The sequence below is a fragment of the Euphorbia lathyris genome, chromosome 1 (assembly GCF_963576675.1).
Source record: "Euphorbia lathyris chromosome 1, ddEupLath1.1, whole genome shotgun sequence".
Lineage (NCBI taxonomy): Eukaryota > Viridiplantae > Streptophyta > Magnoliopsida > Malpighiales > Euphorbiaceae > Euphorbia > Euphorbia lathyris.
In genome coordinates, this window is record NC_088910.1 from 105925288 (window position 1) to 105997376 (window position 72089).

At 34.7% G+C, this 72089-nt stretch overlaps 4 protein-coding genes across 10 annotated transcripts; 2 read left to right on the forward strand and 2 right to left on the reverse strand.

Annotated features, from left to right (window-relative positions):
* The first annotated feature begins 5901 nt into the window (after positions 1-5901).
* On the forward strand, positions 5902-12238 carry LOC136210502 (CDP-diacylglycerol--inositol 3-phosphatidyltransferase 1-like). 5 transcript variants are annotated; one of them, XM_066001768.1, is made up of 13 exons: positions 5902-6015; positions 6109-6202; positions 7185-7303; positions 8106-8195; positions 8310-8394; positions 8499-8548; positions 10639-10678; positions 10816-10860; positions 10936-11001; positions 11077-11191; positions 11263-11319; positions 11410-11508; positions 11756-12238. In XM_066001768.1, exons 4-13 carry the CDS (start codon positions 8129-8131, stop codon positions 11807-11809), a joined length of 678 nt encoding a protein of 225 aa, XP_065857840.1. In that variant the 5' UTR covers positions 5902-6015; positions 6109-6202; positions 7185-7303; positions 8106-8128; the 3' UTR covers positions 11810-12238. The 5 variants fall into 5 exon arrangements, with proteins under 5 accessions (XP_065857840.1, XP_065857842.1, XP_065857844.1 ...); XM_066001770.1 differs by having other exon boundaries at positions 7188-7303; XM_066001772.1 differs by lacking the exon at positions 6109-6202 and having other exon boundaries at positions 5925-6015.
* Positions 12239-13420: 1182 nt separating this feature from the next.
* LOC136210503 (acetylornithine aminotransferase, mitochondrial) lies at positions 13421-16493 on the forward strand. Of its 2 annotated transcripts, none has more exons than XM_066001773.1 (4): positions 13421-13574; positions 13694-14138; positions 15287-15721; positions 15817-16493. In XM_066001773.1, exons 2-4 carry the CDS (start codon positions 13698-13700, stop codon positions 16354-16356), a joined length of 1416 nt encoding a protein of 471 aa, XP_065857845.1. In that variant the 5' UTR covers positions 13421-13574; positions 13694-13697; the 3' UTR covers positions 16357-16493. The 2 variants fall into 2 exon arrangements, with proteins under 2 accessions (XP_065857845.1, XP_065857846.1); XM_066001774.1 differs by having other exon boundaries at positions 13470-13574; positions 13656-14138.
* Positions 16494-17465: 972 nt separating this feature from the next.
* LOC136212968 (3-hydroxyisobutyryl-CoA hydrolase-like protein 1, mitochondrial) lies at positions 17466-21671 on the reverse strand. Of its 2 annotated transcripts, XM_066002800.1 has the most exons (14): positions 21534-21671; positions 21374-21454; positions 20190-20258; positions 20044-20107; positions 19882-19961; positions 19086-19169; positions 18929-19013; positions 18748-18833; positions 18543-18664; positions 18331-18391; positions 18115-18213; positions 17941-18042; positions 17816-17857; positions 17471-17726 (listed from the first exon to the last, which is right to left on the reverse strand). In XM_066002800.1, the coding sequence occupies exons 1-14, from the start codon at positions 21633-21635 to the stop codon at positions 17598-17600; spliced, it is 1206 nt and encodes a 401-aa protein (XP_065858872.1). In that variant the 5' UTR covers positions 21636-21671; the 3' UTR covers positions 17471-17597. The 2 variants fall into 2 exon arrangements, with proteins under 2 accessions (XP_065858873.1, XP_065858872.1); XM_066002801.1 differs by lacking the exon at positions 19086-19169 and having other exon boundaries at positions 17466-17726.
* Positions 21672-30492: 8821 nt separating this feature from the next.
* Positions 30493-32347, reverse strand: LOC136210504 (probable aquaporin TIP2-2). Its single transcript, XM_066001775.1, has 2 exons — positions 32154-32347; positions 30493-31296 (listed from the first exon to the last, which is right to left on the reverse strand). Exons 1-2 carry the CDS (start codon positions 32281-32283, stop codon positions 30671-30673), a joined length of 756 nt encoding a protein of 251 aa, XP_065857847.1. The 5' UTR covers positions 32284-32347; the 3' UTR covers positions 30493-30670.
* Between the last annotated feature and the right edge of the window lie 39742 nt (positions 32348-72089).

Sequence of the window (72089 nt, forward strand, 5' to 3'; positions counted from 1 at the left end):
GCTATTGCAAAAATGTCTGCTCTTTATTTTCTTGAGATGTTACTAATTATGATTTCTTAACATGTTATTAAGATGTTACTAATTATGATTTCTTTTAAATTGCAGGCATATTATCACTTATAACAGATGATGATATGATTGAGCTACGAGACTCACAACATAATGAGCCAAGTCTATTAATAAAAAAACCATGAGATCCTTCTAAAGGCTTGAGACCCAAGGCGGGAGATGTGAGGTCCCTAGATTGGGATGATCGAAGATGTGTTATTGGCCTATGTGCGAATGAGTTAGGGGCTCATATAGGTAATATTAATCGGACAAGGGTTAATCGGACAAGGGTCTCCATATTGTATGAAGCTTGGAATGATGTCCCCCAAGGCATAAAGGATACCTTATGGGAAGATGTTCGGTTAACTGATTTTTCTTATCTCAAATGTTTTTCCTTAAAAAGTAGCATTCAAATTGAATTTAATTATGTTCTCTTATTTTCTTCGGAGAGAGTTTAACGTAGAAGAAAATGCTTATATGAAGAGAACAACCTTACGAAAATGCAACGAGGCATGGAGGAAGTTCAAATGTCATTTGAATAAAAATTTCATCACTAATGAATCTGAAAAAATGGCGTATGAGGTGCGTGATTATATATTTGAAGAGGGTTGGGGTGAATTTGTAAGGATAAGAACATCGAAAAAAGCTAAGGTATAATATCATAAAAATCTATATTGTATTATGTTTATTCTTATCTTCATTGTATTGATTAGTTTTCTCTATTCTTCAATTGGAAAACAAGTGAGAAAGCAATGAGAGTCATCTTCATAATAAGCATCCTCATTATAAGGATCACATGCTCAAAACGAACCCATTTGACAAAAGCTAAAGGTTGTATTTATCCTCTTCTATGGTGAGTTCGAATTCTCATGGGATGATTTCTAGTCTACCGGATAGGGCTACTTCTTGGATTCTTGCACGATCAGAAAAATATAAGGAAGGAAATCTTTATAACGGAAAATTCAAAACTCGATTGCAAGTAAATTAAATATGTTTTTTGATGTTGACATTCTTGAAATATTGACGCTTTTCAAATTTTTCACATTTGAAAACATTGTAGTCGGTGGAGGAGATAAATGAGGTGCGTTATCTAATGGCAGAATATATTGTAAGTAAAATCCATTAGTAGTATACATGTTTTTAAAGAAGGGAAAATTACAAAATTGGATCAAATGGGAGACCCATTTACATATTTAACCCATTTACTCAACCTACTACATATCTAGACTATGTTTGTATGACTTTTCCAAAATACCCTTAATATATATATATAACATTTAGAAAAAATTTAGCCTTTTGTCTTTCTCCCTCTCGTCTGACTTCGCAGATTTCGCAATATGCGAAGTCTGCGAAGATAATATTTGGGTTAGTAGATGATTTTAATTCGCATATTGCGAAGTCTGTGAAGTCTAGACGTGTTTTGCACATTTACAAAGTGGTATATAACAAAAAAGGCATAATAACAAGGGATTCTAACATTAAAATCATAACATTATCAAAAATTTACAACAAGATTACCACAATAAACTCATAACAAATCATTTTAAGGTCAATGTGACCAATCTGGATGGAAATTTCTCCTTGTATTGGAAGTCCAGACCTTTTAGGAGTGATGTTTCATAGGTTCCACAACAAGATTGCCACAATAAACTCATAACAAATCATTTCAAAGTAAATATGACCAATCTTGATAGGAATTTCTCCCTATATCAGAAGGAAAGTCATCTCCTCTGCATCCCAGTACACCGCCTTCCTAAAAGGGATGTTATGTATTCAACCACTTTTAGAAAAATTTAATCGTGTTATGTAGAAAAAGGACGATTTGGCTTCGCGAAAAGAGGATTCACGAAGTATGCGAATATAAATGTGCAAGGAAGATGATGATTTTACTTTGTGAAATGATGATTTCGCCAAGTCTGCGAGGAGAACGTGATGATTTGACTTCTCGAAAATGGATTACGCGAAGTCTACGAGGGAAAAATCATGAACTTTTCTCTTCACAGACTTCACGTAATCCGTTTTTGCAAAGTCAAATCGTCATATTTCAGGCTCTTTCTCTTCACAGACTTCACGAAATCATCGTTACGCGAAGTGATTTTCTAGAAAAAAACGCAGAGAAAACAGTAGATACTTACATTTTTCCGCCTTTCAATATTAAAATCGTCAATAACCATATGACAAACTAGAAAAAATGATGAAAATAACGTAGAATAACCATTTCTTCGATCCGCACAAGAAGAAAAAAACCAAGAGACGAGCAGAAACAAGAAGATGAAGAACCATGGCTTCGTTTTCTAGGAATAGGAAGATGAAGAATCAAGAGATGAAGAGATGAAAAAGAGAAAGACATTATGATGTAGAGAAATGGTGCAAATTTCGCGAAATATAAAGAAAGAGAGGAAGATCAAAGGTCTGGGAATCATCTGGGGAAGAGAAACCGTTCGCGTAGGAAGAGAAAGGGGAAGGGGGAAGATGAAAGGTTAAAGGTATTTTGAGAAAGTCACACAAACATAGTCTAGATATGTAGTAGGTTGAGTAAATGAGTTAAATATGTATATGAGTCTCCAATTTGACCCAGTTTTATAATTTTCCCTTTAAAGAATTAATGGTAACATTAGTAATTCAAAATTCCATTTGTAAATGTAGTGTGTTGTGATAAATTGGAGAAAAATACTACTACGTCTCAATATTGAGGGATTTCCCTCATTATGAATATGTTGATATTAGAAGCTTATTTTTACGCAAGAGGATATCTGTTTTACATGGTATATTTTGTCAGAATTTTGATAGATTATTCGACGAAACCTCTAACACGTGATTTCTAAAATTTATATTGTAATTTAATTTCTGTAATTTTTTAATTCAAAATAAATATTTAAATTATAGGAAAAAAATAATTTCTGTAATTAAAAAAATTCCAATTGCGACGCATGTTCAGATTATGCGTCGTAACCAATAAGGTCAATTGTGACGCGCGTTGTAAGCGTGCGTCACAATTGACAAGGTAATTGTGACGTTGAGCAACTACGACATGGACTTTAGTGATGTATTTGATCATCCGTAATGACATTAATGCGTCACTAATACTCATTTTTCCATCGTGCTATTTATGAATTTTGTTTATTTTTGATATTTTAATTTAGGGTAAATTTCAAATAAAATCCTTGTGGTTTCATTAATTTTCAGATAAAGGACTGTGATTTACTTTTTATCAAAACAAGGATTGATGTTTCACACTTTTAATAAAACAATGACCTTTTGGATTAATGCTATTAAAATTATTTTTAACGACCTATCTTTAAAGTTGTTCAATGTCATATTTGCTATGGAACTACATTTTCGATTTTTGAAAATCATCTTTTTTGGAACTTTCTCTCTCTAAACGTTAACTTTCTCTCTCTTTACCATCATCTAAATAATCTCAAAATAAAAAAGTTGAAGAATTAAAGTTGCTTAGAATATTAATAGTTCTTAAAAAATATCATTTTTGAAGTCGTCAAGGGTGATTTTAATAGTATCAATCGAAATAGTCCTTATTTTGCTAAAGTTGAAAACCTCAATCATTTCTTTGAAAAAAAAATAAACCACAATCCTTTATCTGAAAACCAGTGAAACCACAAGAGTTTTATTTGAAATTTACCCTTTAATTTAATTGTCTCACTACTTCTTTTAATGATATAGTTTAAAACTTTAAGAACATTGTTTCATAACTTTGGGTAAATATATTACTTGTGAACATTATATTTTATTTGTCTGAGTTTTTTCAATGATATTATTATTGAAATGTTGATGTTTACACATTTTTAAAGATATATGTTATAAATATACGTATTTTTCTATATTAAATAATTTATATTATTATTTTTAGTATGATACATATTTTAATTGAATTTATATAACAATTTATTGATTAACAAATAAAACATATAAAAAATACAAACCCAATTAATCCCGATTAATCCTTGAGGACCATATCCGTCCGACTAACGCCTAATATTTTTTATAACCTGAGCAACAGAAAATATTATTTATCGTGGGATGGTTGGAGGGCGTCTTCTTCCATTGCTATTACAATATGTTTTTTTTTTATTGGAAGAAAACTCAAGTTTAGGTTTAAAGTTCTGAGTTGTCCATTAATCCCTCTCCGTTCGGCTTCTACAGCTCATTGGTTGCCTCTTGAAGATGACTTTGTCAAATGTAATGTGGATGCTTCAATTTTTCAAGACAAACGAAAGTGTAGTTATGGAGCGGTTGTCCAAAATAGTAATGGTTCTTTCTTTGGACTCCACAACTCGTTCTATAATGGGGCTATGGCTCCCAAATGGCTGAAACTATTGCTATTCGTAACAATCTCTTTTAATTGTTTTCTATTAAATACAGTAATGTCCCAATTGAAGGAGGTGCTAAATATGTAATGGAGTGCATTTTATCTTCCAAGCTTGATGTTTCTGATTTTGGCAACGTGATTCATACCAGATTATTGCAAGGTTTATGTTTCAAGGTTAATGAACGGAGCGGTTTATACTATTGTAATTGAAAACTTTTTTTTGTGCTAATTCTTTTATTTCATTTGTTATTCTTATTTAATTAGAAAGTATTTTATATAATGACTCTTCTATCTAACAAAATTTTCTTTCTTAAAAAATTATAATTTTTTTTTTATTTCAAACCATAAAAAATACGGCTTTACTAATTAAGACTAACTTGAATGATTAAAGGTTTTAAGTCGCTTAAGTTAAATCTCGAATTCGAATCCTAAAGGATTCATTTAAGTCCGACGATTCTCAAACCGAACAATAAGATAAACTATAAAAAAAATGCATATATTTGTTTGAAACAACTTTAAATGCATATAAAATGTCTGGGTAAATTACATACGTAGTATACAACTTTTATTGTATTTCACATTTTGGTGTACAACTTTCAATTTTATACATAAAAGTGTACAGCCTTAATTGCTGATGTGACGCTAGGGATGCAAGTGGGGCGAGGATTCACCATCCCCGTCGGTGACCCGCCCTGACGGGGACAGAGAATCACTGATAAGAATTCCCATGGGACGGGGATGAGATAATTTTATCCCCCGTGATAGGGATGGGGCGGGGATGGGGAATGGTATCCCTGCCCCGTGGGGATCCCCGAACCCGCCCCGTTAATCCCCGATGAAGAATCCCCGACGGATCCCCAACTATTCCCCATTATAAATTATAGTTTAAATATTATAACATTTAACTTAACTTATTTTCAAATAAAAAATCAAATGTGATAAATAAAATATTAGCCAAGGACTAAATGAATATTTTTCCTAATCTAAACTAAACTAAAGACATAATATCTCTGTCATTCTTTCGAACAAAACCTAGAATTAGAAAAGAGAAGAGAAAAGAAATACATACTGATTTAAAATATATATATATATAAATGGCGATTCCCTGCAGGGGCGATGATGTGGAATAAGAAAACGTGTTTTTAATGGTGATGGGGATTCATGCGGGGACGAGGATTCCCTGCGGGACGGGGATGAGATACAAATTTGTCCCCGTCTAACTCGCGGGGACGGGGATTGGGAATCCTCGACTAGTCGGGACGGGGATGGGAAATGCGAACCGTTCCGCCCGCCCTATTTGCATCCCTATATGACACATAGATCAGTCATAATTACCGATCCTACATTTTAGTAGGAGGTCACCAAAATTATATATTTTTATATGAAAAATTGAAATAAAACAAAAGTTGTAAGTATAAAATTTACCCTAAAATGTCAAATTTAAAAAATGAATCAACAAAATCAAGGCACATTATTTTACTTTTAACAATTGCATGTTCAGTTGGTATAAAAAATACCACACGGATTAGTGCTCCTTTTAATATATTTTTTTACCCAACAATCCGCTGAGCACCACCGGGTCCACCATTCCGACGTCCGTTGGTCCACCGCAGTACTTCAAAATCCTTCCTATTTGGCAGGTTTGATTTCTCTTGCGTTAACTTTCTAATTCTCTACTCCGGCGTTAACTTTTCTTCATTTCTCTTCTGCCGGCGTTATGCCTGACCGGTCAGATTACCACGGTCCCGGAGCGACCACTACGCTTCGATTAAAGATCACTTTTCTCACGTTACTGCCTGGGGAGGAGAGCAGCTTGATTGACATTTGGTCAGGAACTTTATCAGCTCCCTTTCCCTGTAATTAATAAATGACTATTTTCTTCGGCGAGTTGGAATATATGGTTTGAAATTAAAGCTTGTATGATGACTTCTCGATTGTCGATTTGGGTTATTACATTGATTTATGAATGCTGTATACATTACCAAAAAAAATGAATGCTGTATTTGAATCAAATAGAAAGTAGATTAGCTGTTTGTGAAAAATATAAAGAGGGAATCAACTTTCTTTTATGTGAAATCAGTTGTTGCTATTCAATAATTTATGAGGGATGTACGGTTCATATGAGAGCAGCATGTTGAATGTGATGCCTTCTTCACTGATAATAGATTTTACATGAAATCTGGGTGATTTCGTATGTCCTGTGAGATGAGATATTATCATATGAGATATGATCACATGAATTCACTATTTGATTACTATGATTATTATTATGCTATTTATGAAAAGAGTAAACGAGGCTTTTTTTTTGTTTGTGTAATCTATTCGGATATAGCAAAAAGGGACTATAGATAGAGATAGAGTTCTTATTAGAAAGGTTTTTTGTTTTTAATATCATTTTTTATCAAGAAAGATCAAAGTAGGCTTCATTTCTATGCATAGCCATACCATGTCAATATATGAAAGTGACAAAAAGGGGGTAGAAATAAGCATTCTGATGGTTATATTGATATCCATTATAGTCAATTTGGAATTTCTTTTCTCTTTCTATGTACTTATGTATAATAGGAGCTTCTTACTATTAATCATTGTGATATTGTGTGGGAAAAAATTTGATTATATTAATAAAAAAGAATGATGTTATTTTAACAGTGCGTTTGGTGACAATTTCTGGACTCTATAAAGTTCTACTAATCATCTAAGATATTGCTTGTGCTGCTGTAATACTTTGACCTCTGGTTATATGGCAATTCTATAATTGTGGCCTGCAACATGCTGTTCACCTATGTTCTACTGTAATTGTTACCTGCAGCAGGGCAATGGACAAATCATGTTGAATATTTCACTTGTAGTTCTTACGAGATCTCCAGAATACGATCCAAATATCTATCACCAAACTGTTACAGCCGACTACAACAAATGCAATCCAAGGTAATCAGTTAGAACGAAGCTCAATAACTGAGAGAAATTTGATCTCCATGTTTTAGTGTTTTATTTACAGATATATTTATATGTCTCAATATATATATAAATGCTCCAAGTTTTGCTAGCTATGGCTTCTAATTCTTGAACAAGGAACATAAGGCAATTATTCGAAACAGTAGCTTTAATTTCTTCTAATGGGTAAGTTACCTTTGTTTTTTAAGAAAATGACCTGCTTGGTATTGTTTGTGCAATTGAATTTTTAGATAAAGATCACTGAGTAGGAGAATTATTAATGTATTTGTATAAAATTAAAAAGAAAACTTACACAGTTGCAGACGGCATATGCAGAGCTAACTAGTCAAGAGTATTCTTATAAGCCATCTTTGCTTAATGGAAAAGTACTGTTGAAAGAAAAAGGATTCAAAAGGAATTGATTGCACAGCGGACACAGATTTTTTTTTTTTTTTTTTTTTTTTCTTCCTTCATTGTCTTCTCTTTACCTGCTTGTTCAGGTTTTCTTCATCCATAATTCTTATGTATCTTATATTTTTCCAATTTGGGTTGCCTTCATGGCCATATACTGGTTTCCAGGTTAGACCTTGGATATTGAACTTAAAGAAGTGATTCAATTAATAATGGTAGCTGAAGAAGAGTACCGATTTATTTCAACTTTTAATTGAAATGATTAATCTGATTTGGTGAATAAAGGATTGTTCCTTTCAAGATTTCTTGTATTTACAAAATACTAATCTTAATGGTTTTTCTTACCCCCCTATCCTTGTTCTTGCTTTCCTTATTCTACTTGCAGTTCTAATCTTCATAGAAGCGTCAATGGCTAAAAATTCAAGAGCAAGACCCAGCAAATTAGCTGTCTATCTTTACATACCCAATTTAGTTGGTTTGTTTTTCCATTTTTACTCTATCAGTATTTAAGTTTTAATTTCCTAAATAGCAATTCATATTTGATACTGTGGTGTTGGATATCTCGGTAATGGATGCTATGCAAATGCAGGATATGCAAGGATTCTCATGAACTGCGTTGCTTTTCCCATATGCTTTTCCAACAAAAACATTTTTGGTATTCTCTATTTCATAAGGTAAAAATTAACCTTCAGCAGAGTTCCTCTCCCAATTTCACCTTTATATCTTTCCCGGTGTAGAAATTGGAAACTGATATGATTGCTGTGTTTCTGATTTTTAGCTTTGTCTGTGATGGCCTTGATGGTTGGTGTGCCCGCAAATTCAATCAAGGTATGAACTATGAACACTCCTGATTTTTCTTTTTGAATTTTTAATAAGCTTTGACAGAAGAAGTTGGGATTATTTTTAAAACCCCTAATGTTTACATTAAAAATATTCCTACAGTTTCAGAAAGATGCCCTTTTAAGCCCTTTGTTGTGGTAGTAGCACAATACTTTAGTCAGTTTTAAACAATAGTCGCAAACTTCCTTTAGCTTCCTTTTAACATTTAACTTCCTTTAGCTTTGTAATTTTTAATTTTAGTATTATGATATACTAAAGTCTCATCTTTGTAAGTTTCACAGTTGATAGCTTTGCCAACTATCGGGGAATCAAATTAATGAGTCACACTATGAAACTTTGGGAGCGAGTGATTGAACAAAGGCTAAGGAGGACGGTGAAGATCTCGGAAAACCAGTTTGGCTTTATGCCGGGAAGATCAACTATGGAAGCCATCCATCTAATGAGACAATTAATGGAGCACTATCGAAATAAGAAGAAAGACTTGCATATGGTTTTCATTGACTTGGAGAAAGCATATGATAAGGTACCAAGGGAAGTACTTTGGTGGGCCTTGATAAGGAAAGGCATTTCGCGGAAATATATTGACATCATAAAGGACATGTATGAGGGAGTATGCACGAGTGTACGTACTAGTGTTGGGAAAACTGAAGAGTTTCCTATTACGATTGGAGTGCATCAAGGTTCCGCACCCATTTCTTTTTGCCATCGTTATGGATGAACTAACAAGTTCACTTCAAGATGGTATACCATGGTGCATGCTGTTTGCAGATGATATTGTGTTGGTTGATGAGACGAAAGAAGGAGTGGAGATGAAGTTGGAACTATGGAGGCAAACTCTAGAATCTAGAGGCTTTAAGTTGAGTCGAAGTAAGACAGAATATTTGGAGTGTAAGTTTAGCGGCCGTAGGAGTAGGGAGGCAGGGACAATCACCCTAGATGGGAGAGTTGTTCAGGCCTCGGATTGCTTCCGGTATTTAGGATCTATTATCCAAACGGATGGAGAAGTAGATGGAGATGTTGCCCATAGGATTAAAGCTGGTTGGTCGAAGTGGAAGAGTGCTACGGGTTTCCTTTGTGATCCCGGCATGCCTAATAGATTGAAGGGAAAATTCTACCGGAAGGCAATTAGACCAGCATTGTTATATGGTACGGAGTGTTGGGCAGTGAAACACTGCCACATCCATAAGATGTCGGTGGCGGAGATGCGTATGTTGAGATGGATGTGTGGTCACACGAGAAAGGACCGGGTGCGTAATGAAATAATTAGGACAAAAGTAGGGGTTACATCTATTGAGAATAAAATGAGAGAAAACCGACTAAGGTGGTTTGGCCATGTGAGACGTAGAGCGCTTGATGCGCCGGTTAGGAGAACCGAAGAGTGGCAAAGGGATGTAGTGGTGAGGGGTAGGGGAAGACCTAAGCAAACTTGGAGGAGGGTGATCGAGAGTGATATGAGTTTATTGGGAATTGAGGAAAATATGGTAGTGGATAGGACGGAGTGGAGGGAGCGAATCTGTGTCGCTGACACGACTTGATTTTCACGGTTTTATATGATGGTTCATGTTAGCCGACCCCGAATCATTTCGGGACTAAGGCTTTGTTGTTGTTGTTGTTGTTGTTGTTCGTGAACAAGGCGTCATTGTGCTACTACTTAGGAATTAATGCAGCTGGGCTGGCAAGATGATATTTTTTTTTTGGAGTCAAGTGCAACGATAAACAAAATATTATGTAACTCATTTGTTTTGTTTTGCAACACTCACTCCTTAATGTTTAGACTTACGTTGATGCTATATTGACTTGCATTTTTGTTGGACAGTGTGATTGTAGTTGTATTTATAGCTAATTTTGCAGTCAGTATGAGCATATTAGAATTTCACTCTGTATTACTAGAGTATATGTATGTATATATATATATATATATATATATAATCCTAATTACATCACTCGAGAGAAGCCTCCTTCTGTTAAGATACTATAGTAGAACAAAAAACTGTTACTTCATGTCTACTAGATGTTTTTACTTTTAGCAAAATAAATACCCAAGGTTGGATGTCTCATAGTTCTATGCCCTTGCTCAGCATCAACTTTTGGAGCTGTTTTGGACATGGTAACTGATAGGTAAAATTTTCTGTTAAAAGTTGCTCTTATAATGATTATATAGTGCTTTCTTTATATTTTCTTTCTTCTTCCTTCTTAATCTCTGTCTTATTTGCTTTTGCTTGTCTGGTTGACTTAATTAACATGTTTTACTCCAGGATTAGCACAGCTTGTCTACTTGTAATACTTTCTCAAGCTTACAGGTAATGCTTTTTTCATGTAATTCAATTGCATAATTGCAAGAAATTTTATTGATATTTATTTTCTTCCTTTTCTAGACCTGGCTTGGTTTTTCTGTCATTGCTTGCCTTAGATATTGCTAGCCACTGGTTCCAGATGTATAGGTAATTTAATTCCCCTTTCTAGAACATGTGAATAGCCTATTGTTTTGGTCATTGGACTAAATACTTCGATCGCAGCACATTCTTGTTAGGCAAAGCTAGCCATAAAGATGTTAAAGACAGCACTAATTGGCTTTTCAAGGCTTACTATGGAAACCGAATGTTCATGGCTTACTGCTGTTCCGCATGTGAGGTAATCATGACTTTGGTGTGTCTATTTACTCGGAAAAACTTTCTACATAATCGCCATTGTTCTGTTTACAGGTTCTTTATATAATCTTGTTTCTAGTTGCAAAGAAACAGAATGACTCTTTGATGGCTGTAAGTTCTTTTGCTTGAAAGTTTGACATTTCTTTTTTTGCCTTTGATGGTTATGTTATTATTTAACTGCTAATCCTTTTTCAATTTCAGGTATTAATAGCATCTTTAAAGGAGTGCTCACTTACCTCTTTCATACTGTACTTAAGTCTGTTCGGATGGGCAATCAAGCAAACTGTAAATGTTATACAGGTAGCAACTATTACCTTTTATTATTTTGTGAAAACTTCGACCAACTAAATTATTCTGACAGATAGCATTTCGTTAAATTTTTTAAATTCTTCGAAATTCCTGGCAGCAACGAAAACTTGTCATGATTGGGAATTTGATTCTCATGTTATGTTACATATATACTGGCAAAGACATTGTGTTTTACCAATATTAACTTGCCAAAGTTCGTTCCTTTTTTTTTTTTGTTGTCGCTGTTGTACGATTTCAGATGAAGACAGCAGCAGATGTATGTGTGCTGCATGACATCAACAAAAGAGCATAATCTGTTTCTTCAGTTGTAACGTTCTGCATTCAGCATTGTGATTGACAGTCAAAGTTTTGGCCTACGAGTTGATTGTTTAAACCGGCAACTAAAAACAAGAAGATGAAGCAATGGAAAAATGCTCAATGTTTGAACTTTCTCTTGTGGGTGTATATTTAATTTATATAGCTGTAATAGCAAGTTTTGATTTTCTTGATTTTATTTGTTTTACATTTCCTGCTACGAATTGTTCAGCATTTTTAGGTTTTATCTTGAAGTGATAAAGGTAGATGCAGCAACTATTGTTCTCAGAAGTCCTAACTACTTAAAAATATATCAAGCTTAGAGTATCTTTGATGTAAAAGGTTTTAAAAAAAACACTTCTTGGGGCTTGGCTATCTATGTCGAGATCACACCATATGGAAAATATTTAATTCTCTAGTAATTTAAAGTTGAATACATCACGATCCTTCTCGATTTGAAGGCATCTTGTTAGTTCCAAGAATTTATTTTCAATAACCTATTAGTTTTTAAACTTGTTAAAAATGATCTATTGAGTCTCTAAAGTTGTTATGATATCTATTAGTATCTTGAATTTGCTTAAACTGATATGTATTTTAATTTGTTCAAATTTACTTTTGTATCACGTGGACTTAGAAGGAAAATGAGATATTTAAACAAGTTTATGAGGCTAATGAGACATTTTTAAAATTTAGGAAGCTAATAAGATAATCCAGGTAAATACCGGAGATCTTAATATATAACTTAAAATTTTATCAATGAATCTATTGGAATGATTGGGGATTGGATCCAGAAAAAAGAACTTAATACATTGGGAGTTCTTGAATTTTGATTAAGACACCATTTGGCTCCATAAACTTATAAAGTGTCTTGTTAGCTTTCTGAATTTACTTAAAATAACATGATTAACGTTTTAAATTCACGTGGCCAAATAAAGATTTGGACAAATTGAAATACTACTTCAAGCAAGTTTACAAATTGCAATATACATACCTTTAAGCAAGGGTCAATAGATCACTAACATGACATTTTACCAACCAATCATTTTAAACAAGTTTAGAAAGCCAACAAGGTATCTAGTAAATTAAATATCAAATATTTTAAATTTTATACTCACTCCGTCCCATTATATAAGCCATTCTAGAATTGTTTACGCAAATTAAAAAATACAATTAATATAAAGTCAAATAAATTTACATCTATTAACCCTAAAAAAAAATCGTTCTCATGTTATATTTTTTTTAAGAAGAAAAAACACATGGATATATTAAAAACCAAGATAAAAATTCAATATTTAGACCGCAAAATCAAATTAAAAATTCTTCAAAAACTATAACGGTTTATATTTTGAAAAATTTCACTTTTTAAAATAACTTAACGGTGAATGATCACAATTCATTTGATCATTAGGGACCATGTGAACACTACTAGAAGTTATATGATAGATGATTTGATTTGACCTTGTGATTTATAACTTCAATTCACTAAAGTTATTATTATAATAAACTATCAAAAAGAAATTTTGTATGTAAAAGTTTGAAGTTTCTACCTTTTCATCTGAGCATGAGCTGAAGGAGTATAAAGTGTTGGATACTGTATGGGCCCATTTAAAGGCCCAAGCCCAGTATAACTTCTTCCTTTTTCTCTCTACGACAGCCAGCAAACAAGAAACAAACAGAGCCGAACCGCCTCCTTACTGAAGCAAAAGGCTGCTACTTTTTCAGTCAGCCGAACAATAGATTGTTCGAGGAATACAGTACTTCAGGTAACAACCTGAATCTTGCTGTTTCGTTTCTTCTTCCGCTTCCACTTTCATCTACTGATACTTCTCATTTTCCAATTTTAGTGCTGAAAATCTACTGCCATTTGCAATTTGAATTGCAGAAAAATGGGGTTTTCCTCGACACACCTTAGCTCCAACTCTACGATCTCCCAGTCGCTTGATCTCCGAAGTTTATTCAATCGAGAGAGAGGAACATGGCAACAGGTAAGCTTCAATGGCCGGAGACCAATAGCCCTCTCGTGTCTTACTGTGGATGTGAAAGAGCCGGAAAAAAGTGTTGGGGTAATCGGAGCGGTGAAAGGGAGCAAGGAAGTGATGGAGGCGGAGGCGAAGGTTATGGTAGGGACTTATGCTAGGGCACCGTTGGTTTTGGCTAGTGGCAAAGGTTGTAAATTGTTTGATGTTGAAGGGCGAGAGTATTTGGATATGACTTCTGGGATTGCTGTGAATGCATTAGGTCATTCTGATCCTGATTGGGTCAAAGCTGTGGTTGAGCAAGCTAATGTCTTGACCCATGTCAGTAATGTGTATTATTCCATTCCTCAGGTTCGGATAATTTCCTTGATTCTTATTTTTTTGCTCTTCATTTTCAAATTGAGTTGGTGTTTATGCTTGCTTGTTAATCAGAAAAGTTTATGAATTGGATAATGATTATATATTGGTTTTGGAGAGGGGTGTAAAGAGTTTGTAGCAAATTAGAATGCGATGAAGTAATTTCATGTGAATATCTAACTTCTGAAGAAACAAATTTTACTGTGTTAAATACTGGATTAGTCGTTAAACTAACAAGTTCAGTTAATTGCCTTGCTATCTGCAGTTTAATTGATTTGGGAAAATCTTAGGCTTCTTGAGATAAGTTTGAAGTAGCTAGCTTTGTTTGGTAGATTGGAAGGAAGAGAAAGGATGGAAGTGGAAAATGTATCTAGACATATATGTCTGGATACATAGCTCTCTATCTTGCACGGAAATGGAAATGGATACCGGTAAACGTTATTTCTAAGAAAAAATTAGCTAGGAACGGTAATGGAAACGAAAGAAACGGAAACGGACACGAAACGTGGAAAAGCTATTGAAGAAGAGTTCCTGTGCAACATAGGTAACTCTCTAACAAACATAGCCTGATTGGCTTATGGCTAGCATAGCTTGATTGTCAGTCATTCGGAAGGCTATTTGTAATTTTAGTGTAGAAAATAGCAGGAATATGATGCATGGTTAGGGAGCAATGGCGTTGATTTTGTACTTATGTATAGGGGTGGCAATTCGTGTAAGTCAGCCATGTTCATGTCATGTTAAATACCATCAACCCTTACCCAACCCAAAAAAAATCGCGTTATAATTGTGTCAATCTAATCGGGTTAGTGTTTGTCTTGTTTGTATAATTTTACTAAGGATGACATGTAATGGTATGCGAGGTTTGAGTCATGTTTGCGAGTTACAATTTCTAATTTTATTACTTTTTTTTAATGTGACTTGTAAAAAACATGATTATGTTAGCAGGTCAACCCTAATCCAACAAAAAATTGGCATCTCAACCTAGAAATGTCTCATTAGTTGTTTAATAGAACATGTACCCACTATATTCGTGTTGGATTCGTGTCGTGTATACTATTGCACCTCTACTTATGTGTATGGATTTATCTGAATTCGCAATGTGAAGCCTTTTCTCTTAAGGATTATTTCTGCTGTTGCTGCAGGTTGAGCTCGCTAAGAGTCTAGTAGATTATTCTTTTGCTGATCGCGTGTTTTTCACAAACTCTGGAACAGAAGCAAATGAAGCAGCAATCAAATTTGCGAGGAAATTTCAGAGACACTCGAACCCTAATTCTACCGAGCCAGCCACAGAATTCATATCATTCTCTAACTGCTTTCACGGGAGGACCATGGGTGCACTTGCCCTGACAAGCAAAGAACAGTATAGATCACCTTTCGAACCTCTCATGCCCGGGGTAACATTTTTAGAGTATGGCAATATAAATGCAGCAAAACAAGCAATCAAACGCGGGAAAACTGCTGCTGTTTTCGTTGAGCCCATTCAAGGTGAAGGGGGCATCCACAGTGCTACAAAGGAGTTCTTACAATCTCTGCGGGCTGCTTGTGATGATGCTGGCGCTCTCCTGGTCTTTGATGAGGTAATCCAGAGACTCAATATCAAATTAAAAGCAATGTTTATATAAAACAGACAGAACGAATGATTTTGTGTTCGCATGTTTGCATTATCTGGTAGGTGCAATGCGGTTTAGGCAGAACAGGATTCCTCTGGGCGCATGAAGCATACGGTGTCTTCCCTGATATAATGACGCTTGCCAAACCCCTTGCGGGAGGCCTACCCATTGGAGCTGTACTGGTGACGGAACGAGTTGCATCAGCCATAAATTACGGTGACCATGGCAGTACTTTTGCTGGTGGAGCTCTTATCTGCAATGCAGCCCTTACTGTTCTAGAGAAAATAGCGAAACCCGATTTCTTATCCAGTGTATCCAAGAAAGGGCAGTACTTCAAAGAAATTTTAAAGCAGAAGCTAGCTGGAAACTCGCATGTGAAAGAAATTCGAGGATTAGGTCTGATTATTGGAATCGAGTTGGATGTATCGGCCTCACCCCTTGTAGCCGCCTGTCGAAAGTCCGGCCTTCTCGTATTAACTGCTGGAAAGGGAAATGTTGTGAGGCTTGTGCCTCCATTGATAGTAACAGAGGAGGAACTTGGTTGTGCAGCTGAGATTCTGCAACATTCATTGCCCGCACTCGATGCGAGTAGTTCAAACTAGGAGGGGAAGAAAAATTTGACCTTCCAGCAGCAGAATAGAGGTATTTTGCTGTGTTGTATCTTTTATATAATCAGAATGCTTGAAAATGTGGTTATGGTTGTGATTATAATCCAGCTATTTTGAGTAATTGTAGGTTAGCGAGGATTAAAAGAAAGAAATTATGCATATCATATTAAAAATATAAATATCCTTGATTAAACATGGAGATCATTGAGATGAAGTGAAAGTGTTCTAAACATCAGCCCGGGCTGGGCGGAGATTTTTAGAACAACGTCCCGATTTTCTCAAGTTGATTTTTGGCCACCTAGACGATTCCAGATGGCTCTAGACGCCCGTTTAATTTTATATCAATTTTTTCAATTTTAATTAAAATATTAAATAACCCAAAACTAAAAAAAACCTAAAACTATTAAATATTATTTTGTTGATACATGTTTTAGTGTGACAAATATATAAATGATGTATTAAGCCTATTATTTTTAGAGTGGACTAATAGTCTCTTAGACATGTTCTAACCTCGTTAACTTGCTTATTTGGAACAAATAACTTCTCAAATGTATTTGGTAGCGCGTGATTGGAACTATTACAACTAATCACGACGTTTTGTAGTTTTTGGATAACTTGGGTGGCTAGAGATGTATTAGGCCAAATATATATGTTTGTATACATATAGGCAACAGTTACAAAAGGAAAAAAAAAACAGACTACAAAGAGCAATAAAAAGCGACAAATAAAACAATAAAATATAAATCATATATTTCTTCATCATGTAGACTTTTCTGGATATTCGGATTTGAATATTTTCTTTGTTTGCAACTATGTAGATCTACGGATATGATGAATCTTTTTCGTTCTTGTTAAGATCTAGAAAAATATAAATGAAAAAGTAGTAGCTTCGACGGAAAAAGAAATTCAATATATTTCAAACGAGCAAGGAAATGTAAATAAGAAAATAAAAACTGAATTGAGTCTTTTCTTCAACGATTGGAGAACGAAGCAGTTGTTTCTTCTATTTATTATTTTAAGAAAAAAAACATGTTTTTTCTATTTTAAATATTTTATATTATTAGTAATGTATAATATATATTTTAATTATATCTATATGATAATTTATTTATTAAAAACTAAAGAAAATACAAAAACATAAATTTGATTAATCTCCAAGTCCGATCCGCTCAATTAGCGCTTAGCGTTTTCTTTTGAACTAGTTTCCAGTATTTTTTACATCCTTTAATGAAGTGCTACATAATTAGAGAGGCTTCTCTTAACTTAGTAGTGGGCAAATCAAGGTCCGGCTCATATGCATTAGGAGGTGCAAAATATGCCTCCACCATGTCTTCCGATACTTGCTCCAAACTCGGAGGATCCCACTGCATACATTATTTATCTTTTTATTTATTTCCGAATATATATAGCCTAACCTTATATATATATTGAATGATTGAAATTTATAGCGTACCTTTGGTGTCAATGATTTGTCAACTAACCGTGCCCGAACACCCTAACAAATTTAGGAATCATGTAATTGAATTTATGAAAGAAAAAACACAAAATTGACATAAATTAATTTGGATTAATAAAAACCTGGCAGAAATTATTGGAGATTTGTGAAGAAATAGTCCGAAGAGTGATTTTGTATTCACGAGCCAAACATTCTTCAAGTGACTGATATCTCCCTTCTCTTATCTATATATATCCATTAAATTAAATTAAGCCTTTGATTTTTGCTTATAAACTTGGCATAAAAATGGAACTTACAGATCTTAATGAAATTTTCAAGCTCAAAGGTGGAGCCTCTTTTAATTTTCTCACGGTTGAAATGCACCATTCGTCTTTTCTTATCTTTGCTTCTCTTTCCTACAAAACCAATCTTTTTTTTATTTAATGTCTCTAAAAATAAAAATAAAATCAACGTACTAGCTAATTTAATATTTAATTAATTCCAATGTCGCCTAATAAGAAAGATATTCTTACCAATGAATTAATAATTTCCTCAACTGTTCCATGGCCAAAACATTTATTTATCAAGTCAACCCTGTAACCAACAAACTAATTATCATTAATTATTGGATATGTAAATCATTGGTTAATTCAATTGGTCTCAAATTGAATTTTGGATATCAAATTTGGACTAAATTAATCATCACTATCAATTTTATATTAGAATTGGGGTTTATATCTAATACCTGTGAAGAAGATTTGGATGGTTGAGATGGGAATGGTGGGAATGGCTGTCTAGAAAATTTTTCATCGCTGAAAAACTAGGTGAAGAAAATTTTCCTAATTGATTTTCCATGAGAGGAAGCTTCTGTGAATTAATTAAGAGGTAATTAAGCTCAAACATTATCCATAAATACATACTTATATATATAAAGAGGTAAATAAACTTACTTTGCTCAGTGAAAAATGAGTAGCTAATCCACAATTATACATTTCTTCACCACTCAATTTATCTGCTGTTAAACCCAGATATTCCCCTATCATAAAAAAAAAAAAAATCAATAACTAAATAGAAAACTAAAATACAAAAATGTTAATTTATAGAATTATATAAAGAAAAATAATTAATTACCTAAGTAACCAGGTAAATGTGAGAGGTAGTAGGAAGCACCAGCATCAGGATGGTGGCCTATAAGTATTTCAGGAACACAAAATACCTGCAGTATATATATTATATAAGATTCAATTTACCTAAAATAATTAAAATTAATTAAGTGAAAGATACAAACAGTTTTTTCAGTTGCAACTTGAAATGAACCATGGATTGAAATCCCAGCTCCTCCACCCATTGTTATACCATCCACTATTGCTACCTAAATTCCCACCAAATTATCACAAATATCATAAACTTTGCGTTTTTACTCTTTGCACAACGTTCGTTTAGAAAATCTAAACAAGGAGCGATCATAAGAATGGTGACGAGGTAAAAATAAATTGAATCTAACATTGAAAATAGTGAGAGAGTTATTAGACTATATTAATAAGATGTGTTTCTAGTACATATACATACATTTTTAAAACTGGAGGTCCAAGAATTAGACTTGGGTGAAAGCGGACTATAGTTGAGAAATTTGAAGAAAGTGGCTATAACTGTAATCCAGCGAGCCAATTTTTAGTCTGCTCATGTTTGGCTCGACAGAAAATGAACGAGTTCGAGCTCAACATCTTATTCGTGAGTTGCTCGCATAGGTCGTATTGTTATTTGTTTGCGAGCAACTCGTTAATTTTGTTCATTTAAAACAATCCTACGCAATTTTACATTTCATCTTTATAGAAATACTATTATTAAAAAATTAATAATCGAACCAAACTTGCTCACGAGTCTATTCATGAACATTATAATCGAGCTTGTTCATAAAACTATAATTGAACCCGATCGTGAGCTTTCGAACCGAGTTTTACCATGCTCAATTTATAAACCAAGTTGAACACGGTAGAATTTTTATCAAACCAAATATTGAACCAAGCGGCTCGACTCATTTACAACCGTAACAGTGGCACAGTTAAAAAAAAAAAAAGACTCACATTGGGTTTGGAATAGGTAGCCAAAAGATGCATGAATCGATAAAATGTCCTGAAACAATCTTTACATTCTTCAAATTTTCCTGTAAATCAATTCCAAGATGAAAAATAGAAATAATAATAATAAATATTCTCTTGTTAAATAAAAATGTTATATATATATACCTTGAGTGATAAGCTGATATAGTTTGACAACATCACCACCAGAGCAAAATGCTCTGCCATTTCCCTTCATAATTAGTGTCAAATTAATTAATATTTTATATTAAGAAAAAAAGAGACATAAAAATAGAAATTAAATTGATGGTTACCTTCATGACAACAAAAGCCACATTGGGATCTTTCTCCCAGGATTCATATAGTTCAGTAAGCCGAACTCCCTAATCCACATCAACATTCAAATATATATATAAAAACAAAAATATCAATTTTTCATATCAATTTTTAACCAATTGATTACGTATAATTTTAATATTTTAAAATAGTTGAATTGATTTTAGTTATACACTTTAATGTAAGAGATCAGAAAGAAGTTCATTTTTTTTAAATAAAGCTTTTACTTTTACTGAAATTTAAAAAAAAAAATTATTAAATTTTAATTTATGAAAATTATAAGAAATTTAAAAGTAGAAATGTTATAATTATTTAAGAAATTAGTGTTGGGTTTATAAAAAAAATTACAGATGTCTATTATTTTTAGGTTGAAACGCATTATACGACGAAGTTTTAGATTGTTGATGACTATTTTTTTTTTTTGTCACTTTGCAAAATTTAGTCTTCAATAGGGGGATTAAAATTAGCCTCCAAGTGTAGATTTTTGACTCCGGCACTGCAGTTTGGTAAACATTAGGTTTAAAATTTTATACATATATGCTAAATTTGTTCTTCCCTGCATAGAGCTAAATTTGTAATTTATCTCACATTAATATAATTACTAACTACTTTGCCTTCTACTTGCCTATGCCCTCTAAAATACTGAAACCGCTATTGATCAACTCAATCCTTAAATTGATAAATTTTGACAAATTAACTCAAATACAACCAGCTTTTTAGAAATACATGCTAATTTGATCGAAAATGTCAAGTTGAGCAAATTGAAGGTAAATTATATATATGATATATACAACTTTTATCTCATATCACATGCACAACCTTCAATTTTGCATACTACTAATATACATCGTTCTATATGTGACATCTCACTAAAATGTACAACCAGAAAAAATAACGTGTCAACTCGGTCAACTTGACACATCATCGTTTTTCAACTTGAATTACTTTTTTACCCCTATACCCCTTAATATCATTTTCTCTCTCCTTCATCTTTTTCTCCATTTTTCTTATGCAACTCACTCATTCTCTCTCTAAATTTTTCTCTCTCTAACTCTACAAGTAAAAGTTGTACATGAAGTAAGAAGAAGAAGGTGAACATTTCTAACAAAATATTGAATGAAGTAAAACTTAAAAAAAAAAAAGAGAGATAAAAAGTGAAAACCATTGGAGTGGAGAGAGCATTAAGGGCATGTGGTCTGTTAAGAATCACAGTCCTTGAGTTTCTGCTTTCTTCAACAACAACCTAAACACAAAGATAAATAAATCAAAAACCTTCATATAATAAATAGGGATGCAAATGCATAAAAAACAAACTTACTTACCGGATTTCCAATATTAAAATTAAACCCATTTTTTATTGAGCAAAAGCTTCTTTTCAGAAAGGTAAAACTCTCTTTCTTTAAACTAGGCCGCCGCTTGTACATCTTCTCCTTCTCCTTTATGGATTTCTAAGATTTGTGCTTATATATATATATATATAGATCGATCTAATAATTTGGGTAAATTATATTAATGGCCACTTAATTTTATCCTGCTAACATTGTGACAACGACCTCAAAAAAGATAGTTGAATTAAAGTTGTTAGAATTAGAACCACGTTTCTCTTACAATCACATTTTGGATTTTTTAAAATTACTATTTTTTGAATTTTTTTTTTCTCTCTTAACCAAACGAAACATAAATAATCTCGTAAAAATTCAAAGAAAAATCGCTTATAATATCATATCTTTCAATTTTAAAATGAAGACTGAGTAGGGATCAAGATTGAGTAACTTTTATGTTAGAATATATAAAATTGTGTGATTTTTATATTACGTTTTGAAGTTTAGTGACCATAATGTTAATAAATGTAAAGTTTCGTAGCTATGAGTATAATTTACCCATTGATTTTTTGAAAATACAAATACTCCAACAAATATTACAAGCTTTAGCAAATTATAAATAACTTATACTTGCGTCCCATTTGTTTGCAGAAAAATATTTGACATGCATTTTTTTATTAGAAAATAAAATATTTTTCATGTTTAGCTATAATATCGAAATTTTTCGATGTTTGTTTATGTTATAGAAAAATGTTTTCTTATCACTAATTTAAAATATATAACTTCATTTCTATTTATAATTCTTATTTTCAACTAAAGTTTACATTATAATAACAAAAAAAAAATAGAAAAACATGAAAAACAAGTGAAAAACGAACAAATAATTTGTTCGTATTCACATTTTTCTAGGTTTCACATTTTTTTTTGTTGTTTTTTTCACTTTTATGTTTTCTCCATTTGATATATTTTTTTCGTTGGTACTGTTTTCATGTTTTTCCGTTTTTTTATTATAGTTTTCATATTTTCCATTTTTATCGCTTTCACGCTCATCATGTTATATTTTGTTTTCATGTTTTTACTTTTTTTTTTTCTTTTTTCACTTTCTTCTATTTTTCATTTTTCATTTTGTTTTTTTAGTTTTTATGTTTTTCAAGTTTTTTTTTTCACATTTTTTTGTCTTCTGTTATTTTGGCATTTTTTCCATGTTTTTTTTTCTATTTTATTCAAACTTTTCTATTTTTTGTTCTTCATTTTTCATATCTTTATACCATTTTTTCTACTTTTCGTGTTTTTTTTGTTTTTCACATTTTTTAGGAAGAAAAAGAAAAGGGTTAGTAAAACATTCTTCTCAATTTGTTTTTTTTTTCTCTCGACTAGCATCACATTTTTCATTAATTTTTTTCCTAACCAAACAAACAATGGAAAATCAGGAAAACAAATCTTTGTACAATATTTTTCTGAAACAAAGAGGATCCTAAAAACATTCAGTTTTACACTTATAATATAAAAATCACTCAATTTTGACTATTTTTTTTTCAAAGAATATACAATTAATATATAGTCAATAATTTATGAAAATAAAAGCTTAATTACTAAAAATGCAACAACATTAAATATTATCAAACATAAATAAATAGCTTTTGATAAAATATTAAATAACATAATTTAGGCTTTTTCAGAAAAAAGAAAAAACATAATTTAGGTGGTTAGAGGATCCATCACCTTCTAGTTTTGGAGCTCTTTAAATGAATAGCTTCTTCATCCATATCATTAAATAACATTGATTGCGAGGTACAGTACTTTTATGGTCACCAAATCAAATGATAGTTAATGTGATGTTCAGACGTCCATCAGTAATAGTAATAAGTGTTCCTCTTGTTTCTTGCTTCTTCAAGCTTAAATAATCTCCTGTTACCAACTCATGTTATTCAATTCCAAAAATCCCCTACAACACACCAAAATAAGGGCTTTGGTAGAGATTTGAAGGTTTAAGCTAATCCAACATCTAATAGTAGTGGTGTTTAATTAAAAAAATGTTTGAAAAAATTTATTGGATTAAAAAAAGATAATTTTATGACCTTTTTCAATTAGTTTAGTGTTTCATCTCTTTTGAAAAATATTTATCCTATAATTACTACAATTTAACCTCAAATAAAGGCTGGATAATGCTAAATGGATAGAAAAAACAAGGATAGAATGGACATAATACAAAGTAAATGACTTATTTGACCATATACTCATTTTTACTTGGGTAAATAATTATAAGATCTCTGTGTTTTTACCTAATATACTACTTAGTCCCTGTGTTTTTAGAAATAATTATATAGTCCCTCAGTTTTTGTTTTTGTTAACTCTTTAGTCCTTATGCTTAGGTCAATGGTCAAACTATACTAAATAAATTTTAAAATACCAAAATTACCCTTTACTTTATGTTCTAATAATAAAACATCTATTTTTCCTATTTTATATTTTTTTTTCTCTTTTTTCTACATAATCACAATCTCTCCAATATAAAGTAATTGATTTATTAATTTTTATACAATTATAAAATTTTGATTTAATAATGTAAAATTTATTGACTAGAAAAATGAATGAAAAATATTTCAAAAATGATTAAAATAGGAGTAAGACTATCATTGTAAAAAGTTTTTATAATTCTAATAAATTTTACGAATGAAGAAAAAAATATGATTTTTAAAAAAATTATAATAATATTTAATGTTAGTTTAAAGATATTATATTAAAAAATAAAGAAAAAAAATAATTATAATTTAAGAAAATTAATAATAAATTTTCTGAAGTATATTAATTTCGGTGTACATGTAGTTCAAAAACTTCATTAAAACTTATTAGATTAAATTTAAAACTAAAAGATAAATTTTGTTATGTATATAACCAGGGGCAATTTTGGACTTTCATTTACAAAACAAATAGAAGGACTAAAGAATTGGTTAAGATAAAACTTAATGACCTTATAATAATATGATGGACCTACTAACGTGTGTTAAGTAAAAACATAAAGACCTTATAATATTTACCCTTTTTACTTTTTACTATTTCCAAAGTTATATATTCTCTCTCTTCATTAAGATTCAACTAAAAAATTGAAATTACTATTGTCTTGTTTTGCGATTTATACTTTTCTATTAAAAGGTAGAGTAATACGTTTTACATATACTATTGTTAGTAAAAAAAAGTTATTTTCCTTTCATTAAGCTTTTCATTTTTTTAATAACCTTTAATTGAATAATTATCATCTCTTTTCAAAAAAAAATAAAAAATTATCATCTAAAATTTTGGCATTAAATTTTGATCTGGAATTTTATATGTTACTAATTATAATTTTTAAATTTAATAAAAAAAAATAAAGTCAATTTTATACATGTATATAAATAAATAGAATAAGTTGCAAATTTAGCTCTATAGTTATTGAAAAAAAAAGATTTAATATCACATATGAAATAGTGCAATTTTAAGTCTAACATTTACTAGAAAGTATAATTTCAAACCTCATTACATGTTTAAATGTGAATACGAATTTATGGTCACGGTGATGTAAGTTGGTTTTATCCGATAAAGGTAGAAGTATGGTTGGTTTTCCTTTACAAGAATGATGCAGCTAGAGTGTAATCGAGCCGAACTGAGCTTTGACCTGCTTAGTCTTGACTCATCAGAAAATTAACAAGCTGTTCTGTCATGTTCGTGTCTAAATTTCTAGAATTTATACCTAGATATTAATATATATTATAATTATTGGGTGTGTGATTTTTATTTGGTGCTATAGGGAAAGTTTGGGGTTAATTCGATGGTTTTATGTGTAAATTAAAAGTTTAGGGTAAATTTTAAAAGATTATATAAAGATTGAGGACCAAACCGAATATTCGCCAGATTTGCGATATATCCCAAACCTGCGAAGAGGTGAGGGCGGTCATCATCTTCTTTTCTTTTTTCTGTTTTTCTTTTTTACTTCTTCGTCGTTCTTCGACCGTTTCTCCACTCAAAATTTAAACTATAGCATCTTTATACATAGTTCTAAGTCCTAACCGAAGAGTTTTTGAGTTTCAGAAGTGTTTGGAGGGAAAACGTCTTAGACAGAATTTAGAGTAGAATTGAACGGGTATGTTTTCTTCAATTAGTAGCCAATGTAAGTAACTATCAACTATATTTTGAGTTTTATGTATATAGATATATATATAATCAAAGAATTTTCAGAAATTAATATCTTAGGGTTTATACATGTATTTTGTAAAATTGGGGTTTTTAACGATCTTGCTTTTTACTGTGAAATTATAGTTCAAATGAAGTTATTGACTATGATTATATGTGAATTACAGATTTTACTTGGTTATGTTAATTTGAGGTTTCGTTTGGTTGATTAATTTTGGGATTTTTATTGATTCAGGATTTATATTTTGGAGAATGGAAAAATTATGAGTTTGATTATGAAATATATACATATATGTTTTGGTTTATATCTATATATGGAATAAAATGTTTGGTATCCATTAAGAGTAGTCCGGTTGGGTGGTTTCGAATCTAAAGACCATATTTAGTGAGAAATATGGCATGTGTACACAGTCTGAAGACCTATTAAGTATGACAGTGAAGTGTTGGGTAAGACCATATGGGATAAGCAATGTTAAAGAGACGTCTCGTATATGTTGTGAATTGTGATTGAATCATAAAGGGATGAACTCAAGAATGGATACAAGATTATATATTTTTGGTTTTTGGTTTAGTACTTTGACTATATTATGAACTTAAGTTTTGAGTATATTTTATAAGGTTTTGATTAAATCATTTATAAATGTATATATATAGCTATGTTAAGTAAAGTTGAGTTTTATAGCTGATAGTTTCTTATTGAGATTTTTGTCTCATTTTTCCAAATGTTTTAATGTTTTGTTTTAGGTGAAGAAGTGCAAGGTACCGAGAGGGGTACTCGATCCTAGGGCGAGGTTCGGTTACAGCTACGAGGTTCAAGTCGTCTCTAGGGTATTGCATCCATTTTGTTCATGTACATATATATGGATAGTATATGTTTAAGGACACTTGTATAACTTGCTTTTGGTAGTGTCCTTTTGTTTGGTATGTATTATCTACATGTATATATATAATTAGCCGAAGTTGAGAACTTGTGGAGTAGTGTGATATGGGTTATGAGTAAGTCATAACTTTGAGCTAGAGATATTAGAGAATTGTCTATATAGGTGATGCAGAAAAATCAGATTCATATCTGAACCTTGTGATGCATTTTTCGACCAGATATAGGCCGAATCTATCATGAAGTCCTAAATGAAAGTTCTTTATTTTTGTCTTACGTTTCCAGGGGTTTTTGAATCGCCTTAATCGGACTCCATATGAAGAAGTTAGGCTGGAAACGACATATGTTGGTCATTTTAGCTTTAAACCAGAATTTGGTTTTTGTTTTGATTTTTCTCCTTATTTGAGAGACACAGCTACTGGTTTATATAATAAGTCAGTGGTAATGTCTCACCGTCTTATCTGATCTTATTTTAGGTCGGATTTGACATGTTCGGGAGCTTGTTAACAAGTATGTTCATGAGCTTTGCTCGCGAGCAGCTCATTAATTCAGTTCATAAACTTCACTCGCGAAAAACTCATTAATTACATTCATTGATTATATTGATTTGAAATTTCTTTAATACAAAACTACATAGTTTTGAAGTCTATAAAACTAAACTTTCCACAAAACTACGTTGTTTTACTTCCCATTTATGGAAATGTTAAAATTAAAAAAAATCGAACCAAATTTTGTTAACGAGCATGTTATAAACAGTATAATCGAGCTTGCTCATGAATCTATAATCGAGCATGCTCGTGAGCTTTCGAGCTCAGCTTCGTTGTGTTCATGCTCAGATCGCTTACAAATCGAGCCGAACATGATCAAAATTTTATCGATCCAAACATCAAACCGCTCATGAGCAGCTCGACTCATATGACCTTAGATACGGGTTGGGTCGAGTTGACGACGCTTTGGGAAGTGCTCTAAAAGTATTTAGGAGGCAACCTCATTCTTCTTCTAAAACCCTATTGGATGCTTCAAAGCCCAAGAATTCAATTGTTGCTTCTTAATTTAGGATTTTAATTTTTCTTCTCATAATTCTCTTTGTACGTTTTTCCATATGGAAGGTTATCTTGTTTGTTTAACTTGTAAAATAGAGCTTGACGGGATCGCGGCGAGGAACCATCTAAAGCTCAAGTCAATTCAAGTCTAAAAAAAAGTGAATAAATGTAATACTAAGAGAGTTTGTATGAATACTATGTTAAATTTCGTACCTTTATGAAGAGAGTTTATATCATTTATATGAGAGTGGAAGCTCATTGTCTAATTAGGAGAAAACCGACTATAAATCCTAATAAGAAAAAGACTATATAAAAAATCTACATTGCTTATTAGATGGTACTATTTGGGCGCTTTAAAAGCTCTTAAACATGATAGAATGTGATATCCTTATTTAGAGAGAAAGAAGCTTTTAGAAACAAAGATTCGGGTGAGAAGAGAAGAGGACCCGACATGGTCTAAGACCGCATCTTTAACTATAGCTCAATGCGATTAAATATTAAGTAGGTCATATAATGATGTACATAGACATGAGGGGTGTCAATAAGCCTTGATAGTTCGTAAACTATTCGAGCTCTCGATAAATGCTCAGCTCGATATGGCTCGAGCACTAACGAGTTGAGACTGAGCTTCTTCAGGTTCGACTTGAAAGCACACGAATAAACATAATATTTCATATTATATATATATATAATATATATGTCATTGTTTTAAATTTTTCTTTCATTAGTTACTATTAGTTGACATCACAATTTACAACTCACATAAGACTTGACATATAAAAAAAATGACGCAAAAAGATTTAGACTTTTGAATCTTTAGCTAGAAAATTATGTTTGATAAGGAATAAATACATTACAAATTTTAATATATATTTCATTGTTTGAAATTTTTCTTCGAGTTTGTGTTTTCCGACCATAAGTATCATCTAGTATTCTTGAATATCGGCAATAACACATGATTGTTTTTCTTTGTAAATATTTTAAACTTATATAGAGTATGTTATAAGTTTTTTTTTACTCTACTTATTCTATGCATATATGATGAATTTGGTTAAAGTTGGTTACAAGCTCAATAAAAGCTCGGTTCGGTCAAAAAGCAACTCAGTCAAAACTCGACAAAGCTCAGTTTGAGAGGGTTCGACTCGGCTCGTTAACCTCCTAACTTGGTCTGCGGACAAGTTTAATCCTATACTTTTTTTATTTATTTAATTTATAATCTTAATTAATAATATATAAAGATTCTAAAATAAAATAATTAAAAGAAAAACAATTATAGGAAAATGTCTAAATTTTAGATGGTAATTATTTATTGAGAAATTCTAGAAAATATAAGAAATTATTCACTGAAATTATCATTAAAATGAAAACACTAAAATTTTATAAATTTTATATTGAAAGGAGACAAAAAAAAAAAAAAAAAAAAATCAAACAATATGCTTAATGAAATTGAAATACACTAAAAACGTAATCTATTATTTTTTTTGGTAGAAAAAACGTAATCTATTATAATTCACTAGTAAAAGATATTTTCCGTAAAAAAGTACTAGAAAAATGTTTAAGTAAAAAAAAGCAATTAATGAAGAGAGAGAATTCACATAGCTTTGGAAATAGTAAAGAGTACTACAAGGCTCTCTTAATCGTTTTTATCTAAAACAAATATTGATATGGATAAATTAGTTTTTTTCTTTATATTCTAGTCATTCTAATAAAAAAATTCTATCCAAATATCTTTATTGATAAAGGCTTTGGTCCTGTTTGGCAAAGAGCGTTTTGGGATAAAAAGAGCGTTTTTGACCAACTTTAGCGGTTACTGAAACCGCTGATTGGAGTGTTTGGTGGAGAGAGGTTTGGAAGAGCGTTTTGGGATGAAAACGCTAATTTTGAAAAAGCTTATTTTAGGAGCTTTTTCAATTAGCGTTTTGGGATATGCTTTCCAACTTCTAACTCATGGGATGAGATCGGCCGGGCAAGACTTTACGTCCGATATAGTAGTGTCAGACATTTGTCAGACTGAAGCAGTGGGATAGACTCTAAAATTAATGGACTTTTTTGACCCCAATAAATAGACTCCCTCTTCTCCTGCGCCAAAATTAATGCCCTTATTTGTCTTTTTGCACAAACCGCTATTATCAATCAGCTAATTTTTACCAAACAGGTCTAACAAACAGCTAATCAAATCAGCTAGTCAAATCAGCTAATATAATCAGCTAACAGCTAACAGCTAATGTAATCAGCTAACAGCTAACAGCTAACAGCTAATTCCCAAACAGGGCCTTTATCATATCTTTATTTATCATTTTGCACAACAACTATTATCAATCGGCTAAGTTTTACCAAATAAATTTACACAATCAGCTAGTCAAATCAGCTAACAATTAATGTAATCAACTAAAAACTAACATTTATTTGTCAAAAATATGTCCGAATAACTCCTCTGATGCCCAAATTAATTCGTTGTAATGTAAGTTTAATGACTCAATAAAGTAATATACCTTGAGGTGAGCTTGGCTGTTCAAAAAGTTTAATGACTGAATGTAAGTTTAATACTGAATGGTTCCTAGATAGTTTTTTCGTTTCTTATATTTTTGTGGTTTTTATCTTGTTGCTTGGGTGTAGGCCTTCCTCTTCAAAAAAAAAAAAAAAAAAAAGGGAATCCTTTTTTTTAACATATAATCCGTCCACATTTCTTTACTTTCTTTTCTTTGGCTTTCTTCATTTCTCATTTTTTATCATTACCGCCCATACTCGAATCCTAGCAATTCGTTCTGTTTTATCTAATAAAAACAATAATCATATCAAATGAGTCGTCTCAGACGGATTGTTTTTGTAAATTGCAATATCGTGTTAGACATAAATTACCAAAATTTAAAAATTGTTAAAGTTCAGGAGCCACGAGTGAAATTTACCGAAGAAAAATGGAGTAGAGAGACATGATGATTCACAAATTCAACTTATAATTACACTTATTACCAAGTACAACAAGCCCTTCAAGCCCAAACCCAAAATCCAAAAACATAAAACAAAAGGAAGAACAATTTGAAATTCCCAATTTAGGCATAGTCTTCAGAGGTTGGGGCTGGGCTATATGACCCAATAAAAACTCCACCATACACAAACCCAGCCAATCCACCTCCGATCAGTGGCCCAACCCAATAAATCCAAATCTGCGACAAGTCTCCGGCGACCACAGCCGGCCCAAGTGACCGAGCCGGGTTCATCGAGCCACCGCTAAATGGTCCAGCAGCCAATATATTAGCACCAACTATGAACCCAATAGCTATTGGTGCAATAACTCCCAAACTGCCCTTTTTAGGGTCAGCTGCTGTGGCATAAACTGTGTAAACTAGAGCGAAAGTTATGACAATTTCCATTACTACCCCTCCAAATGCGCTCATGCCTGAAGCAACCCCATGGGTTGGGATACTCTCACCGCCGGTGACTAATTGGAGAAGAAGGCAAGCTACGATTGAGCCAAGGCATTGAGCTATCCAATAGAAAATGCCTGTTAAGATCGTGATGTTGCCTCCCATGGCTAATCCGAAAGTGACAGCTGGATTTAAGTGACCGCCGGAGCTGTTGGCTGCCATTGCTACGCCGACGAAGAGGGCGAAAGCATGGGCAATTGCTATAGCAACTAAGCCGGCTGGGTCTAGAGCTGCATCTGCTGTCAGCTTTGCTGAAATAATTGGAAACGATAATTTGTTAATGTACCAATTTGTAATTTCAGTTTTTAAATTTGATTTTTGGCATAATACCAATTTGACTCCCTAAACTAAGATTTCAAAATCAATTAGGACCTTACACTATCAAAATCATCAATCAGATCCCTGAACTAACAAAAAATCATTAATTGAGTCCCCATTCTAAACAAAAATCTCCAATTAAGGTCTCATAAAAAATCATTCGGTTGAACAATTTCAGACGCTCTTCCCAAACTAATTGAACCAACACAAAAATTATTACAGTCTATATGAAATAATTACAGTTTTTGATTTTAAGACCCAATTGATGATTTTTACTTAGTTCAGAGACCTGATTGATGATTTTGATAATTTACAGTCCTAATTAACTTTAAAACTTTAGTTTGAGAAACCAAATACCTTAGTTTTTACATGTTGGACATATAAGTAAAAAGAAAAATATAATTTTAAACTTCTGAATAATTTTAAGTTTCTAAAATTTAGGTATTAATGTTTATGTTTGGCCCTTCAACTTTAATTTATACAGATATCCTATTTTCTATTTTCTAGTTCGAGATTCGTCAGACCCTTTTAGATGATTCCTTCTCAATTAAAACTATATGTATATATATATATATATATATACTAGTACCCTAACTTAAGCGATAGGTTTTTAACCATTCAACTTAATTGATATAATTGAAATATACTTAATTCTATTAGACGAAAAAAAGTGATAAAAGTCAAAAGTCAACACATATTTACCATAAAATACACGTGATATAAAGAAGAAATGGATTGAATGGTAGAAACGTGTAAAATTGAAAAGTTAAGGTGTAATTGGGATAATTACCAAAAGCTATAGCAGAGCCAACACCAGCAAAGACGAAAAGAAGAGTGGCTATGAACTCAGACAGATACGACTTCAGAGATCCAGCACTGAATGAATCTCCCAAACTTCCTAATCCTATCTTCACAGGCATTTTTAATTTCTTCTTCTTAACCACTTAATTAATGATTAATATTCTGTTAATTAAACAGAGCTAATATGTCTTGCGATTGGTTTTAGCATGCATTTATACTAGTCCTCTCCTTAGGTTTTGTAGAAAATGATGATTGCCGGCACCGACCACTGGGCCCAGATGACGATCTGGCACTGTTTCATTGGTCAGACGGGCCGACTTTTTTCATTAATCATAACTTTATCGCCATTATGAGCATAAGACGATTAACTTAATCTCTAATTAATCAACATACAGACAACATATCCAGTATTATATTATATAGGTATATGCTATACAAGAGAATATTAGTAATATATATAGTCCTTTGTTATTATGTCATTTTCCTTGTTTTACATTAAATCATAGAGGTTTATGTCTGAGATCGATATATCTTAATTGATTAGGACTTAACTATCAGCTCGAGTTTTTTAGTTCAATCGGTTCCATAACAGTTTAAAGAAATCAATATTGGTACAAGTAGTTAAATGCTAATCATAGTTCGAATTTCAGCTGTGATTAAAATTTTCCATCGAAGCGGTGGAAAAGTTTTTTTTTTTTTTTTTCTTATCTCAGAGACCTACTTAGCTTGAATCTAATTTAGTCTGGACTGTGAGCCAATAATACTATAGATATAGGGTTGTACAAAGCAATACCGAAAAAACCAATATTTTAAAAACCGGATGGGATTGACGGTTGGATTGGTCGGATGATGAACTAACCATGAGTCCGGTTATAGGTGCTACGATTTAATAATGTCAAATCGGATTTAACCAGGGTCAAACCGGTGAACCGGATTGACCCCGGTTTTATGAAGGTTTTTTTTAATATTTATTTGATGATAAAAAATAAAAAATTAAAAATAGAAATGATTTGTATGATTAATTTTAAATTTGGTATTTATATTGTATTAAATGCTAAATTATGAATGATTTGTGTTAATTAATTTCAATTTGTCTTAAACTAAGGATTTGTTTTTAGATTTGTAAACTTTTATATTATGTTTAATAATAAAATTGAATTTTATTATATAAATTTATTAATTTATATATATATAATATATTTATAACATCATTTGGTTGAACCACCAGTAAACCATTGATCTAGTCATCATACTGGTTCGATATCCAGTTCGATTTTTTAAAACATTGGATAAAAATGATTTCCAAAATCAAAGCCAAATCGAAAACAAGTTAACCAAAACCACAAATATAACTAATTGTATATTTAAGAAGAATCGTGTTTTGTGAAAATAAAAATAATAATTTTAACATCATTAAGTAAATACCAAAAATTGTTCATGAAATGCTCAAAAGACTATGATTTCTATATAAAAAAAAGTTAAAAATTAATATTGTATAAATCTAATCAAAAACTATATTTTCTATAGTTTGGATTGAAAAGCTAACTACCGGCACCTTAGAAAAAATATAAAATATATTAATCTAATACATTTAAGTCGAATCAACGTGTGTTTAAGAGTACATTTTTATAAGTTTCAGAAAAAAAAACGTACATTATATCCACATAGTTTTGATCTAGTTTAATCTTATCTTGTAATTAAGGATGCAAATTACAAATGAAGTTGGATTTAATCCCTAATTTCTCATATATTACAAATTTTATTTAAAAAAGAAATTATGTCAAAAAGCTTTTAATTAGAAAGAATTTTAATTGAGAAATTGTCTGGCACCAGTTAATAAAAGAGTTGGTAGGGTTATCTCATCATTGACAATATTGTATAATGATGTTGATGTATAAGTTTATTAATTATTAAAAGAGCCCATTTCATTTTTATTTATTCATTTGCTTCACCAACTATATAGTATAATATAATATATTCAACCTAATTGTTCCAATCAACCTTTTCTTTTTTTCTGTAAACAATTGTTGGAATCATTTAGGAGGGAAAAAAGTTATATTTTGAAATTCGAGAGTGGAGTCAGCAATTAATATTTATCCAATATGGACTATAAGTGCCCATAAAAATATGAGTATACATGGATTATAAACTTGTTTATCATATTAATTAATATAGTATTCTTCATATATATGAGGATAACATTTAATATATAGCATAGTGGGAAAAAAAGTTGCACATAATACTGCACGAATACAAATAACAAAATTTGAAAGAACTACATGCTAAATTGCTAATGTTTAGCCTACACGTGTAAAAATAATAAAAATCTATATTTACCTTTAATAAAAAAAAATTGGAAAGTAAGTTTTTTTTTTTTTTTTTTTTTGAGTGAAACTGAATTTAAAGGAGGGAAGGAAGAAGGTTAATCCCAACTAGGTTGGTACCAATCAAGCAATTAAATCCCGATTAAGAAACCAAAAAACTTTATTAAAAAGAAAAAAGAAAAGTACAATATAATCAAGGCAAAGGTTTACTTAACAAAGCGAAAATACTTTGTCCTATTTGCATCTCTAAACACAGTATTAGAGCAAAAATAGGGAAAAGAGTTTCACCAACAGTAAGAGGTAGCTGTGACAGCAAACTTGGAAAGATAATCTGCAACTGCATTCCCCTCCCTAAAACACATGAGAAATTCGAACTGCACGAATACGAATAATGTCAAGACAAATCAACCAATCCGAAAGAAGGCTCCAAAGAACATTTCTCGATCTCGATTTCAGTAACTTAACCGCATAGATTGAGTCACTCTCAACGCACAAAGGAAACCAATTCCGCTCAGCTGCTTTGAGGATAGCAATGGTGATCGCTTTCAACTCAGCCACAAAAGCTTCTTGTTGCCCCAAAGGATGCGCAAAATAAGCTAAAGGAAAACCACGACAAGTCCGAAAAATTCCGTCGGCGCCCACTCCCGTCAAGCCTGCAGCCTCGTCGGTGTTAACTTTAATCCACCGCTGAGGAGGGGGATGCCATTTCAGAGAGAAAACGGTAAGAACCGGCCGAGCAATGCCCTTGACTCCGAAATTGTCCAGGATTTTCTTATCAAGAACGGTATTGTGCATATATCCCTACATCCCAATGCTAGCCTCCTTCACACACTTCCAAATAGTCTTCAATGTGAAAATAATAGAAGGTTTAACATCATTAAAGACACTATCATTTCTAACCTTCCAAAGAGTCCAAAAACCGCTTACAATGGCCGGATTCCATAATTGAAAAATTTGACTGCTGAAATTTGCTAGGTCTGCCGAAATAATTAAAGTTTTAATAGTCGAGGTACAATTAACAGATGTCCCAAAAGCATTCCCGATACTCCGCCAAACCTGTGAAGAAAACGGGCAATGAAGAAAAATATGAGCGATGGATTCCTCACTCCTTTCGCATAGAGGGCAACGCGAAGCTATTATGAGACCTTTTTCGCGTAATAAATCCATTGTGCTAAGCTTCCCTAAAATTGCCTTCCAACAAACAGTAGATCTTGAAGGTGGCAAAAATTCTTTCTAAAGGAAACGCGCCCAATCAACTGAACGGGAAGGACGGATGATAGACATAGCAGATTTCACCGTAAAAATCCCATTTGAGCTCGGTTTCCAGGCGCTGACCGGCAGGTTAGGTCTCGAATCACCATCAACAATAAAATTTGAGACCTTGTCCTTCAAACATTTTGCACAGAGAGAGGAATTTGCAATTGAGTGGCAATATTAGGGACGATCCAATTATCAGTCCAGAAACAAAGTCTGGAATTGACACCGATGCTCCAAAAAATATTATTTCGTACAGCAATGAGACTGAAATAAAGAGAAACCCTAATGGAAGAGCCGTCAGTGATGTTTTTAGGAATATTGTTCCCAGTAAGAAGTTGACCCCTTAACAGTTTAGGAATCAAGTTGTCCTCATGAAGAACCCGCCAAGATAATTTATGGAGCATAGCCGTATTGACGTCGGCAATATTAGGAACATTTAACCCGCCGGCAGACCGAGGAGTGCAAACCGTACTCCAAGCAACCGAGATTAACTTTTTAGAATGAATATCCCCGGACCACAAGAAATTCCGCATAGCCTGATTAATTCTCTTAAGAAGAGAACGAGGCCAACGATAAATAGCAAAGGAATGAAGCAAGGAGCTGCTAATTACTGAATTAACAAGAACAAGTCTGCCACCCATGGAGAGAGATTTACCTTTCCAATTCCCAAAACGAGAAATAACTTTGTCTGCAGTAGGTTGTAACCAACACTTTTTAGGTGTACCTAGAAAAAGAGGGACCCCCAAATAATTGAACGGAAAGCTTCCTTGAGACATCCCCATCAGATTCCGGAGCTCAAGAACCCGAGAGGAAGAGATGGTGTTCCCCACAAAGAAAGTGGACTTATTCACATTAATGTTCTGACCAGAAAGAGTAGAATAAATATGAAAAATATTCGTCATTGCTCTAACATTGCGTTTAGTGGCCCTCAGGAACAAAATGACATCATCTGCATATAAAAGATGGCTAGGAAAACTTACATTCTTGGAATACATACACGGCTGAATTGCCCTAATATCCACTCTCCGCGTGATAAGCCTGCTTAGAAAGTCTTCTGCGATGCAGAAAAGCAAAGGAGAAAGAGGGCCCCCCTGTCGAACACCACGAGTGCACGAAAAATAACCCTTGGCAGCCCCATTAATTAGGATAAAGATTCTAGAAGAATTAAAAATGTTCCGCACCCAATTTTTGAATTTATCACTGAAGCCATAAGAACCCAGAACCTCCATCAAGAAATCCCAATCAATAGTGTCAAACGCTTTTCTGATGTCCACCTTAACCGCCATATTGCCCCCAAGCGTGGATTTATTTAAAAGGTTAACCCCTTCAGAGGCTCCAGAGATGCAATCAGTAATAGAGCGGCCTCTAATAAACCCGAATTGTTGAGGAGAAACAATAGATTCGATGATGATAGCAAGTCTAGCAGCAAGGATTTTAGTCACAATCTTAAAGCAGAAATTGCTCAGGACAATGGGACGGAACTGGTCAAATGTAATTGCATCTGACACCTTAGCCAAAAGCACCATGAGATTAGAATTCCAGCCTGTAGACATCCAACCAGTACAGAAAAAACTATGAACTGCAGCAGAAACATCAGCACCGACAATATCCCAATAAGTTTTAAAGAAAGCCCCAGTGAAACCATCAGGACCAGGTGCACTCTGATCATCCATCTGAAAAACAATAGCTTTAACTTCCTCGGGATTAGGAATAGTTGTAAGCATATCATTATATAGAGAGGTAAACTGTGTTGTTATTATTATTAAATATTTTTTATTTAGTAATTGAGTTTTATCCAGGGGCGGAGCAAGCCTGGGACTTGGGGAGGCCGACCGGCTCCGTCCTTGAGTATCATGAATTTTTTGCATCTAGTCCCTCCAAATATTGGTTCACCGATGTATTATTATTAAAGAGTTGAAGGTAGTTGAGTTGGTTTAGGAGCATTCACTACAACAAATCATCACTTGCGCCACAGTTAGAGTCGGGGCACAAGTATAATATTTCAGTGGTTATAGTATTTAGCCACGGAAATTCAAAATAAATCTCTCGTGGCGCAAGTGAACGTGGCTACGTAATGGCCACAGGAAAATGATGGTTGTGGCATAAATTGAGTTTTATGCCTCGGAAAAGTACGTGGCTAATCATATCCTTTTGCCACACGTCCGTGGCATAAATGAATGGTCATGTGTTCAATTCTTACCAAACTCATTTTGTTAAATAAACCTTTATTTATTTGAATTTTATTTTTCCAAATGGGCTCTTTCTTGAACTTATTTTTATTATATCTGTTTCTTTTAGAATTTATTATATCTCTTTTTCTTAAAAAAAAATCAATTCTTACTTTTGAGACTCGAATAACTTAATTTCTGAATTAAATTTTACAAAAATTATAAATAATTTATAGCTAAAAATAAAAAAAAAATGTAAAAATATTAGCTAACATACCAAAATCACAAAGTTTTAGTGTGCTCGAGGCTAATTTTTTTTTTACTATTATCTCTTTTTCATAAAAAATTCAAATTCTTACTTTTTAGACTCAAATAACTTAATTTCTGAATTAAATTTTATAAATTTTATAAATAATTTATAGCTAAAAACAATAAAAAAAAATGTAAAAATGTTATAATTTTTTAGCCAACATATCAAAATTACAAAGTTTTAGCGTGTTAGAGGCTAAAAAAAAATTGCCCAACCCTAACGGGCTAGACTTCGAAAAATTACTCCTAATAACAAAACTAAAATTAGCCCCCTGAATATAGATTCCTGGCTCCGCCACTATTTATCTGGAATTTTTTTTTTCAATTCATCGAGGTTTTGAAGTTATTTGAATCCAAAAGGAAAGTTTATAATTGTCTATAAGTTAAAGTGGGTTAAGTTGGATTCAAAGTGTTATAAAGTGGATGGAATGGGTTGAAATTCTTTGAAAATTTCTAACATATAATTACAGTGATTTAAACTCAATGAAAGTGGGGTAAATTACACCTATGGCCACTGAACTTTATCCATTTTAACATTATGGCCACTGATCACGGTGACAGTTGACCAACGTTTTTTACCTTTGACTCTCCCTTTTTACCCGTTCTCTCTCTCTGATGGAAACCCGATACAGAACTGAAGTAAGATACTGATATATTGAAATATAGAAGAAGGAATACAAGTTCAACAAAGATAAATGGATAGAACTAATGTTCTAATCCCCCAGGAGAGAACCTCCCTCTGCTAAAGCAGCCATAAAACTATCATAATACTATCCTCCTGCTTCCTAAACTCTTTCCTCCTAAATACTAATGACTTATACCTAAAATGCCTTTTGCCCTATACAGCTCACCCCTTCCGGAACCTTCCTGCCACTAAGCTAAACCATTCTCTATCATTACCCGCCCCTTCAAAACAGTCTTGTCCTCAAGACTGGAGTCAAGAGAACTGTTTGTTGAATGTAAATCCCTCTTATGATCTTCCATGCAATCAACCATTGAAATATTGTTGTATCTTTAAGCTGTAAAGTCATGTGTCGTACTTCGCACTACACTTTTGGCACTCCTCCATGGTTCTAAATAATGAAGCAATTAACAAAAGCAAACTGAAACTGAAACTTCTCGCCTCGGCTGATTTTTGATAGGATTGCAAACGAGCACATTGGTTCTCCTTCCCATTTTGTAGCCTCTTCAACCTCACATGTAGAATAATGAATTGAACCTTGAGCGCTATTGAGAATTAGAGATATGGGAAGTTCTGAAGATGAACCTTTCTTGGTTACTTCTAGCACAATTTCATATTCAATTAATTTTTGGATTGGATTCCAAGTATGCTTCACTTGACGTGGTGCCGAAACTTCTTCCATCCTCAACATCTTTCCTTGGCTTTCCCCAATATGATTTAAAATTAATAGATCAAAGGATCCCTTCCTACTTGCAATCCAAACACTAACTTGGAGCAATAAAACTTTGTCAGCATTAGTTATCTCGACATCAATTATTTCCATATGCACTTCATCGTTGCATAGCATAGAAGTATGAGTCACCAACCCCTGTTTGTTCAGAATATTCTTCTTGCCTCCTTCAATGCAAACATGATCAAATTCTGTGTATCTGTATTTGAAAGCCAATTTCAAAAAATTGGTGGGAATGTGGCAGCATACTATATCCTCAACAAATCCCACAATAATTCGCCAAACCCCGTTAACTACTGACAGCTCGAAATTGGAATTTGATGAAGACTTCCTCCTTGAATCAATTTCAGTCATGAAATTTCTTATAGGGGAAAATTGCACCGTTACATAACTGAGCATCCTAAACTTCATAAAATTCCAGCTGTTACATGTGTTCTTCAACAATGGCATCCTTCCTTGCCCGCCCAAAATAGTTTCAATTATCCTGCCTTGCGCCATCACCTGAATTTGGGTGGTCGGATCCACCACGGCATATTTACCGCCTCCTCTATGTACCGCAACATCAACAACATAAGGGTAGAGAGCATCGGGCTCACCGTCTTCGATTTTGCTCTGTTTTGTTAAACTAAAAATTGGGAAAAATTGTTTTGTGGGAGCTACAATAGAACTAGTGTTTCTTTTAGATTGTACTGGCTTAAATGGGTGGCCTTGATAAGTAAGCTTAAAGGGTAGGGCCCACATAAAAAACCAAACAAGATTTGTCTGGGAAGTGGTGGTAGAGAGAGTGTAGAAATCAGAAAGAAAAGCGGTGGTAGAGAAGTAGGAATCAGAAAGAAATTACAAAGTGGTATCAAAATTAAATTGATTTACCTCCTGCCCACTATATAAGTAGATTTCTCAGTGTTTGAATCTTTTCCATCGGCAAGGTAAACAGTGGAAGATATCCAGAATTCCATTTAAGCGGTGACTCCAACCTCCAATTGAAAACCACGCTTCTCGTTCCACCACCATCGTAAAGGATAAAACAGTTTTAAATTGGAGAGTACCCGTTATTCTAACGGGTTTAGCCTCTTGACCCGTATCCACAATGATTGAATACCACCCGCCCATATTAGGGAAAAACACGTGACTAATGGTCCCCACATGTACAACACCTTCGCTGTGGAGTGGTGAGAATGATAACTGTCTTCCTCGATGTCGTACTATCTCCTGGTCTATTATGTGTCGAGTTTCTTCTCCGATGTTCTCTATCTCTTCTCTTTGATGTGATGAAGGGCATGTCCATTGTGGTAGGAGATCCCGTGAAAACTCTTGTTGTTGGTTGGCAGATGACAGAACAACCATGGATGAGCTTGAGTCCACATCAACAATGGAAGCGTTCTCGTCCTGCTTAATCCCATCACCTACATCTTTCCCCTCTTTAGAATCTGAGCCCATATCTTCCACAATGGCAGTTTCCACTTCTTTGTTCACCTGTGATTCTGAACTTGCAAATCTCTCCATGAAAAACTCTTTAAATTCTAACCAAGTTAAATATGGATAGATTTCAGAAATAAGACTGAACCAGTGCTTGCCATAAACCTCCAAACATTGCCGAACTACAGAGAGTAGTTGATTCGCCGGCGTTCGATTAAACTTCAAATATCTTTCGATGCGCTCTAACCATTCCTTTGGATTGTTACCAGAAAAAATAGGTGGTTCCGTCAAATCTCTTAGCATCTCTGTCATCTCCCTCAAAGTTTCAGTCATTTTCTCACAACTCCTCACAAATCTATCGGTAGCTTCTTCTGTATTTTCCATGGCACCACTCTAATATATCCGGCAGGTCGGACCAATGATGGAAACCCGATACATAACTGAAGTAAGATACTGATATATTGAAATATAGAAGAAGGAATACAAGTTCAACAAAGATAAATGGATAGAACTAATGTTCTAATCCCCCAGGAGAGAACCTCCCTCTGCTAAAGCAGCCATAAAACTATCATAATACTATCCTCCTGCTTCCTAAACTCTTTCCTCCTAAATACTAATGACTTATACTTAAAATGCCCTTTGCCCTATACAGCTCACCCCTTCCGGAACCTTCCTGCCACTAAGCTAGACCATTCTCTATCACTCTCCTTTCCTCTTTCTAAAACCTAGAATATCTATTTTATCCTTCTCTTCCTTCTCCTTCATCTCTCTAAAACCAGTACATCTCTTCCTAACTCTCATTTCTCTCTCTAACACCATTAAATCTCTCTCTAACTCTTCTTTCTCTCTCCAACTCACCTCTCCAATTTATCTTAAAAAATGAATCAATGGGAGACAACTGACGATTTTTCTCTGTCTTTAACTTTACCAGCTAATTTAGCTTCTTCCCACTCTTTGCCTTCTTCCAATCCCATCCATGAAAACAGGTTCTCTTTTGCTAATAGTTTTACTTGTTTGTCTGGGATTATCAGTTGTCTGATTTTGCGATTTGGCAAAAATTTCGCATTTACGGTTAAAGAAATACGAATTTGGATTTCTTCAGTGCTTAGATTTGTATTCATGTGATTTTATAATTTTTTATATACAGACAGAAACATGAAGTGGAACCTCGGGATCTAGTGCCGCAAGAAAAGTTTAGAAGGCAAACTGTGGAAAATTGAGAAGAGGCCGATTAAAAGAGCAAGATGAAGAGAGAACCCAGTGAAGAGAGAATACAGAAGCCATGGATATGGTTCTTTGCTCACAGAGAAAGAGAAAGGAATGATAAAATGGGGATTTTAGGTTTTAGAAAGGTGAAAGGAGAGAGACATACGGTTAAAAGGGAAGCCAACGGTTGAAAAAGGCTGGTCAACGGTCACAGTGGCCACCGGTGTAACAAAGTGTAAAGTTCAATGGTCATATCGTGAAGAATTGAAATTCAGTGGCCACAATATTAAAATGGGTAAAGTTCACTGGCCATAGGTGTAATTTATCCAATGAAAGTGGTTTAAAGTGACTGGTTGCAATGGTAAAGCTATTAAAAAATATCAATTTTAATGTTGAGATGATTGTTGTTATATTTTGTACTATGCTACAGGTTTCTGTTAGTGATGGGGTGTAGATATTGAAAGATGATGAAATCCTCCCTCTGTTCTCCTTAATCACAAAGAGTATATATACCACCATAATACCATAATTCAAGGAGCTAACTAATACCATAAATCAAGGAGCTAATTACACTAATTGATATATCTAATAAAGCTAATTGATTTACCTTGATTTATTTACAAATATAATACATATATATCTAACGCTACCCCGCAGTCGAAACGGCAGGTTGACGAACATTGAGACTGGCACGAAAATCATCAAAGAGAACCCGGGGAAGTCCTTTAGTGAAAACATTTGCAATTTGGTAACGAGACGGTATATGAAGAACTCGCACCTCACCACGCTAAACTTTTTCATGAACAAAATGAATGTCCATTTTAATATGTTTAGTTCGTTGATGTTGAACCGGATTTACTGATAGGTAAATAGCACTCACATTGTCGTAGTAGATGAGTGTGGCTTTTACTATGAGGCATCGTAACTCGAGTAACAGATTCTGAAGCCAGCAAGATTTAGAGACAACATTAGCAACGCCACGATATTCTGCCTCGGCACTGGATTTGGAAAGAGTGGGTTGTCGTTTGGAGGACCAGGAGATCAGATTATCTCCCAAAAAATGTAGTAGCCCAAAAGATGATGAAAGATGATGAAATCTCCCTCTGTTCTCCTTAATCACAAAGAGTATATATACCACCATAATATCATAATTCAAGGAACTAATTAATACCCATAAATCAAGGAGCTAATTAGGCTAATTGATTTACCTAATTAAGCTAATTAATTTAGCTTGATTTATTTACAAATATAATGCATATATATCTAACAAATATGAAAGTTGATCATTCTAAGAATAATATAGTTGATAAAAAAAAGTTCTTAAGGATTATTTGGATGTTTGAATGGGTGATGAAAATAAAAATGGAATGAATGTTTGTAAGAAGGATGTAATGATGTCCAAGGAGGATGCCAAAGTTGAAGATGATACTACAAATGTTGATGGAGATGATCACAATAATGAGGATGAGTTGAAGATGGAGGAAGAATATGATGTGGAGATGGAGGCTGATGTTGATGTTATTGGTAAGGATAATAATGTTGCTATAAATAATCAGAATGTTTGTTATGTTTATTTTGATTCTTTGAATCATGCTAAGACATTTTCTTTCATTCTCTTTCAGTTTTGGTGTAACTAAGTGAAATTTATTTAAATTTAATTTGACATATTCTAATGATTTTTATTTATTTATTCATATTTTTATTTTATTTTTCAGAACATTTGTGTGTTGCATCATCTGAGGAAAAAGGAAAAGAACAATGATGTTATTAAGTTTAATTTCACAATATCATTCTGTCCAAGTTCTGTCTCGTCTCAATTTCTATAAAAAAAAAAGTTTAATTTCACAATAACAATACACTTTTTATCAAAAAAAAATTGATAATTTAGTTGATGATGTTTTTATTTATGAATTGAGAATTGATTATCTAGTGTTATCGTTCATTCATGATACTTATTATATGTGTGCCAAAAAGTGTTTAAAAGTTGATGAAGTATTTATTCATATTCATACTTAAAAAGGGAGAATTACAAAACTAGATCAAATGGGAGGCCCATTTACATATTTAACCATGGTTATCAAAACCGGACCGGTCAAAGAACCGGAAGAGATAAAGGGTGAAGGGTTTAAGGTTTAACCAAGGTTAAACCGGGGTTGAACCGAGGTTCAAATAATCCTAAAAAATTATAATTTTCATTTTATTTGCACCATCCAACGTAATAAAAATGTTAATTTGAATTTTATATTCTAATATATAACTTAATTATCATGACCAATTATAACTTGCATATTCTGAATGTAACAAAAGCTTAACATAACTTGATTAATTTATATTCTGATATATATAAGTTATATAACCAAATTATGAAATTAAATAATATAACTTGATTTTATTACATATATTATTAATATTTTTTTACTACATTTCCATCAATCATGATTTAATTTATTGGTTTGTTCTATGTGAACAAACAAAAATCAATTATCAACACAATCAAATGAAAGTATGAATACCAAACCATTAACTAATATTCCTTCTTCAAAAAAACAAAAAACAAATATTCCAGTACTACATTAATATTAATTCGAAAGTTATTTTTTTAAAATGAAATTCAAGTTAAGTTTTTCTTAATTGGATTAGTAATTTTAATTGAAAGTTAAATTTTTATTTTCTTAAAAAAAAATTACAGTTCAAATATTGAACCGTTTGGACCGTAAAAACCGTGACCGGGTTCCAGGTCGCTTGTTCAACCGGCCGGGTCACCGATTTTTTAGCGGTTTTTTAAGATGTAATAAAATAGTCACTTTCGGACCGGAATGCCTACCGGGTCCGGTTCAACCTGGTTGAACCGGCCGGGCCGGGCTGGGTTTGATAACCTTGTATTTAACCCATTTACTCAACCTAATACTAGATCCGGCAAAGCGACACACGACCCGATGACACGACACGAACACGACATGCTTTTTTAGTGTTAGTGTTTAGGGTTTTATGACACGACACGAAAGTTGACACGACACGAAATGACACGTTAATTTTCGTGTCAACCCGAAAAACACGAAACTGACCCGAAATTTAATTAAAGAAATTTAAAAAATTAAAAATTATGATAAACTAGGTTAAAAATAGACATGACTTTTCTTATTTATTAAAGTATAAATATAAAGAGTATAAAAAAAATTCTATCTTATCTTATTATCTTAACTTATTAGGTTTTAATTTTTCAAATTATGAATTTGAAGTAAAGTTCAAAATATTTGGAATGACAGATCGGGTCGTGTTGAGCAGGTCAGGTCATGTTAGTGTTGAGCTTAATAGGTAATGGGTCATTTTTGGATTGACACGAAACTGACACGCTAATTTTTTAGTTGAGTTAGTGTTGATATGTGAACCTAAAAACGACACGAAATGACATGGATATTGAAAATTATTGTTATATTCTCTTGTGTTTTTTTATGTCACTTTATTAATAAAGATAATAAAATTATAATTATTAATTGCAAATATTGATTTGAATTTCCTAAATTGTTATAAACACATTACATGACCCTCTAACATGATATTATCGAACTTTTCGATAATTATTGTTAACATACTAATCTAAAAATGATATAAAATGTTTAAAAACAGTACCATATCTTCTTATATTTTTAAGAGTTATTATTAATATATATGCATAACAAAATTACATGTAACCCGAAAATACGACACGAAATCGACACTAACCCGAACAGGTTAACACGACTTTGACACGAAAGTTTTTGGGTTGGGTTTGGGTTTACTCATTTTTGACACGAACCCGAAATGACACGACACGAACACGACTCGAACACGATAATTGCCAGGTCTACCTAATACATATCTAGACTGTTTTTGTGTGACTTTCCCATAATACCCTAACCTTCCCACTTTCCACAACGCGAACGGCCGCTCCCCCCTTTCTCCTTGGTTACGTAAAAAGTTGGCTCCTCCATTAATGATTTCAAGACTTTTGATCTTCCTATCTTCTTTTAAATTGCACGAAATCTGCACCATTTCGCCATATCACAATGAATTTCTCTTTTTCCTCTCTTCATCTCTTGATTCTGCAACTTCCTAATTCTAGAAAACGAAGCCATGGTTCTTCATCTGCATGTTCCTGCTCGTTACTTGGTTTCTTTCTTCTTGTTACCATCAAAGAAATGGTTATTCTACGTTATTTCCATCATTTTTCCCAGTTTATCATATTGTTATTGTCGCTTTTAAGGGTGAAAGGCGCGAAAAATGTAAGTATTTGCTGTTTTTTCTGCATTTTTTCATGAATACACTTCGCGTAGTCAATGATTTCGCGAAGATCTGCGAAGAGAAAGAGCCTGAAACTTGACGATCTACTTCGTGAATCGATTAGTTCGTGAAGTCTGCGAGTAGAAAAGTTCATGATTTCCCTCACAGACTTCGCGAAAGCATCGATATGCGACGTAGATCGTCACGTTTCAGACCTCGCGAAAACATCGATTAGCGAAGTGAAATCATCCTTTTCCTTGCACATTTACATTCGCATGTTTCACTAATCCTCATTTCGCGAACCTAAAATCGTATTTTTTCCTGCCTAACACGATTAATTTTTTTTGAAGGTGGTTGATTACATAACATCCCTTTTCTAAAAGGCGGCTTATTGGGCTGCAGGGGAGATGACTTTCCTTCCTGTAGAGGGAGAATTTCCCTCAAGATTGGCACATTCACTCCTAAAATAGTTGGTTAGGAGAGATTGTGCCAATCTTGGTGTGCACCATGGGACACGTCCATCCCAAAAGGTCTGGACTTCCATTCCTCATCCCAAAAGGTCTGGACTTCCATTTGTTAGGAGTTTATTGTGGAAATCTTGTTGTAAATTTTGATAATGATATGATTTTAATGTTGTTATTGTGACAATTTTGTTGTAAATTTTGATAATGTTATGATTTTAATGTTAGAATCCGTTGTTGTTTGGCATTTTTTGTTATGTACCACTTCGCGAATTAGCTTCAAAACACATTCAGGCTTCGCATATGCGAATTAAATTCATCAAGTAAACCAAACATTAGCTTCGCAGGCTTCGCATAATGTCGAATCTGCGAAGTCAGACGGGAGGGGGCGAGACGTGCGTAAATATTGAGGGTATTATGGGAAAGTCACACAAAATCAGTCTAAATATGTAGTAGGTTGAGTAAATGGGTTAAATATGTAAATGGACCTTCCATTTGACCCATTTTTGTAATTAACCCTCGTTGGATTTTAAGTAAATTTATCATTCTAGAGAGGACCATTTACATATAATATTTCATGGATACAACAACAATAAATGTGCATGGTAAAAGCTGCAAAGAAGTGTGTTATAATTTTTCAAATGAATATTGATGTTTTTTCTCATTGTAAGAATCGTTTCGATTTGTTGACATCAAATACATATTTTGGAAAAACATTTGAAGATCTTTCAGATATTGTCTCTATGACAGGTCTTCCTTAGCAGTCAGCCAAGTAATACAAGTTTTTTTTTTTCATTTTCATAAAGTTAAACATTTTTTCGTTTTTGTTTTATGTTTTCATGTGTGGTTGTTATTATATTTTAGTGAGCATGGAGTTTTTATGATCAGATTTGTAGAATATCTTGTTGAGAAGAGATATTCCAAAATCTATTGATTCAAAGATACATGGGACATAAAGTACAACTTTAAAGTTGTTTCACAATTATAGTAGGGTTAATACACATATTTGCCCTTGTATTATCACGGAAAAACAGATATGCCCTTATATCAAATAAACTCACAAAACTATCCCTAAATTTCTCACAAATCTGCAATTATACCCTAATCTAACAGACTTGATTATTTGGTACAAACGGCGTGCATCTTCACTTTCCTTCCACCCCAAACATGTATCTTCTACTCTTCCACCTCCTATCTCTCTCCTTTTTTTCTCTCTCTATCATTCTCCTCTTCACTTTCCTCAGTCTTCTTTGTCTTCTTCTCATATATGGTTCTCTCAATTGAGAGAATCTAGAGCTTCAATTGACTGCACAGAGAACTTCAGCAATGTTGGACTGGAAGTGGGATTTACACATCAGGACGGTCTCGATTGTGGTTTCCCTGATGTTGGGGCTTTTCCAGTTTTCTTCCTTCTCATTTTTAGGCTCTTAGGCTCTGGTAATTTCTGCTTCTTATTGCCTGGGTAACATCATATCATATGTGTTTGAAATTCATTTTCTTTGAGTGCTTTGGCTGGTGTACAAACTCTCTGCCTCTCAAATGTGGATGATTTACTATTGTTTTCAAAATTATCTTATGGAGTATAGCATATTATAAGAATAGAAATCATCCCTTTGGATTTGCTAGTCATTTTCACAGAATCAATCAAGGAACAACACTTTCTCTTAAAATAGAATCAATGTCAATAAACTTAATGCAATTTGTAGCTCTGAATGTCTTCCATTGGAAATTTTCCTTTGCAGATTTTGGAATTTTCTAATTAGATAATTTGGTTTAGGAAGATAAGAGTAATTTTGTAAATTTGTCATATCAGCATTTTGTTTTTTCTGTTGTTAGATTAAAGTAATGGTTGTTGAATTTGAAAACTATTTTGGTTGGAGGGTTTTTATTAGATTATCATTTCTCAAATAATTCAGTACGCATTTTATATTCATAATTGTATTGGATTATAAATTGTGTAAACGTTATCCTCTGTGCAAGTATATATTCATTCATCTGGGATATTTTTGTACCCATTGGCGACTAAAAGAAACAAATATAATGTTTGATGATCTTAATGATCAAATTGACTTGATAAAATATGTTAAATTATAAGAGGATGTAAGAACAGGCAATGATGAGTAAGTGCAATGGTTCTTTTGAGGGGAAGAGCAGTGGTTATGAAGGAGCTGGGGCTGAAATCGAATGCCTGCAGAAAGAGATAGAAAGAGGTTTAGAGAGAGATGGCGTGAAAGAGAAAGAGATTTAGAGAGAGAGAAAGAGCATTAAAGAGAAACAGGTTTAGAGAAAGAATGTGTAAACTGTGTAAATAAACAGACATGTTAGATTAGAATATAATTGCAGATTTGTGAAAAATTCAGAGATTGTTTTGTGGATTTATTTCATATAAGGGCATATCTGTTTTTCCGTGATAATACAAGGGTAAATATGTACATTAACCCATTATAGTATGTCAAACGTGTTAAAGAGTGTGAGAGAGATGAAATCTCATTTTCATTTTGATATGAATGAGAAATAGTTTTTATATGCACATATTGTAATTTTTTCTTATTATATGTTTATCATTTATATAGTATTTGATAGTTTAATAAGTTGGAAAATGGTATTTTAGAAATGTTCCTTTTGATTTTCTATTATTTTCCAAATAATTAGAGTGGTATTTTAGAAATAAAGTTATTGTTTTTTTTTATTATTGTTTAGGTGAATTTAAAAAAAAAAATTATAACTTTGTGCCAAGTTAGGTCTGAAAAATTGGGAAAATTACACAGAAATTCATCTTTTAAAAACTCAAGTCAAATTTTAGATTATGTCAAACTAGTAAAATCAGTACTTTTAATATATTTTAAGAATTAGAATTTATAAATTAAAAGTCTAAAATATATTTTATAGGGTTTATAATTTATGAATTGGAGTCTATAATTTTTAAATTATTATGTAAAATCATAATATATAGAGAATAATGATCTATTAAGAATTAAGTTTAGTGATATGACTTAGTTGTAATTTTGTACTTAATTATGATATTCAGACCCCTGAAAATTCTCTATAACCTTAAATCCAGTTTTATGAAGAGTAGGCCTTTTGGGCCTGGGCCGAACTGATCCATACATGAAATTGCATTAATTGTTTTTATGGACCCTATCAAAATCGAAGCAGAACCAAAAAATGAACCAAATTTAAACCGATATTAGTTTAGCTTTTGATTTTTCTAAGCTATTAAAATTTTCGCTTTAAGTTTCTGTTAAATTGAACCAAACCGAAATTCTATTTTATTTTCAGATTTAAATTTTATTTAAATTTATATTTATTTGATGTTAAATTAACAAATCCAAAGTTTGTGTGGATGAATTGAATACCAAATTCCATATGAATAAGTTAAAACTTATCTCTTAAAAAAAAATAGTTAAAATTTGGGTTAATACATATATTTGTCCATGTATTATCACGGAAAAGCAGATATGCCCTTATATCAAATAAACTCATAAAATTATCCCTGAATTTTCCACGAACCTACAATTATACCTTAATATAACAGATCTGCTTATTTGGCACAAACAACGTCTATGCTTTCTCTCTCTAAACCTCTTTCTATCGCTTCCTGGTAATTGCCCCATTGACATATATGTTGAATGAATGATTTGATATAGGAAGATTATGGAGATTGAGAGAGATAAGTAATGACACAATTAATGGTTTGAATCACATTAATGATTCTGGCTCAGAGGCCTTGTATTTATAGTGAGCCAATAGTAGTTTGTATAGGAATACAATACATAAGTATAGTCGTATTGAAACTCTACCTAGCTAGGAATATAGACAGATTGAAACACTAACTAGATAGGAATCTATTTATATAGATAATAAGAATATTATCTCTAATACCCCCCCCTCAAGCCGATGGCGGGCACGAACAAAGAGGCGAGAGCGTAGCATCGTGAAGCGAGCCGGAGCTAGCGGCTTGGTGAGTATGTCTGCAACCTGATCATCGATTGGAATAAATCTGACACTGAGAAATCCTCTGTGAACTTGTTCACGAACAAAATGATAGTCTAGCTCAATGTGTTTCGTGCGAGCATGAAACACTGGATTGGAGGTGAGATAAATTGCTCCAACGTTATCACACCATAACTGAACCGAGGTGGGTAATGGAAATCCGAGATCCGAGAGAAGAGATTTGAGCCATAGTAGTTCTGCAGTGGCATTTGCCACTGCCTTGTATTCACTTTCCGTTGAGGATCTGGCTATTGTGGGTTGCTTGCGAGTCTGCCACGATACAATACTCGATCCAAGGTAAACACAGAAGGCACCCGTGGATCGTCGATCATCAGGACACCCTCCCCAATCACTATCTGAGTAACAATGGATGTGCTGTATTGGTTTGATGGACATGACTATGCCAAAGTCTGATGTGCCCTGAATATAGCGTAAGACCCTCTTGACTCCTTTCCAGTGCTCATCAGTTGGACAGTGCAGAAACTGACATAATTTGTTAACTGCAAATGCAATGTCAGGACGAGTGAATGTTAAGTATTGAAGTGCCCCCACAATGCTTTGATATTCATCTCCAGAGGTTAAGCTGGTGCCTAGATCCTTTAAAAGTGTTGGCGTGGTAGCCATGGGCATTAGTGTGGGCTTGGAGTCAATCATCTTCACTCTGTCGAGGATGTCAGCCACATACTTGGCCTGACACATGTGAATGCCATCCTTCTCATATCGGATCTCAATTTCGAGAAAGTATTCTGCCTTGCCAAGATTACGAATGGGAAACTCATGTTCAATGGCTGCAATTGTGTTGGTGATGTGTGCAGGGTGGTTCCCTGTTATGAGTATATCATCAACATAGCACAAAATGTAAGTCTTTTCAGTGTCGGTGCGTCTGATGAACAAAGAGTTGTCAGCCTATGACATTTTGTACCCAAGGGAGAGGAGGAATGTTCGAAGGCGAGTGAACCATTCTCGCGGTGCTTGCTTCAATCCATAGAGACTCTTTTTGAGAAGGCAGACATGATCTGGTCGGTCACTGTCCCGAAAACCCTGCAGTTGTTCCATATATATCGTCTCTGATAAGTTTCCATGAAGAAATGCATTGGAGACATTCAGCTGATTGATGAACCAGTTGTTTGCTGCTGCAATGGCAAATACAGACCTAATGGTTGTAGCTTTGATTACTGGACTAAATGTTTCTTTGTAGTCAATCTCAGCTTTTTGAGTGAATCCCCGTGCTACCAAGCGAGCTTTGTGACGATCAATGGTTCCATCAGACTTTTTCTTTGTACGAAAGAGCCACCTGGAGGTGATGACATGCTGATCATGTGGTCTTGGTACAAGTTGCCATGTGCCGTTGTCTAGAAGAGCTTGAATCTCTTCAGACATTGTTGTACGCCATTCTGATTGTTTGTTGGCTTTACTGAAGCATGTGGGATCCACTGTGCCATTTGGATGTGTAGCTAAAAGTCCCTCAAACCTTCCTCTTGACTGAAGAGACGACTGTCAAAGTTGCATATAATGTTGTCGTGGACCAATCAGCGGTGCATTGCGAGGCCTGGGCCTTTCAGTTGGAATAGGAGCATGTGGTGCAGTTTCAGGAGGAGGAAAATCTGTTTGTGGCATGATGTTCTCCTCATGAGGTACTGCATTTTGTATTTCCAGTGTGGTGATGTTCACAGCATCAACTGGTGTGCTAGGATCATTCTGAGGAACAGGTGTTGATGCAGCAATGACCACTGGCGACAGACATTGAGGTGGAGCTAAAGGAGCACTGTTTGTGGCTTTGGAGTCGGAAGTAGTAATTGGGGTTCCAGGATGAGGTCCAGAGTGGACAGGTGTGATGGGTTGGGAGTATGGAACCAAGTTAGAAGAAGATACTATAGGATTGGGATTAGAGAAATTACCTGGATACGGGCCGAGTAGAGATGGTAGTTGACACGATGTGCTTACCCCTGAGTTGCTAGATGAAGGTGATGATGCAGTGATTGCTGATGCAGGAAAAACTTCTTCATTGTGCTGCACAAACTTGCAGATGTATATGCGTCCGGTGGCATATTCAAGACATATATCCCCAGAATGATTTTCTGATGGACCAAGGTAGACACATAACTTGGAGCGAAAGTCAAATTTGTGCTGATTGTATGGACGAAGAAGGGGATAGATACCACTGCCAAAAATGCGTAAGGCCTTATAGACAGGCTGTTTCTTGTAGAACAAGAAATAGGGTGACTTGTTGTTTAGGATTTTGGTGGGTAAGTAGTTAATCAGCCTAATGTTGTGTATCATAGCATAGTTCCAGAATTTTAAAGGTAAAGATGCATTGGCTAGCAAAGTAAGGCAGGTATCAACGACATGTCTAATTTTTCTCTCAGCTATACCATTTTGTGCATGAGTGTGAGGACATGCAATCTTGTGTATAATGCCATGTCGTTTGAAAAAAGGTTGTAGTTTTTGAAACTCTCCCCCAAGATCAGAGTAAATGTTCTTAACCCTTGCACTATACTGATTAGAGATCATGGCATAAAAATCACAGAAGGTTGAAAAAACATCACTCTTATTCTTTAAACAGAAAACCCATCCAAATCTAGTGAATTCATCAATGATTATTAAAAAATAACGGTGGCCAAGACAAGAAACAACTGGAGCTGGCCCCCAAACATCCAGATGTAAGTTCTCAAAAGTAAATGTGCTAGAGCGACTAATAGATGGTAAAGAGCTTCTAGCAAGCTTGCCTAACGGACAAAAAGAACAATTGCTAACTGGTTTTGAAGAGGATAGATTATTTCCTTTGAGAACTGAGCTGACTGTCTGATTCTGACAATGTCCAAGCCGTGCATGCCACCTTTCAAAAGACACCTTCTCTCCAACTAGCACCTCCTTCAGGGTGGGTGTAAGCACATAAAGCCCATCTTTACTCGGGCCCCGTAACAGGATTTCCCCAGTTGTTTGGTCCTTCACAAGAAAATGGTTAGGCCAAAATTCAAAGAAACATGAGTTGTCACGGGTAAATTTTTGAACAGACAATAAAGATTTTGTAAGCTTGGGAACAAGTAGGGCATCATTAATTTTCAAATTATTGATATTTGAATTTCCAAAGTGAGAAATTTGCAAACCTTGACCATTGCCAAACTGAACTGTATCATATCCTGGATACGGCTGCATTTGTTGAAGTTGAGTCGGATTTGCCGTCATGTGATTGGTTGCTCATGTGTCTGGGTACCACGGCTGATTAGGACCCATGAATGGATTCGGTGGTTGTTGCCATGCCATGTGCGCTTGTGGTCCAGGATTGTATTGTGCTATTGAATTGTTCTTTGGTCTTTTGCACTTGTCAGCCCAGTGGCTTGGATCACCACAATTGTAGCACTTGCCACTTCTTCTCTTCTTTGGATTCTGCTTCTTTGCTTGATTTGTTTCCATGGTGGATACATTGGCCTCCCGATGTGCTGATACACCATCGGGCTGAAGCAGAGTTGTCTTTCTGGTTGATTGAATCATGCCCTCAACTATTTTCAAGCTGTGCAAAATCTCTTGATAGTTGATGTTTGTACCGCGCTGAGTTACAAGATTCTGGACAGTGGAGCGATACTCTTCTGCTAAACCTTTGTAAAGAACTGACGGTAGTAGATGTCGGGGATAAGGATTTCCTGAGGCAGCCAGATCATCAAGGATGGACTTCACTTTTTGCATGTACGCAGTGACAGACATGCCTCCTTGCTCAAGCTCATGCAGTTCGACTCCCATTTGAAACTGCTTGCTCCCTGTAATAAGCCCGTAGGCATCCTCTAAGGCTAGCCAAATGTCATGTGAGTATTTGAGATATGCAATCTCAGAAAACACCTCTTTGGTGATTGAATTTAGGAGCAAAGTCCTAACCACATTTTCTACATCATCCCATTGAATAAAAGATGGATTTATGATTAAATCCGCAGCTGATGTCACAAAACCTGTTCTAGGAATAAATTTGGGCGGAGGTGGTGTTGAACTAAGAATGTGAGGAAGAAGATGATAGGTTTGAAGGGTAGATTCCATGGACATTCTCCATGCTTTGTAGTTATTCGGGGTTAATTTAATGTTAATATTGATGTTTGTGGGTGGTTGTCTTGGTTGTTCAACATGGGTGGGGATAGGTTCTGGATGGACAGGATTGCTTGTAATATGAGGGATGGAGGATGAAAGAAAGTTGTGTCTAACATTGTTTGACGGTGCATCAACAGTGTTATGAACCGAATTTGAGAAGAAAGATGGTGAGGGATCATGGGATAATTGAGTATTGTAACAAAACGGTGAAGTATGAGATTCAGAAATAACCTGATTTTTGTTACTGGCTTCAGCTGCCTGATACGCTGCTAGGGCAGCAAGAACTGATGGAGAAAATAGAGTTGGAGGTGTCGCAGATTGTTGCACTTGAATAGATGGCTGCTGAACCGGAACTTATTGATTCTGTGTCTGTGGAATAGCCGCCTGATATGCCGCAAGAGCGGCTAAAATTGCGGTGTCGTTGGCGGATGGCGTCGGTGTCGCGGTTTGCCCTAGAGGCTGTTCGCGCGCTGCTATCGCGGGTGGTGGAGGCGCGGGTTGCGCAAAAAACGCCGAGGCAGGACGCGCCTGAGCAACCGCAGCCGCGATGGAGGGTGCGGTAGACGGTACAGGCGGCGGTTGTGCGCCAGCTTGAATTTGCGTCGGGTTGGCAGCGGCGGCGGACGATGCAGGATGTGCTTGGGCATTGGCCGCCCTTGTGCTGGTCGCCTGGTACGCTTCAAGGGCCGCACGAACCTCCGGAGGGAAGGTGTCACCGACGGTGTGCGGGGGAGGTGCGGCTAGGAACACGGAGTCGCCGGTGACAAACGGCGAGGTGAACCTCCATCCGGACGTCGCAAACGACCCACCATAGGCGTTGTTTGTGTTTTGGGCAGCTGCGGCGTCAGATGCGCCGGTGGATGCGATTTGGACGGCGGCGGCGGATGCAGCGGCAGCGGCTTTGAACTGTGAATAGGTAGGTGATTGAGGATGATCAGAGGATTCGGAGGATGTGGAAGTTGATACTACTGATACCATGTTGAATGAATGATTTGATATAGGAAGATTATGGAGATAGAGAGATAAGTAATGACACAATTAATGGTTTGAATCACATTAATGATTCTGGCTCAGAGGCCTTGTATTTATAGTGAGCCAATAGTAGTTTGTATAGGAATACAATACATAAGTATAGTCGTATTGAAACTCTACCTAGCTAGGAATATAGACAGATTGAAACACTAACTAGATAGGAATCTATTTACATAGATAATAAGAATATTATCTCTAACAATACAAATCCCATTGACAGAAATTGCTCCATTGACATACAGATATTAAACAGAAATTGCTCCATTGACATACAAATCCCATATCTCATTCACTCAACAGAAGTCAAACCACAAGGTCCTCATTTAGTTTTCCGTTCTATTACATTGATAGAATTAGTTCCTTCAACAACATCTGATTTTGAATGGCTTCACCTTTTTTTTTCTTTGTCTTGGATCCTTGTTTTGTACTTTTTCTTATGCTGATTTTTTATCACTCTTGTTGATTTGGATTGTACCGATTGCAGTTGGTGGCAACACGTTTCTAACTTGGCAAGTTATGAACAACAGGATGCTCGTGAATTTTCATCTCTATACTTGATGGATCCATGAAAAGGAAGAAAAGGACCATATAGACAAAGGAGATTAATTGTTGAATAGAGAAAGAATTGGAGGTAAATAAATAGATAACCAGGTCTAAACCTACCATACAGACAAAGGAGATTAATTGTTCAATAGACAAAGAATTGGAGCTGATACAGAAAGAGATAGAAAGAGGTTTGAGAGAGAGAGAAAGCGTGAAAGAGAGAGAGGTTTAGAGAGAGAACGCCTAAACGATGTTTGTGCCAAATAAACAGATCTGTTAGATTATGGTATAATTGTAGGTTCGTGAAAAATTCAAGGATAATTTTGTGGGTTTATTTGATATAAGGGTATATCTGCTTTTTCGTGATAATACAGGGGCAAATATGTGTATTAACCCGTTAAAATTTATATTAGTTTTGGTAATCGTAAAAATAAAGCAAACCAATTGGTTAATTTAAACTGAGCGGACATTATTTTATTCAATCCAAATCGAATCAAATTGTCAATTATAGAACTAATAGTTGTTAATTGTTAGTTAATTGAAATTAATGTTTTGTAAATTTATAAAGAATTTTTTGTTGTTGATCTATTAAAAAACTAATATTACCATTAAAATAATAATATATGAATATACTATTTATTAATATAATTTTAAAATTAGATAACTTTAAACAATATAATTTTAAAAATATTTATAAATAATAACACTATAATATCTATATTATTATTTTCAAAATAAACATGGATGTATAAAGATAATTTAATATATTTTCACTTCAAAAGTTATTTGTTCCTGATGAGGGCATCCTTTCCCTAAGTCCGAGCTCGGACCCACGAGACGAGAACAGCGAAATCCGGGGTGACCAGCCAAGCACGCGAGGCGTGACGAGTCCCGTTTCCGAAGAATTGTCCAGGAGCTCGGGAACGTAGGGCGTGCCTCTATGCGCGCGGGGCGTGGATTCGGCATCCGAGAAGAAACCAGTCCAGGAGGTCAAGTACGCGGGGCGTACGCCTAGGGATGCCACGCGTGGATTCCAACCAACAGAGCCACCAACTCCAGAAGCTCGACTACGCGGGGCGTGTTCCGCCAGGAGGATACTTCTCCTCCAAGTTCTTGTGGATGGGGACCATTTCTGCTCCACCTCTATTTACTGTTTTGCCACCCCCAACTAATTGTTGAACTGCCATTGGCTTTTCCTCCCCTAACTTACCCCTCCTTAGTGTGTTGTGTTAGAAACCCTACTTGAGGGCCTTTGGGTATTTCCCTCATCTTTTTGAAGGAGTATATAAGCTCTTTAGTTTGTAATGTTGAGTAACTTTGATGAATTAAACAAAATAGCCTCCATTGGAGATTGGATTTCTATCCTTGAGTTTATTCAACCTTCTAGTTTAGCTAGAGAAGATTGGTATTTTTTGTGAGTTTACGATTAAAACTCTCAGTCGATTTCAATCTACATCAGTTGGTATCAGAGCCGAGTCGTTTTCCTTCCCGGAGACTTCTTCTCGGAAATGGTTCAACCACGTATCACAAACGAAGCCACCAGACCCATGGAGCAACGAGTTGATATTCTAGAAGGCAATGTGAAGCATCTAACGGAGTCCCTAAGAACGTTAGAAGGGAAGCACGACACGAGTACTCGAGATATTCTTCTCGCCCTTGAAGAACTAAGAAACGAAAACCGCAATACTCAAGCTCTTCTAACCGGAGAACCCCACCGGCGGCAGGAAGAGCTAACCCGACCCCAACTTGAGCGACAACCGACACCACCCCCAAGACGAAATTATGCACCCCAACCGATGGACCTTCGGGTTCAAGAGGTAAGGCGACTTAATTATTAGAAATGGGGATAGTGATAGTGATGGGGATTTGTTTGATGATTATGATATGCCTAGGATTTCTAGGAATATAGGGATTAGAATTGATGACAATGCTATGAATGATAGACCTAGGCATGATATGAATGCAAATGATGTTGTTGGTCTCGCGCATGTGCGTGCCGGGAATATGGATATTATGCATAATGATGTTGTAGGTGGTTATGAGAGGGAGAATGTTGGTTTGAATGATCTGTATGGGGGTAGGGGTAATGAAAGAGGCGGATATAGAGGCGAGCCGAATATAAGAATGGCCTATGGGGGGGAAACTTCGAGCAGGATGATGCTTTCAAGTTAAAAGTGGACTTACCGCCGTTTGGGGGAGAACTCGACATAGATGGTTTTCTCGATTGGTTGCTAGAGGTGGAACGGTTCTTTGATTATGCGGGAATACCAGAGGATCGGAAAGTCCGTTTAGTGGCTTATCGGTTGAAAGGAGGAGCTTCGGTTTGGTGAGATAATGTCAAAGAAGGGAGAAGAAGAGGAGGAAGGGAGCCGATTAGATCTTGGCTTAGAATGAAGTCGATGTTGAGGGAGAGGTTTCTACCACCCGACTACGAGCAATACATTTATAGCTCTTATAGGAATTGCTCTCAAGGTGCAATGAGTGTGCACGAATACACCTCGGAGTTCTTGCGGCTTTCGGCAAGGGCTAACTTATCGAAAACCGAAAGCCAAAAGACTTCAAGGTATCTTGAAGGACTGAGGTACAACATTCAGGACCGGATTGGAACGCAAATGGTGATTCGGGTCCAAGACGCCCGTAACTTAGCATTGAAGGCCGAGTCGCAGTTGAGTTTGAGGGGGCGTGACGGCTATAGGAAAGCCGGGATTGAGAGTACTTATGGAGGGAGAGGAGCTCCCAAGGGAATTGACAAAGGCAAGGGTATTGCAAGTTCAAGCGATCCCAAGGCGCCTAGTACGGGAAAGGCACCTAGTAGGGATGTAAGTCCTTTTAAGGCAGCACAACCCCCTAGAGGCAATAATCCCTATGCAAGACCGGCTCCATTCAAATGCTTTCGATGCAATGAGCCGGGTCACCGTTCCAATGAATGCCCCAAGAGAAGGAGCGCCAACATGGTTGAGCAGTATGAAGACGAGGATGAGTATGACGATGAAGGGGATATGTGTTGTGATCCGATTGATGACGATTATGATGGGGAGTATGATGGTGGCCAAGCCATACATGTTGTGAGGAGACTCTTGGTTTCGAGTAGAGTAGAATCCGACCAATGACACCAATTGTTCCGAACTCGATGTTTAGTACAAGGGGTGAAGTGTAATGTGATTGTTGATAGTAGCAGCCAAGAGAACATTATTAGCGACACCACCGCTAAGAGGTTCAGTTTGGTTATTGAGGCACACCCTAGCCCATATAGCGTGGGATGGATCAAGAATGTAGGAGAGATGAAGGTTACCCAAAGGTGTCGGGTACCTCTTGAGATTGGAGAGTATCGGGATGAGGTCTATTGTGACATTGTGGAAATGGATGCCTGGCACCTCTTATTGGGACGTCCTTGGCAATTTAATAGAGATGCTACCCATGTCGGAAAGAAGAATACCTATCGGTTTGTGAAGGATGGGGTTCGTTATGTACTCACACCTCTTGTAGGAGAGGCTAAGACTAAAGAGAAGTCTACCTTGATCGTTTGTCCAACTCACAAGGCGTTTATTAACGAATGTGAGGAAAGTCAAATGGTCTATGTAGTTATGGTGAAGTCTAGCACACCGTCGAATGGGGTAGGAAGCGAGGATGGAGAAGTTCCGAAAGATGTGGGGAGATTGCTTAATGAATTCCGTGACGTGTTTCCGGAAGAGTTACCATATGGACTACCACCCCTACGGGACATTCAACACCATGTTGATCTTGTGTCGGTAGCTAGCTTGCCTAGCCTCCCTCACTACCGGATGAGTCCCAAGGAGAGTGAAGTGATGAAGGAGAAGGTGGAAGAGTTGATAAGTATGGGCCATGTTAGAGAGAGTAAGAAAGATGGCTCATGGAGGATGTGTGTAGATAGCCGAGCCATCAACAAGATCATTATACGGTACAAGTTCCCGATTCCCCGACTTGATGACATGCTTGACCGATTGGGTGGGTCCAAGGTCTTTTGGAAGATTGACTTAAGAAGTGGATACCACCAAATTCGGATTAAGGCGCGAGATGAGTGGAAGACGGCGTTTAAGACGCGTGATGGTTTGTATGAGTGGCTAGTGATGCCATTCGAGATGACCAATGCACCGAGCACTTTCATGAGGTTGATGAACCAAGTCATGCGTCCGATGATTGGAAAGTTTATAGTGGTCTACTTCGATGATATCCTCATCCATAGTAAGACGTTGGAAGAACATGTAGAGCACTTGAGGACCGTCCTAGTCTTGCTTCGGGAGAACCAACTCTTTGCCAACACTAAGAAGTGTGATTTTGTGATGGAGAACTTAGTGTTTCTCGGGTATATGGTCAGTGGGAGTGGTATCCGGGTTGATGAAGAGAAAGTTAGAGCTATTCGGGAGTGGCTGACTTCGAAAACCGTTGGGGACATTAGAAGCTTCCATGGGTTGGCTACTTTCTATAGACGGTTCATCCAGAATTTCAGCGCTATTGTGGCTCCTATGACCGAGTGCTTGAAGAAGGGTAGGGGCTTCAAGTGGGAAGACGAACAAGAGAGTAGCTTTGCATTGATAAAGGAAAAGCTAAGCACCGCTCCGATTTTAGCGTTTCCAGATTTTGATAAGCTCTTTGAAGTCGAGTGTGATGCGAGTGGAGTAGGAGTTGGGGGAGTATTGATGCAAGAGAGGAGGCCCATTGCTTATTTCAGTGAGAAGTTGTGTGACTCGAGACAAAAATGGGCCACCTATGATGAGGAGTTCTATGCGGTAGTGCGGGCCCTCAAGACGTGGGAGCACTATCTCATTGGGAAGGAGTTCATGTTGTACACCGACCACCAAGCCCTCAAATACTTGGGAAGTCAAAAGCAACTTCGGAGCTCCATGCATGCTAGATGGTCCGCTTTTGTGAACAAGTTCCCCTATAAGCTTCTCCACAAAGCGGGTCAACAAAACAAAGTGGCGGATGCTTTGAGCCGAAGGGTAGCCCTTTTGAAAACCGTAGCTTTAGAGTTAGTGGATTTTGAGCACATCAAGGGAGAGTATGATGAAGATCCGGACTTTGGAAGTGAATGGGAGAAGTGTAGGAACGGCGCCGAGGGAGGCGAATATCAGTTGGTGGATGGGTTCCTTATGAGGGGAAGTCAGTTGTGTCTTCCGAGCACATCCATACGAGAATAAGTGATCTGGGAACTACACGGAGGGGTGTTAGGAGGCCACTTTGGTAGGGATAAGACCTTGTGCGCGGTTAGTTCCCGTTACTTTACTTCTGGCCTAGGATGAGGAGGGATGTGGCGTATATCGTGGAGGGATGTGAGATTTGCCAAACCTCCAAGGGGCATACCACCAATGCCGGGTTACGTATGCACTTACCCGTTCCAAAAACCATTTAGGAGGATCTCTCCATGGACTTTGTGTTGGGACTACCGAGGACTCAACGCGGCATGGATTCTATCTTCGTGGTAGTGGACAGATTCTCGAAGATGGCTCATTTCATCCTATGTCGGAAGACCAATGATGCCACCGCCATTGCTAAGTTGTTCTTCCATGAGGTGGTAAGGTTACATGGGGTTCTCAAGAGTATAGTGTCGGATCGAGACACAAAGTTTGTCAGTCACTTTTGGCGGACTTTGTGGGATATTCTTGGAACCGCCTTGAAGTTTAGTACCACGGCTCACCCACAAACGGATGGGCAAACTGAATCGGTAAATCGGACTTTGGGAAACCTGTTGAGGAGCAAGTGCCGGGACAAACCCAAGATGTGGGATTATGTGATTGCTCAAGCCGAGTTTGCTTACAACTCCGTCGTGAGTTCTACCACTGGGAAATCACCTTTCGAGGTTGTGTACACCAAAGCACCGAACCATTCTCTTGATTTGGGAGAGGTTCCGAAGGGGGAGAAGAAGAGTGTGGCGGCACACAATTTGGAAAATGACTACCATCAAATGCACCAAGAAGTTCGGCATAGCATCGAAGAGAAGAATAGTAAGGTCAAGGCCAAGGTTGATGAACATCGAAGGGATGTGCAATTTGAGGTCGGGGATGAGGTGATGGTATTTGGGCAAAGAGAGGCTCATGCATGCCACTAGCTAGTAGCAAATTGAGACCGAGGAAGTATGGCCCGTACCGAGTTGCCAAGAAGATTAGTGCCAATGCCTACCAACTAACCCTTCCTAATTGGCTTGGGAAGATGTCTTCTTTTTTTAATATGCAGGACCTTAGCTTGTGGAAACCGGAGGGAACATTGCCAACCAAGGCATCGGAGGCGGAGTCCGGCTCTTTCAAAGAAGGGGAGAATGATGAGGGCATCCCTTCCTAAGTCCGAGCCCGGACCCACGACACGAGAACAGCGAAATCCGGGGTGACCAGCCAAGCACGCGAGGCGTGCTCACTAAGACGCGAGACGTGACGAGTCCCGTTTCTGAAGAATTGTCCAGGAGCTCGGGAACGCGGGGCGTGCCTCTATGCGTGCGGGGCGTGGATTCGGCATCCGAGAAGAAACCAGTCCAGGAGGTCAAGTACGTGGGGCGTACGCGTAGGGACGCCACGCGTGGATTCCAACCAACAGAGCCACCAACTCCAGAAGCTCGACTACGCGGGGCGTGATAAGGGCCACGCGGGGCGTGTTCCGCCAGGAGGATACTTCTCCTCCAAGTTCTTGTGGATGGGGACCATTTCTGCTCCACCTCTATTTACTGTTTTTCCACCCCCAACTAATTGTTGAACTGCCATTGGCTTTTCCTTCCCTAACTTACCCCTCCTTAGTGTGTTGTGTTAGAAACCCTACTTGATGGCCTTTGGGTATTTCCCTCATCTTTTTGAAGGAGTATATAAGGTCTTTAGTTTGTAATATTGAGTAACTTTGATGAATTAAACAAAATAGCCTCCATTGGAGCTTGGATTTCTATCCTTGGGTTTATTCAACCTTCTAGTTTAGCTAGAGAACATTGGTATTCTTTGTGAGTTTACGATTAAAACTCTCAGTCGATTTCTATCTACATCAGTTCCTTTATAGATTAGAAGTAATTTTATCTCTTAATTCATTAATTTTGAAAAATAAGAACAAGATTTCTCTAAAAAAATTGAAAAATTGAAACCTAAACTTAGGAATTATTGGATATGATTTTAAGAGAAAGAAACGTGAATTCTTTTATTTGTTTAGTTTTTAATAATATTATCCCAACTTTTAAATAAAACAACGTTTTATAAAAAGTTGCAATTAATCCATCAAAGTTTAACTGGATTGTTTTTTAATTAAAATTCGTTGCATATAATAAGATTCAAATAAGAAATCACTTCTTTAAATGATTTGAAATTCTTAAATCCTCAATCGGTAATTCTAAAACCAATATTTGTTAAGATGAAGCTAATAACGCACATATTTATTTCCCATCAAATCTTTACGGATAAGATGTCAATTAATTCCTTTTTCAGTTGATTATGATGATACAATGATTAACAAGACAAGGTTAAAATATAAAAAGTTTTTGGAATGTATATAGTATAGGCCGAATTAAATATGCATTAACTGACTTTTCCCATTGAAAGTAGACTGAGTCAACAATTATTGGAAGTGACAATAATTTCATGTTTATGGATAAATATTAAATTTACAACTTTAGTGTGACGTTGACATAACTAAATATATCCCATTCTATTCAAATTTTCGCATAGTGATTCAATTCAAGGCTAAATAATTTATTAGTTTTTGATTTTTTTTATTTAATATGCTATTTAACTTTTGTAGTACAAGGTTTTTAAATTTTTTTTGTTCTTAGTTGATTAAAAAAAAAGTTTTGTTCTATTCAAATTTTGGAGCATCCCTAACATTTTTTTGCTTTGACTCTTATAAAATTTGAGAAGTAAAAAAGCAACTTCAAAAGAATATTGAGTAAATTACACTCATGGCCATTGAACTTTATCCATTTAATATTATGATCACTGAACTTTAATTTTTAACAGTATGGCCCTCGAACAATACATTTTTTAACAATGGTGACTATTCAACGTCTCAAAACGACATTTGACGGTCTCAAAATAAAAAAAAAAATAGAAGATTTAATGATATTCTAAAGAACTTTAATTCTTGAAAATTTTCGCTTTGAGGTCATTTAGGTGTTTTTTGGTTAGGAGAGAGAGCTCCAAAAAAATGTGATTTTAGAAAATAAAAAATATGGGTTCATGGTAAATGTCATTCTGAACAACTTTAAATCTTGAATATTTTCATTTTGAGGTCGTTACCGGTCATTTTGAGGAATTAGTTAAAGTTCAATGGTCACCAGTGTTAAAAAAAAGAAAGTTCAGTGGTCATACCGTTAAGAATTGAAGCTCAGTGGCCACAATTTTAAAATGAGTAAAGTTCAGTGGCCATGGGTGTAATTTATCCAAAGAATATTAGTGACTCCTCAAATCAATGAGAGCATCCTTCGTTTTCACTATCATTGAGGCGCCTCTCTCCACTCAAAGTCTCATCTTTATTTTATTTTTTATTAATTATTTATTATTGAATGGTCTCTTCTTTCACTATTGGTAAATATAATAATACTTAATAATTTTACTAATAAAATAATAAGGGTAAATTTCAAATAAAACCCTTGTGGTTTCATTAATTTTCAGATAAAGGATTGTGATTTACTTTTTTTCAAAGTAAGGACTGAGGTTTTCAACTTTAACAAAATAACAACTTTTTCGATTGATACTATTAAAATCACCCTTAACGACTTCAAAAATGACATATTTTAAGAACTACTAATATTCTAAGCAACTTTAATTCTTCAACTTTTTTATTTTGAGATTATTTAGATGATGTTTGATAAAGAGAGAGAAAGTTAATGTTTAGAGAGAGAAAGTTCCAAAAAAGATGATTTTCGAAAATCGAAAATGTAGTTTCATAGCAAATATGACATTGAACAACTTTAATATTCAATATGAGCCGAATATTTATCCATCTGTATATGAAATGGTCGGGATTATTAGTAAGATGGAAGATTATGATTGTCCTAATCTCTAACTATAAATAGATATGTAATCCACACTTAAAAAATAACTCCCTAATACACTAAAAAGACAAAGAGTGTCTCTCTCTCTTTCTCTCAAGAGTGCTTAATATCAACGTAAGAGTGGTGTGATCGATAATACGAAATTGTGTTTTTCGTTATTCCATTGTAGTAATCTCCATATATTTCTATTTCTATGCTACAAGAGGTAACCCGATAACGCGAGTTTCTATTCGTATTTATATTTGTATGAATAGACCTTCATCGGTATTAGAGCAATCAGATCTAATCTTATATCGAAGTTGATCCATGTTTTTAATGCAATCTATGTGATTTTGGATGCACCAACTAATAAGCATGTTAGATTTATTTTTTATATGCATGAAAATGAAAATGAAGTTTAAGATTTGTTTTGGAGCTGAAAATGCAAAAAATGCGACAATTGTCAAAAAATACTATTTTTCTCGGTTTTGTATTTTATTTAGGAATTCTATAAACTCCAGTCTCAATAGAGAGTAAGTGTTGCACAACCCCTATTTTTTATCCGCCACATGAACAAACGAACCAGACTAACGTGATCGGATACCCAATAAACACCCCACCAAAAGAAAAAAATCGGTAAGTGGATGAGAAGACGCACCAAACTAAAGCTTGATGTGTCACACAATGATTGGCTCGTTGCACGACATATGGACCCACTTGTCCTAGTTCGCGCAGGTGGATCACACGTGCCAAGCATGTGAGAAGCGTGTGCAGGCGCGTGCAGACAGTAAATAGTGGCTTTTGGCTACTAGATATTTACAAATTCTGTTTTTGCATTTTTTCTAAATTTTTAGTGTATTTTGTTTAATTTTTAGGTAAACTGTCTATTTATTTTTTATTTTTTAAAATTCCAGAAATTGTTTTTAGCTACTTAAAAGTTAAGATTTCAATAGACTAAATTACACTCATGACCACTGAATTTTGTTCATTTTCACGGCATGGTCATTAAACTTTACACTAAATTACACTCATGGCTACTATTACCATTGACAACTTTTTTTTACTTTTGACTCCCTATTTAACATGTTAACTTCTACTTTTCCCTATTTTACTCATTCCTTTCACTATATAAGCTCTTCCCTCTCTCTTCGTCTCTTTCACTCTCTCTATTTTTCTCTCTCTCACCAGTATTCAAATGGTCTCTCACTCCCCTCAAATTGTTAAAGGTAAAATTGTATTTTTAATAATAGTGGGGTAATTAAAAAATTAAATATTTAAGTCAAATGGTTCCAGATCAAATTTTTTAATAGTTTACCTGCCATCACAGGTCATATACACCATAGTAGGCAGTCACCGGTAAAATTGTGTATTTTGTGTGCGAAATTGAAGTTTATACACCAAATAGTGATATGAGGTAAATGTATTACACTAATATGAACCCAAAAGGTTCATATTTTAAGTACCTAAATGTCTTATTTTATTAAATAAATCAAGAATTGATTAATAGATTCAAGAATTGATTACAGTATTCTTTTCATAATACATGTTTCAATTAAGTTCTTAATTTGATCTTTATAGTTAGGAATATGATCGAGAGACAATTCCTTAACGAAATTTATGAAAAATTGATTATCTTTTATCACTGGAGAGATCAGGATAATAAGATAGTTGACGTATTTTGATTATTAAAATTGCAATGTTTGTGATTGATTAATTGATTCAACAAGTGAGATCTAAGCATTGATATCATCATTTCATATTGCTATGTAGTCTAATTTATATCGAGAAAGTAAAGATATCATCATTTCATATTGCTATGTAGTCTAATTTATATCGAGAAAGTAAATTAGAAATATTTACAACTTAACTTGTAATCATTAGATTGAATAATTATAATTAATCAAATTATTAAGTTCTTATCATTTGACTCTAACTTATATTCAAGTGCATATGCTTTAGATTCAAGTAATTAGATTAACTTTAGTTAGATAATTAACAATCTTAATTTTGATTTCTGTAAACAAAAGAAACGGATTAAGCGAGTATAACTTTGTTCCTCATGGGATTGATATCTTTTATTACTACAAGAAAACCATACACTTGCGGAACATCCTTAATATACACCACGTTGTATCACTCTATTGAAGAATTCCATCATCCATCCTCTAACAAGCAAAGGTTCGTCTCGCATTTATATAAGCGGAGCACTAGTACCGGGTTAGCAAGTACTCTAAGGTCAGAATTTTATTTCTTTCTCTTAGGACCTATATCATTTGGTTGAACCTTTCATGTATGATTGCTTAACCTTCAAGTGTTCGTGTTCATTGATCGTGTGGTCGATAATGTGCTTAAAAATGTGTGTTTGTTATGTGTTATTGAGACGTGTCAAGTCTTGAGCAAGAACTTAAAAGTCTACAAACCATTATTAGGGTAAAGTGTACCCTATTTATCGAGTAATAATTCGGTGAAGACCGGGTGTTAAATCTGTGGGAGTTATCGTTAAGCAAGTATTTTCCTAGTAGGCTCCCTTAGTATCTAGGCGAGCAATTAAGATAATTTTGAATCTAAATTAACTCCACTTTTACTCCTATTCTAATATGAGATAAATTTTTAGCGTGCCTTTTTCCAACAAGTGCGGTAGAAATGGAGTGCGGTAAAATTGATTCAATGAGGTTTGTTCTAAAGTTCTAACTCAATTTTATGCAAGAAAATTATAATGGTTTATGTCTAATCTCGCCAACCCCTTCTGATGTTAATCAACATTTTTAGTCCCTAGGGAATGGTTGAACCTAAGCTTAGAAACTAAAGACTCGTAAGTACTCATAAGATTGCCAACCTACAATTTTTGAAGGTACTAACCTCGGTAAGGTCTCAAATACGAACTTGGATAAAAGTAAGGCTATAAAATCAACACTAGTCATAAATTAAAGACAAACATGCATTTGACTCAAATTACTAAGAAAATAGCTCAAAATGAGCTAAAATACCTTAAAACCCATACTAAATAATATGGATTGCTAATTATTCATATTTTTAGATTTTGTATTCCCTAATCATCGCCCCCCGATCTAGTCATTGCTTCCTCAATTATATCACTCCATTGAAGAATTCCACCATTCATACTCTAACGAGCAAAGGTCCTTGTGTGTTTATACTAGTGGAGCACTAGTATTGGGTTAAGTGCTATAAGGGAAGAATTCTAGATTTTGACTCAAACTACTAAAAAAAATAGCTCAAAGTTAAAAGACCCTAAAAATTGTACTAAATAATAAGGATATCTAAAATGTTCAAATTTTTTAATTTTGTATTCCTTAAGCATCACCACTGAGCTAATCGTTACTTCATTTATTGTGTCACTCCATTGAAGAATTCCATCATCCATCCTCTAACGAGAAAAAGGGTCCTCTCGCATTCATATCAATGGAGCACTAGTATTGGGTTAGCAAGTTCTCTAAGGCCATAATTCTATTTCTTTCTCTTATGGCCTTTAACATTTGGTTGAACCTTGCATGTACGATTCTTTTACTTTTGGGTGTTCGTGTTTATTAATAGAGTTCCATATTTTGGTTTCAATTCATATGCATTGTATTATTTAATTGGTTTGGTTATCATGCTTGCTTTCCTCTTTGTTTAATTGTGTCTAAATCACCTTACATTTATCCATGTTCATATGGGGCTAAAAGCTCCGAAAATCATAGGATTGACAACCCTCCGAGAACTTATGAGTCCTTATATTTTTAGCTTAGGTTTGACCATTCCCTAGAAGGGCCAAGAGGGTCGATTAACACCAGAATGGGGTTGATGGGATTAGACTAAGATAAGTATAATTATTTGCATGAATTAACTTAAGACTTTATAATACACTTATTGAACCCATCCTACTGCACTTAAACTTATTCGTGCTAGTGTGATAAGCCACACTAAAAAACTATCTCACATAGAATATGAGTAGGAGTAGAAGTAACTTATAAATAAAATTCACTTATTTGATCACTTAAACATTAAGTAAAGCCTACTAGAATGATATTTGCTTAAAAATAACTCTTGTGAATTCGATTCCCCAGTCTTTATCAAAAATTATTAGTCGATATGACATGATACGCTTATCCCTAATCATTGTTAGAAATCTTTTGAGTGCATGCTCGAGATAATACACATAGACGCACTCTAAATTTTAGTGCACTCAGTTCCTAATGTCTATTAGTAGGATAAGGAGCCTAAGATGTTGGAACATAAAATGAACAATAGGCTAAAGAATAGAAAGAAAGTGACCATCTTATGTGTGAAGTGTTTCAACTGTCAACTCAAAGGGCATTATGCAAAAGATTGCATTATCCCTAAGGTAAATTCAACCAACTCGTGAGTGAGTGAATTATATGTATCAACTACAATTCTACTAACCAAATTAAATCCTATGTGCAATGTTGAATCAGTTGCAACAGACCACGTGACAAAGGATTGAGATGCCTTCATGGAGTTTTGATGAATCTTTCTCAGATCAAGGTGGATCTATACAGGAGACAACCCAAGAATTGACCACATGACAAAGGATCAGAACCTATAGATTAACTATACATGGTGCTCAGACTCTCTTTCTATATGATGCCCTTTTTGCTCGCAAGATTCGAAGGAATGTATTTTCTTTAACGGTCATGTTGAACTCGGTGTTCAATTTTATTTTAAAGATAACAATTTAAGATGTTTGGATGAAACCTCTTATGGTTCTGGTTACATTTTGAATGGTTCAACTGCTTTTTATATTGATTATAATGATAGTTATTTTTCCTATAATACTACTTTTGTTCATATGTGTGATAAATATGTTTTGTTATGACATGTTAAACTAAACCACACTATTCAAGATTGAATGAGTCGATTTTTCAAATAGGTCTATTAGGTACTTTAAATAAAGTTCAATTACCTCCTTGGAATCATGCCTTAAGGTAAAGATGTTTAAACCATTTGGAAAAACTACTAGAGCTCAACATCTTTTGCAATTAATTCATTCAGATGCATGTGGTCTTATGAATGTGAGAGCTAAGCATGGGACCTACTACTTCACCATTTTTATTGATGACTATACTAGGTATGGTCATGTCTATTTAATTTCTCACAATCGTGAAGCTTTAAACTTCTTTAGAAAGTTTATAAACCTTGTGGAAATCAATTAGATAGAAATATTAAATCTTTGAGAACTGGTTATGGTTAATAATATTTTTCAAATGAATTCAAAGCTTTATATGATGAAATATGGATTGAACATAAGTTGTCAATTTTGCGCACTATGCAACAAAATGGTGTTGTCGAAAGGAGAAATAAAACTCTTCACGATATGGTTTGGTTAATAATGGTTGAACCAAACTTACTCATTTCCTACTAGGGAGATGCCTTACTCACATCCACTTATATCCTTAATCGACTATCCTCCAAATATATCGCCTCCACTCCATATGAATTATTAATAGGTCGCAAACCCAATTTAAGTCATCTTAAATTGTGGGGTTGCACCATTTCTGCACACGATGCCTCAAGTAAGTTTGAGAAATTATAATCAATAGGTAAAAAGAGTATCTTTATAAGATACTTGGAGGTATCGAAAGGATATAAACTAGTGGGAGAAAACGATGAAGGACGAGTGAAAAAATTCGAATTGCGAGATATTATATTTTTAGAGAATGGGAACCTTAAATTAGGGGAAGTTGACCATGATCTCCATTTATTTGAGAAACTAGAGTTGAATAGATCTCCCAAATCAAATGGGAAAAATATTGAGGAATAAGAACATGATCCAGGTTCTCAAAATGTTACGAATGATCTAGATTCTACCTTAGGTGGGAGTATGATTCTTGACTCCAGTAAGAAGATGAAACTTGGTCCAAGTGGGAGCATTTTGAATTATGACGAATATATGTGATATATTTATCAAGATTCATAATTGCGATGTTCTAAAATACAAAAAGTCAAACATCATCAATTCAGTATCAAAGGCACTGCTCTTTTAGTCACTCCAAAATAACACGGAGACTAACAATATGAAAAAGGCTCTCCCATGCCCAAAAAAATATGAATGGAATAAGGAAATGGAAGAGAAAAATGGATTCATGAGATCCAACCATGGGGTAAATTTCATCTCTGGTGTACAACCTTTGTCCAATTTCACACTTTGGTGTACAACCTTCAATTTGTCTCAGTAATATATACGAACTTATAGCTAACCTTCCATTTTGGTGTACAGCAGGTAAAAATGACCAGTCAACACGAAGTCAATGCGCCACGTCAGCAATTTGACCAGTCAAAAAGTCGAAATTTGCCCCCCTAATATAAAATTACTTATATACCCTCTTCTTCCTCCTTCCTCATTTCTCTTTCTCTCTCTAGCTCCTCTCTCTCTACCTTATTTCTTTTCATTTAATCTCTCTAACTTTTCTCTCTCTACCTTCTTTATTTTCATTTTTTAGGATTCAACAGAGAATTTCCTAACCCATTTTCTTTTTCCTTTTTATTTGGGAATCAT

What these genes read in the sequence shown, in the direction of transcription:
- LOC136212968 (XM_066002800.1), bottom strand. Translation starts at nt 21,635, where the DNA reads ATGTACAAGCGGCGGCCTAGTTTAAAGAAAGAGAGTTTTACCTTTCTG. An exon ending in ATTTTAATATTGGAAATCCG is followed by an intron (nt 21,455 to 21,533) that starts GTAAGTAAGTTT and finishes CTTTGTGTTTAG; the next exon opens with GTTGTTGTTGAAGAAAGCAG. An exon ending in CTACCTATTCCAAACCCAAT is followed by an intron (nt 19,170 to 19,881) that starts GTGAGTCTTTTT and finishes GTGGGAATTTAG; the next exon opens with GTAGCAATAGTGGATGGTAT.
- LOC136210503 (XM_066001773.1), top strand. Translation starts at nt 13,698, where the DNA reads ATGGGGTTTTCCTCGACACACCTTAGCTCCAACTCTACGATCTCCCAG. An exon ending in TGTATTATTCCATTCCTCAG is followed by an intron (nt 14,139 to 15,286) that starts GTTCGGATAATT and finishes CTGTTGCTGCAG; the next exon opens with GTTGAGCTCGCTAAGAGTCT. An exon ending in CTCTCCTGGTCTTTGATGAG is followed by an intron (nt 15,722 to 15,816) that starts GTAATCCAGAGA and finishes ATTATCTGGTAG; the next exon opens with GTGCAATGCGGTTTAGGCAG.
- LOC136210502 (XM_066001768.1), top strand. Translation starts at nt 8,129, where the DNA reads ATGGCTAAAAATTCAAGAGCAAGACCCAGCAAATTAGCTGTCTATCTT. An exon ending in TTACATACCCAATTTAGTTG is followed by an intron (nt 8,196 to 8,309) that starts GTTTGTTTTTCC and finishes ATGCAAATGCAG; the next exon opens with GATATGCAAGGATTCTCATG. An exon ending in GGTATTCTCTATTTCATAAG is followed by an intron (nt 8,395 to 8,498) that starts GTAAAAATTAAC and finishes TCTGATTTTTAG; the next exon opens with CTTTGTCTGTGATGGCCTTG.
- LOC136210504 (XM_066001775.1), bottom strand. Translation starts at nt 32,283, where the DNA reads ATGCCTGTGAAGATAGGATTAGGAAGTTTGGGAGATTCATTCAGTGCT. An exon ending in TGGCTCTGCTATAGCTTTTG is followed by an intron (nt 31,297 to 32,153) that starts GTAATTATCCCA and finishes CAATTATTTCAG; the next exon opens with CAAAGCTGACAGCAGATGCA.